Genomic DNA, 72,089 nt, shown 5'->3' with positions numbered 1-72,089 from the left:
ACATTTATAAAGCATAGTAAAGCCCTGTTCTTTCCATTTGAAATAGGTGCTGGAGAAAATGGGAGATCATTTGAAAACTTCAAGAACATGTTAGTGTTACAGGATTGATAAGTGAATAGCTGTATGGCTGATAGGAAGAGGAACTAGAGGGACAATGAAGATATATAAAAACTTTTATGATCTCTCCACCTGCACTTCTGCATGCTGCCTATGTAGATATACATTTTACAACTATGTGAACAAACCCCATATTTTGCAGCATATGTGCACATGGGGCATATACAAATGTATAAACAGAGTTGAAATACAGCCTAAAAAAACTATTCTCAGAATAAGATATTCTATGCTAAAGCATAACATTATCTTGACATAAAACATCTTCTAAAAAGAATCAGTAATACGAGCTACAAAAATACTGTCACAATCTGAGAACGTTTGCTCAGATTACTGATGTATCAGTGAATCCCTAGCTAATGTATATTACAAGTAGCTAAAGGCCATTAGGTTATCTTAACCAAATTCTTTCTCTCAGGGAAAATATACATTTGGAATTTGTGTTTAAAAATGCCAAATCATGAATTCATGCTTTCTTGACCATAAATGATGTGCCTTAATGATCTTGTAAAGGACTCATTCTGCAACTGATGACATTGCCCTCCCTAGTGACAAATCATGTGGGTGTGAAGAGCTGGAATACCCTGGACATGTTTGTTGTGTATCTGACAGAGAGACAGTATGTATGGCACTGCTTTGTTTGTGGTGGGGTAGTGTCTCATTTTTCCTTCCCTCTTAGATATCCCATTTATCCTGGAAAGCTCTGTGCATTAACCAGACAGAACTGTAGCATTCAGTCATCTGAGGCTGAAGGACTTGCACTTATATTGTCAAAGGAAAAAAAAAACAAATATGCCTGTTCAACATCAGCAAAGTCAAGGAAAAATCTGATCCTCCCAGTCATTTGCCTCAGGATAATTATTCTTCCTCTTATTAACTGTCGTATGCTTTAAAGTATCATCCAAGATTTTGGAAAACAAAAATTCCAGAAGTAAACCTACTTGAGGAGCAGCATGTCTTACCAGCACTTGTTATTTCAGCCCCTGTATTCTGAATCAATATTAGGAGAGAAAATAAGGTTGTAAAAAAATAGATATGCAAGGATTTGGAATACTGGAAAGACACTGAGTCTGTCAAATACAGTAATCTTTCTGCATTAAAATGAAAATGATTCTGTTTCTTTCATCTTCTTTTATTTACTTTTGTCTTTCTTCTTCTTCCTACCAGGAAAGAAAAAGGAAATACTCATTAAATGAGTTTATGTATGAGTATATGTATGTGATGTAGAATTTTTCCCCTATTAAGTCTGATAGAGATTCAGAGAAAGTTGTCTAGTATTGTGAATTCCTATGGGAAAATTACAAAAGGGAAATTTCCCCAATATCTCACCTAACATCTTTTCAATTTATTCAAGTTCAAATGATGTTAAGAATATATTGAATATATATTCAATGAATATAAAATTCCGATTTTATTCACTATTTTTTAATTGTTAGTTTCATTCTCTCAGATAAAAAGCTATGTAAAAGTATAAAAATATTCAAAACAATTTAAAACCTTCAATATTGGTAACTATTACATTCTGTACCTAAACTTGTCATTCTGCTTTCTTTTTATCTCCATATACTTCTAACAACTAATTTTTCCACTTAACACATTTAAAATTTTATTTCTATCCTGAAGAGTTTAGGAGTTCTACAGTTATAGTTAGCTGTATGAATTGCATAACTTGGACTCTGCCCTCCATCAGTTAGGAGGTTTAGATAAAATTATAAATGTATTTCCTGTGGGGAAAAAAGATCAGCTCTTAGTTATATCTAAGCTTTCAATATCTCCAGCTATATAGATGAATTTTAGCCAGAGAGAGATTCAAAGTCTAAACAGAGATATTACATACATATATAGAAAGGAATAATAGTATTTTTGAACCAATATTGTTACAATTTATTTTTTTCTCTCTGTAAATTCTTATTTATTAGATGGCCAAAGATTTTTTTTTTTCACTTCATCAGTTTAATCTATGTCAATAGCATCCAAAGGAGTAAGATTCTGATGAGCATCTAGTGAGAACAGTCTAAGTTGGGTAAATAAGGCTGTGATCATAAACAAAATGATCACCAGAGAAAGGAAAAATGAGACTGAGAAACCATTTGAAAAAAGGTTTTAATTGAGCCACAGTGGTTCAAAGGCAGTAAGAGAATGAGTTAGTCAATAAAAGTGCATTAGAGTCTATGATTTCTTCATATGTTGGATCAGCATTCAGATCTGCATATGAATAAAAGCTTGCTTTTGATTATTGCAAGATCCATATTTAAAGAATAACTATCTGGAAAAAAATAATAAAAAATTAAACAATAGAAGAATTGGTCTGCTCAAGCTATTAGATGGAAAGCAAGATTTACTTTCAGTTTTACATAAATTCAATGTTTTTATATAAAGATGACATTAGAATACAGTTGCTAATGAACTATGAGAAAAAAATGTTAAATTACTCTCCTTTAGAGACTGATATATAGCAAACATTAATATATAACAAAATAATGCTGGCTTTATTTTTATAGCATGCGTATTTTTTGTATATTTTATTTAATCATTGGACACAGAAAGCCAAGCTGTTGTAGACAGGAATGCTCTCTCTGTTCTTCTCAGAGCTTTTATTTTTTATACTCAGTGAAGAAAATAGTTGTGCACAAGATTCCACTAATGACTACAAAGTTTGCAGCACAGTCTAACAAGAGCGAACTGAGGGCAGTATTGCAGATCTGTAGTTTCTGTGTTTGATGGTTAGATGACTTACAAGTAAGAGATAAGCAGCCATACAAAAGTTAATTGTTTTTTATGTCACTGTGGTTGCAAACCCCTGACCTAGGAGGAAGAAATGAGTGTTTCTCACTGTTACAGTTTTTTAACAGAATGACTTATTGAGGGAAAGAAAAAAAGCGTGGCATAAAATTTTGAAAAAAATAAAAATATCTCAAGGGAGTTTGAATTAATAGAGAGCTAGAGAAAGGAAAGAGCCTGACTTTTGACCCTACAAGATTAAATTGATTCTGTACTATGGTTTTATTTTTTTTCTATAGTGAGAACTTGGGGAAAAAAAAAAAAAAGATACTTCATTTACATTGAATGTTATTATATTCCTACCATTTCTGACTCTGAAAATTTTGACAAATGATTTCAGGTTCTGCAGCTTTTCTTTTACATTCTAAATGAGGTTGTATGGCAAACCACAGTATATCAGTTACAGGGCACTACGTTGCCATACTCTTATTTAGTTTTATTCTGCAGCAGACACTGTGCTCCAGTTCTGGCATTTTCTGCATAATGTTCCTGTTCTCTCTTTGTGTTTTTTATTTTTCCAAGATTTAAGGCAAAAAAGAATAAGGCACAAGATGAAATAAGTGAAGGCCTGGGATCCAGATTCAAATTCAAATTCATGACTGGGTCCAAACTCCCTAATTATTGCAGTGTCTATATGCTGCTTCTCAGTTTTGTTGTATGGAATGAATAAAATGGTTCTCCAGTGCAGAAATCCTACTTTGGATTCATGTTTGAATTTTACTTGTTCAGCAGCATAAAAACATCATGCCTGAGACTGTTGTATTTGTAAAAACAAGCTAATATTCAGGACCAGGAACAACAACAACAAAATTTGATACAACACAAAATTCAAAAATCATTGTTCAAATTTTGACCTAGTTTGAATGTCTTGGAGTAAAGTGATAGATCAAACACTGTTCTTTGAAAACTGATTAAACCCTAGCTATTCATGCATATAAATACAAGGAGAAAGAGAATTCTAAGATTTTTGAAGAGATGCAAATGTATTCCAGGCTTCTAAAATGCATTTATCTAAATGGCAATCTGCTCTAAGCCTTCCTTCCTTCCCTCCTGACTTCCTTCCTGTCCTCCTGCCTTCCTCCCTCCCTCCCTCCCTTCCTTCTTCCCAATATAAGCATTTTTATTCTCTGAGTAATTTCTTCCCACTGATTTCTTCCATCTCCTATTAAATTCAACAACAATATAAAGAAATGAGGAATTTCTTTAGCAGTGCCGGCAAAACAGCAAATGGGAAATTCAGAAACTCATCTCCATAAGAGAGCAGATAAATTTAAACAACATAGTCTGATAATAGTTCAATCAGCTCCTTTCATCAGCATGTCACTGATTTAGAACAAATTGTGCAGTACCACTGTTCAGAAGTTTACCTGTCTTTTAACAATGTAGTTATGGTAATTTCTGGGGGTCCTCCCATAGACAACTTTTTCCTTCAATTTTTTATATGGAAGATGCAAAGAAAAAAAAATTTCTGTAAAAGACTCAAAGGAAAGTGTGATGAATATCTCCCTACATTCAATTTTGAAAGCTCTGGTTTTTAAATCATATTAAGAACCCTGCTTGAAAAGTCTCCTGGTTAATTATTCACTCATATTTCTAAAATAAATATGATTTTGCTGCACTCAAGGAAGAATAATGGTGCTGGAAAATTGCTTTGATTCCTTTTCTCAATCAGAACTACCAATGTTCACTTACTAGTCTGAAATCTGGTAATTTACCTGTATTTTTACTTCTCTCTCATCATAGACCTGGCTTTAATGGCATGGACACCTGATTAAGTTGACAGGACAGAACCCAACTTTATGTATAAATATTTGTTACACAAAGACATGCATTGCTTCATTGTAGTCTGTTCAGTATACAATGAGTAATATCAGTATACAAGAGTAAATATCTTCAGGCTTATTCTTTCTCTTCCACTCTTGGTCAAATTTTTGTCCTGCACTTGCCTTTCAGCTATGTTTTTACTGCCTCAGAGTTTTGTCATAACTTTTTCCTTTGGCAGCTATTTCCAGGTTAGTTTTCTACACAAATACTCATGTCATCTTAGGTTGCAACAAACGTAGTGGCACATTGCCCCAAGAATGCATACTCTCTGTTTGCTGATGCCATGAAAGGACAACAAACCAAACAGGATTTGACATCTTTGCCACAGTAAAATTTTCTTCTTGACTATGGTGGACATGCCTGTTGCATTAATTCTTCCTGTTCACATCAGCTGTCTACAGACAGGCAGGCAGGTACCTGCTTTGTACATCTCTGAGGGCAAAATGTCAGCTGTTTGGGTGTTCTACAGACCACATTTTTACCCCCCTTCTTCTTCAACTCACCTTTTCCTTCATTACTGCTTTCCAGTAACTAGTAAACGGGTAAAGTGACCAACCTCTAGGACAGATTTCACCTTAATTAGTTCCATTCTGTCTCCCTCTGCTTCTGTCTTCATGAGCAAATAGTTCCAGTTTCATAGCTCCTGTTCAATATCCAGTCAACACAATTTTTTTTACGTGTAACATAAAATACCTATTTACATTCTGCTATGCACGTTGTATGATCTCCATAAAATCCTGGGCTGGATTTGCATTGGTTCTCTTTTTTTCAGTATTGTAAATATAAACTTTTTTTTTTTTTAAGCAACTTCTAGGCCAGTATGGAAACAATATCATAGACACAGTTAATTTCTGAGGGTATCATATTGTTTACAGTTACTGTAGTGTGATACATGGCAGTTCAGTAATTACCATCACACCAGACATTTAACACTCTCAAGAGCAGTGGAGGTGGAGAGCTTTGGACCTGATGGACGGTGTAAGAAGAAATCTATATACAAAGTAACAAAATTTCATACATTTTTTAGTATAAGCTGGATATATAAAAACAAGCAAACAAAACAAGCAAAATAACAATACTAGGAAGAGATATGAAATATACATCAGATGAAATACAAAACACTTCTGTTGGGATAGTAATTTACTGATTTTGGCTAACATGATTAAACATGTAAACAACTGACTATTGTCATGTCTATTAAATATCAGAAATAATTTAACTTAAACTGCAACTACCATTTTAAGATTTTTTTTCTAATTTCTGTCATTTTGGCTGCTTGATGATAGGGAAAAAAGGGAAAGAATAAACAAGTAAACAGTTTTCTAAATGTGTCCATATTTTACAACTTCATCTATCAAAACTGAACTGAAAACCACAACTGTCCAGGAATTATTCTCCTGGGAGAGGAGAATAAATAATAAATAAATAAATGAATAATAATTTTAAAAAGCATAATGTTTTCTGCAGTGGTGATGCAATACAGCTTTGACTCAATATTTTTACTTGGTTTTTTTTTGTTGTTTTCTTGCTCAGTCCAGTTTACAAAAGGTATTTCTGACATATTTTACTTAAAATTAATTTTAAATTATCAACTAAAATTACTGTTTTAAGTTGATAAAAATAGCTAAATTAAACTTTTAATACTCAAATGTTTATTGGAGTAATGGCCTCCTTGTGCCTTCTAAGGACTTTAAAATGCTTCAAAAATAGGCAGATACATGGCAGGTATCAACACAATCCTAGCCAGTCCTGACTAGAATATTGTTACCCACAGGTCACAGAATATTTCAGAGGTAACGAAGAGAAACATAAAAAAGAAAAATCCACTTTGAGTTGGAGATAAAATAACTTTTTCATATAAAAAGAGCACAAAATCCCTTAAATGCCACTGGCACAATGCATTCAAATACTTCTTGCGGTACTCTAAAATCTGTTTTCAAAGAGCATAGTAGTTGCTTGTCTCATAAAAGCAAAATATATTTCCATAAGAGATTATCTTTGAACTGACAGAAACATCCTCCAAACCTAAAGCCATTGAATGAGCTCTAGGAAATCCTAAAGAATAAAGGAAACAAAATAAAAAGTTAGCACTGGTCTCATTCCAAGCTATCTGTGGTTCAGTTGAGGGAAAGAACTGCAGCACAAAATCTGCCATCAGAGAGCCTTAAGTCATCTGAGTGTGCCTAACTCCTAAACAATTGCCTTCCTCTCTCTTGTAATTCCCATTTAAGCTTTCTTTTCAGTAAGAAAAAGCCAGAGCAAGAATAGGGAAATGGAAAAGAGAGACATGGGTGATGCTCCTCAGTGACTGCAGATATAAACTTGTCTGTCAAGAAAAACAAAGATCATAATGGAAATTACAAAGTAATCATCTATCCTTGCTAACCTGAAGCAGCAATGTTAGCCTATAGATCTGAAACATCAAATTTAACTTTAGAACATGATATTTGAAAACAGACATTTATTAAAATGTTAACTGTTTTATATATATATATATATACCTTGTTGCTTCGTGTTGGGACTAATCTGAGATGCAAAACTGGAATCCACACACTATACTTGAACTTTTCACTAAATATAACCTTTTTTCAAAAAATTATTTGTATGCATAAATTCTGAAATTGTATGATCTAAATCTGTGTTAACTTTTCTAGAAATGCATTACTGATGTTTCCAAGCAAGCATACAGCATCGAGAAACAAAAATGAAAAAAAAGATCAAATCTCTATCTTCCCATGTTCTTCTAGATACTTAGATATGTGACTCTGCACAGGCTTTCAGAAGTTAATAATGTATTATGCAAATCCATTCACTTTACATACTTGGATAAATATCAATTGCAACAGTGTGAATTCAACTGCAAGCTCAGGAAATTACTGGCTATTTCTGAAGTAAAGAAACCTGTACTAAGAAAAGAATTATCCTCTGTGTTTTCTGTTTATATTGTTATTTTCCTAAGTATTTTCCTCTACTGACTTCTGTTGGAGACATTGAAATGGGGATGGGGCTCTGCCTGGCACATTTACAAAGCTGTTGTTCTGTTCTGAATACTAACAGCATGTCACCTTTCTGGGAAAGACAATTTACCTTTGTCTTGAGGGTAAAAAAAACAAAAACACACAGGAGAATATAAAATAAAATTCTCAAAATACATCTAATGAACTCACAGTTCCTGCAAAAAAGTTCTGTACTTCATATAATATTCCTGATACTTTATGCTTCCCAAGGGAAGAAAATAGAATTAGTCTAGGCAAAGACAGTATTAATTAAATAAAAGTCATTAAGACCAGCAATTAGCTATTGGTATTATATGACTGATTAAATTACAGAGAGGAATAAAATAACATTAAGCAATTTGTAGTGAAATATATATTCTTTGTGATGTTATTTGTTGCCTATATGGATGAACATATCAAAACCCAGTTTCTGTCTCAGAAATGTTTCAGAACACACTTTCAAGAATAAATATATAAAAAAAAAAAATCAAGGAGGAGCTTTCTTACAGTTGTGGAGAACTCTGCTTAGAGCAGTTCCATTATGTGAAGCTCATTAAACTAGTGTAGAATGGCTTGCTCTGAGAAAAAGGGTATCCAAAACATCAAGTGGCCACAGGGAAAAGTTAGTATAGAGGTCAGTCCTCCACTCCTCAGAAAGCTTCCCGCAAACACGATGGGAAAATAATAAGTCGCTGTTGAAAAGAAAAATAAGAATTGGTAAAGAAATATATAACAAAACTAATAGAAAACCTCAAAGCAAAACAGTTTTCAACTTAAACTGATTTTATAAAGTTCAGCTGCTTCAAAAGTTCAAGGACATAGGCATAAAATCACTTTATTAGTTTGCCTTAACAGCAACCTTGTATCATGTCTATTATCCAGTATGTTTTTTCTTAAGTTTCAAAAATATTGTTTTCCTTTCAATATTTCTCAGATGGCTTGAAAGGTTTAAATAACTTCAATATCCCCTTCTCACAGTAAGTGTAGAGAAGACCTACACCACCTTGAAACAAACTTGACAGTTCCTGCAGGAAGAGCTCTCTGCTGGTAGCTGCAGGACCTCCCTAGAGGCATCTGTCCTATGCTTTTGTCACCTTTGCTGTGCAAAAGTTGAGCTATTCCAAACTCTGTTTAGAAACACTAAAAATGTCTTTTTGTTTGTTTGGTTGGTTTGGTTTTTTGTGGTTTTTTTTGGATTAGTATGATTATGTTTATGTTTCTAAACCCATAAGCAGCAAAACTGTGTCCCTAGGCCTCGTAACTGGAGATGCAGCTTGCACTGGTGAGGTGTGGGAGCTGTGCTTACAGGCAGTGCTGATGGTCTGGTTTTCTGTCATTACATCCCTTCTTCTGTGTAAAAGATGCTTTGGTGGATAAGTTCTTATAAGGCCCTGAATTTATTTTTTTTTTGTGTGAAATCTGATGGCAATGGTATCTTTATTTTAAGTGCAGATAGAGAGAGAGAGACACACATATTTATGTATTTAATAGCTACAAATATATAGGTTTCCCATAGGTGTGTTTTATTTATGGAATGTTTTATTAAATGTATTATGTTTATTAAATATTTTAGGTTTTAATTTGACATCAAAATGGATATTCTGGGTGATTGGTCTAAACATTACATATTTTATCTATTTAATAAATGTGTTTTCATAAGAATATTTCAAGTGCATTAATTAATTGTCCAGGGCATGCTTCTTCCTGACTGCACAAATTATTTAGTCAATTTTACTTCACTATTTTTGAATCATATTTTTATTGCTATGTATTAATACATTTTAATTACATATTTATTCACTGAGCTAAAATAAACCCATAGAATAGCATAGATATTCCAAATTTGGAACAATCAAATTTTTTGTTTTTTTCTTTTGAATAAAGCATGGCTTGTTGCAGTCATTTTGGGTGGCAGGACAGCTGTTACATATTTTAGGCTCTGTCACTGTTTCCACAATTTATTTGCTTATGTCAAATTAAATTCTGTACATAAATTTCCCTTCTTCTGTTTATGAAAAAAAATAGTGTTTGAATGATGTCAACAGTGGCTTTCTAAAGTACAGAAAAACTGGCAAAGACATTGAAGAAAATAAATTGGTTTGAGTAGAAGCCCAGCTAAGCCTGAAATCTTACCTCAAAGGCAGTTGCATGGACAGTGTGTCTCAACACTGGAAGCCCTGGTAGCTATGGAATGAAGCTGAAATCTTTTTATTGCTGAAAACAGTGATCTTACACCACTGTTTCCAAACAGTATGAGACTTTGGGTTTATGAAAAAAAAAAATTGGTTATAGTTACGTGTTTTCCTTTGGAGCAATTTCCTACTTAAGACTCACATATGAAGTTTCTGAAAGTAACTGAACAAGAACTAGTTTTATAGTCATGTTATTGTTGTTTAACATTCTCTTACAATCACGGAATGGAAATTTGGTTCACAGATAACTCTGTAATTTTGGAACCAGAAAACAGCAATTTGAGATCCAATGTTCTTTAGCCATAACAATAATTTTCCTCTTGAGAATAATTTCCTGTCAAGTATAAACCTTACCCATTTTTCTGGCTTGAGTAAATATTTGCATTCATATTTTCGTTCTGAAATGGGAATTTCCACAAATAATTTGTGAATCAGAGATTCATGACAGTGTCTGTGACCTTTACTAGTCATCATATCCTTAAATTCTCTTAAGCAAATGCAGTTGGAAAGTAAACTTACTTAATTTTTTTCAACACATTCTCCCACTACTGTATTTAATGTGTCTTATGACATCTTACTGTCAGTGCCTTACTTCTATGTGGCCACTCTTAATCAGTTTTTAAATGCAACTCCTATGAAAAATATGATTATTGTTATATTCAGTTTCATTTTTGTTTTGACTGTTCAAATAATATGCATGACACTTCAAATGTATGTGCTAATATACAGTAACATGCACCACTAGTACTTTAGTAGTATATTTATTTTCAAGTGCAAACACATAACACTTAGTAGCATACTTTCTGCAGATGTTTTCCTTGCAATTTCTTGGCTCTGACACTGTTCAGATTTCATTAAATTGTACTCAAATATTCACTGAATCAGACTCATTTTTTTAATGTTAGAACTGGAGAACCAAGTATTTTGAAAAAGAAATCCTGTTATGAAAGATATTCTTTGTTTCCAAAGGAGGGTCATTCCACATTTCTTGAAGTAGACTGAATATATAACTCACAGTTAGTTTTCAAGAAATTTAGATCAGCAGTAACAGATAACTTTTAATTTAGTTTCTGTACCCTTCCACTATTCAAAGAAGAAAATAGTTTTTTGCAAATTATAATTTTCAAAGGAATTTGAGTCACATTTGTTCCTAGGAAATTAAATATTACTGCCACTTATTTCAGTATTTTTAAATGGCCATCATTTTTAATAATATATATGACAAGTCAGACATCAAGTATTGCATTATATAAAAGTATTCATATTCTAATAAACTAGTATGATGAATGTTTTTTTGTGAAATAGAACTCAGGACTTTCAGAATGAGCTTTTAGTTATAGTCAGGATTTCCAGGGAAAGATTGGCTGTGTTGGCTGTTACAGTGTTTTAGTTATTCATTTTAAAAATCCACTATTGCCTATTTCCTCTCAGGGTGTACTGCTTTTTCATATAGTAGATTTCAGAGAACATAATTATTTTTTATTTTTCATACCCATCTTTGTTCAAACACATAAAGGAATTACTTTTCTTGATTGCCTTTTAAAATACTATTACACTAATTTTCTGAAACTAAATTCTGTTTTTCTCTGTATGTAGCTTTGATTTTTCTAAAGCACTTCTTGTTTTTATTTACATCCAACATTTCTTGATAGTATTATTTTATAAGAAACGTAAGGAATAATATATGTTTGGAGTGACTTTCCAGGGCAAATGATCTGGGATGCTGCTGGGAGAGGGGCCAGAATTCTGCCATAAGCTGGGGATGGGACCCTTGTCACATCTTGTGTGCCAGCTTCCCCCCAGAATAAATACCTGGCTTTTACATCATTTACCCTTTGGTGTTGCTATTGCAAGTGCTGTGGTTCTCTTCTTCTAGTAGCCCTAGCCAGACCTTGCTTTCTTTGTGTTCTACCAGAACCCTGAGATGGAGAATCCAGAACCTTTGTAAATATAAATATTCTTACCCTATACACCTATCTGTATGAGTATTTATATAAGTATCTAAAGGAGAGTTCACCAAGGAGAAGAATCCAGGCTCTTCTTGGTGGTGCGAGCCAATAGGGCAAGACGAAACAGAAATAAAGAGACGCATGGGAAGTTCCACAAAATTCATCCTGAACACAAGAAAGAACTTCTTTGTGTAGATGCCCAACAGGTTGCCCTGAGAAGGTGTGGAGTCTCCCTCACTGGAGGACCATCTGTATGATGTATCTGTATACAATTCTGTACCATGTGCTCTAGTAATACCCTGCTTGAACAGGGAGGTTGGACCAGATGACCCACTGACATGTATTCAAAAGGACAGATCTCTAAGTATAACACTAGTTTTAATAAAAATAGACAACTGTCTGTGCAATTTTCACTCCTACGTACTTTTGCCCTTTCCTGTTGTAGTTTTGAATTAGAAGCCACATCCTCCATCTGTTTTCTGGTTCTGGTGCATAATAATTTCTTTGTATCAGTACCTAGGGATCATAACTGGGACAAGCCAGATTTCATGGTTTAAGAGTCCAAAGGCTTGAAGCTTTCCAGTCACATGGAAATTTATTGTGAACTTTGATGTTTTCTTCAAGTTGTTGAAAATCTATTGCTTCCTAAATTGTGTGTGTATGTGTATGTGTGTGCATATGTCCTAAACTGATATATAAGCAGAGCCTGATTGTCCAAACTGTGATTTTTTGCTTCTGGAAATGATGAACGTAATAGCCAGTACTGGATCACTGTCCTAGGTCATATCATCAGAAAACGTTGCTATGAGAATTAGAAAAATGATGGCAATGTCTGCTCTGGGGACGTTACTGTGAGCAAACGCTGCCTGTGAGGCCTGAGGTGTATTTCTCCTTGATGTACTTTGTTTATGACTCCTTACAAAAATGGGACAGCTAGCATTTTGTTTATTAGCCTCAAACTGGGTACTATTTTAAATATATATATATATATATATATATGTATATATATATATAGTCCCCTTCTAAGTATAGTTAATTCACTTTAAAACATATCATGGCACGGAAACAAACATCTATTAAATTGAGACTATAATGATTATTAGTTGAAGGAGAATATTTCTAAACAACTTCATGATTAGAACAAGAATAAATGCATGGGGATGAGGACAAATATGGAGTAACAGGAAAGAGAACAATTTATTTTTTTCACTTTAATTAAAGCTTAACAAAGTAAAGCCAAAGCATGTCCAGAGTTCAGAATCCTCATGGTAATCTAAATATTTTAGAGAAAAAGATTTGTCATCTCTGGCTAAATGAATAGCATAATTAGCCACAAGGCAACATACTATGAAATGTCACTGCAGAAAAAGAATTCTTTCAAGATTCTGAGGGTGAAGTATTTTTGAAACATTACATTAATATTTATTTCTTTTCCCCAAACCTTCTTTTGTTGATGCTGTTGTTTTGTTGCTTGCTGTTTAAAAAAATGTGGATTTAACATGGTAGTAATACTGCCCCTTTTTGAAGATTTATGAAAGAAAGAAAGAAAGAAAATTATGAAAGATTTATAGAAAAGAAAGAAGATTTCTTTTCTATAAAAAGCCTCATTTTCTACTAAGACTTAATTGGACCTAAGTTGTGATTCCTCTGTGTAGTTTTGTACAGTTCTTCCAGAAAATGGGATGATCTATTCCATGAAAAGGTGCAAGACAATTACATATGTCTTTACATTAGTTAACTAAACACTTTTCCTTACAGTTTACACTTACAGAAAAAAGGGGAATTCCAACTAGATTAAATATTTTTAATTAAAAATTTTAAAGGACCATTTCTGATTCAATTGGAAGAAAACTGACCTTTTCACCACTGGTCACATCTCAGAAGTGAGTTTTCTGGTTCTAACTCTTTTCTGAGTATGAGGAAAATACAATATTATTATGTTTTTTCCAGATCTGCTGGAGCACCTTCTTGTGTTTTGTTAAATAATTTTCCACTAGTATTTCTACTTGCATTTCAACACAAAATGCTTTATTTTTTTTTCCGAGTTAATAAAAAGCAGTGTAAAGGCAAACTCTTCCTACTTTGAGAATTAATGTGTGTGAGAATAATACATATGTTGATCAGGCTACTTATTTTTCATTCTTTGTCTAAATTTATATTATTGAAGGGTGTGTCATTACCACATTGCCAAATTATTCCTTTTGAGAGGAAAAGAAAATTTATATATAAGCTTAGATTTCTTAACATAAATGACTGTATTTTGCAGAGCAATTTGAGACTTCTTCTACACTGAATAAGGATGTTTAGGGGTGTATTTTCTGGAACAGGAAGTTTATCCTGTAGGTTCTTTGAAAGCTACTTCCTAGTCAATTGGAATCTGGGAACAGGAAGAAGAAGAAAAGCAGAAGAAAAAAACATAAGAAATTGTGCTAACTCATTTTTAGACTTATTTCGAGTCATGGATGGTATATATCACCACAGACATATCGTTATGATGAAATTCAGACTAACACCAAAAAAGACATCATTAATCCTGGGTTTTTTCCTTTTACTTAGATATCCTACTCCTTATTAATAATTTTCTTTTTAGTATATCCTGCCAAAATACTCTCAAGGTTTTGTTACAGATTGATTTTTCCAGCTCTTAAAAAATATTTGCATTCTCATCTGCTGGAGTCCAATAATAACAAGAAAGAAATACTCGGTTTTAAACTCTGCAAGTATGAAACCATAATTGAGCATCTTTGCTCCTTTGTTCAATGACTAATATATTAATTTTCAGGTTCATCTTGAATTAAAGTATTGAAATTTAGTCTTTCCTTTAAACACACACACACACACACCCACACACGCCCCCCCAAAATATTTTAAAAAATCCCCAGCAGTGAAATTTCCAGTAGCAGAAGAACATTTTATAAGAAAAATCCCAGTTTTTTCTGACTCTATCTTAGGTTATGATATTAATACTGAATTTTCCTTTCTCATTTGCTTTTTGTACTTTTTAGGGAATCTTTAATCATTTAACCCTCAGAATAACTCGTGTTATGAGATTTACTACATATACATTTATGATATAAACTACAGATTACAGAAATTAATTTAGAGTTGGTTTGTAGCCTGTATGGTCTGGCCAGGTGCTACCTCAGAGATAATCAGCGTGAGGTCCAAGGGTGGCAATAAAAAAGAGGGACAGGCACAAATGTGTGACCCAAAAAATAAAGATCTTTAATAAGCAAAATAACAGATGCATAAACTGGACAGCATATGGGGATGCACAAAAAAAGGGCAGAGTCCAGGGTGTTACAGTAATTTATATAATATAGGTTAGGGGTGGAGTTCAATGGAAAGGAACCAATAAAAACTGGGTATTAAGAATATGTAAAATAATGCAGCAAATTAAGCCAATAATAACAAAGAAACCATAGAACCTTCTAGCACAATTAGCATATAACTTTTCAGGGGGCATTGTGGGTGAGCTCTTACTCACCCTGGCTACAGGGATCCTTCTTCTCAGGGCCTGGGGCAAAGTCCCTTACCAACCCCTTGCCCTGACAGACTCCAGCATCGGTTGGACTTTTTTGAGCATAGAAGGCAAAAACTCTATATAGCCAGACCTTGGGGCCTGTTTAGTCTCTACCAATATCCACTGAATTTTATCAGCACACTCTTCAAAGTACAACTCATTTCCTCACTACAAAGCTACATTTAAGAGAATCTTTGCAAACCCACACAGCCTCTGAAGGCCTATCCTGGATTTCTTAATAGAACAGATTTTCTTCTCTACTCTTATTTCTGTTTACTCTTTGCTCCTAAGAACCTTGGCCAGAACACCATGCTGAAGCTGTCTCTGATTTTCAGTACTTCTGTTTCTTTCTGTTCATACTTACATGCTTTAAGGAGAAAAAGATCCAAAGAATGCAAGGCCTGTGAATATTCCACAGTTAAAAGGTTCCAAAGAAATATTAGATCAGTGCTGACATATGGTGATTTTCTGTTTTACTGATCTATTTTAACTCCCTAAAATACACTTAATACTTTGTGAATCATAACCAATTATTCTTTTTACTTCATCTGGATTTTGTTTTCACTTTCTAGTCACTGTGACTTTCTGGAAGGCACAAGTAATTAAATAAACTTTAACTAGAATGCCCCAGGTAGGAATGGTTCTATATTAATGGTTCACGAACAGTGCCTTTAATACTACAAAGCACCACTAAAGGTTTGATGACACTTTTGTGAGTTTGGGGGAAGAAGGAGGGGGGATAAAAGGTGAATATCATACATATTTTGTTTATTTTTAAAAATATACGTGTATTTTAAAAATACACGAATAATCTTAAAATACTGAAAATATGTTTCCACTCCACTTTGCAATTCTGGCTAATGAAGAAGCTTTCAAACTTATTTTGGGTGCAGCTTATGCTGAGAGAAAATGAGAAACAGAAGCAAGCAAAAATGTTTATTTTAGTTACTAGGTTCCTCAGAGAACCCTATCTGATAATTGAAATGTAGCTGGTTCGACTCAGCTGGCAGATGGAAGGATCAGCTGGCTCTTTGGAATAGTGCTCAATATGCTAGTAGGAGTATTGTTTTTCAAGTTTTCTCTTTTCTATTTCTTTTTTTTTTCCCCCTTCACCATCTTGTGTATTCTTTCTTTTTTATTTTCATCCTTATTTTGATCTTTGATGTCACCAAGTGAAATGTTCTTTAATATTAGTCTTTGTCCAGGAAGGATCAAAAGCCTAAACAGGAGGGCAAAAAAAGATTTTTTTTAATGTATTATTTATATTTCACTCAAAAAATGTGAGGCTACGATACATTTTACTGAACAGTGCTAATCTGTGACAGACTGTCCTCCTCAATAACACTCAAGCAACTAGTTAAAAATAAAAGATGGTGCACAAAGAGCAGTGCAGAGTTTTACTCTCCTAGTCTCCCATGTAAATGTCAATAGATGTAATTAACATGCTCTGAACAAATGCCAGTTGGCTGAATTTTGCAAACAGGTTTTAAAATATTGAAAATATAAAGCCTAAGGCATCAGCATATTTCTAAAGAATCATATAGATTTCAAATAAGTTCCTTTTTATTTTTAGGTTTGTTGTTTTTTTTTTTAGTTGGTAATTTGGAGCATATATGTAGTATTTTAATACAAGAATACATTTCCCTAAGGAATAGGTTAACTTAGGGTTTTTTCTCCCTTAAAATTGTAAGCCTTCATTTCAAGAGTAAATGTCAATGAATCATCTCTTGAGAACTACTGTTCTTCCATGTGACTTAGTGCATTTCTGCCTGGTTTCATTTAATTTTTTTTTATTTTTTTTTTCTTTGCTTTAGGTTTTGCTTTTTTAGTTGCTTGCCTCAGTTTGGGTGAGTGGAAAAAGTAAATACAATAATGCCCAGAGGAAAATTATCCATTAAATAAGAAAGGGGTGTATGTGACTTCCTTGAAAAAACTTAAATATACTTGGAAAGAATTTTCAGAACTTTCTCTGAAAGAGGTTCCTCAGGTTGCAGGGACAAGAGAAAAAAGCTATTGTAGCATTAGAAAATATGAACATTCATATACCATATTAAGAATATTTCCCTAAACCCAATAGTAGAATAGAGAGAATACAAAAGAGTAGATGGAAAAGAAGTTTTTACTGGCCTTATTTTCAGTCACACAGTACATGAATTATATCCTCCAAGACGGAAGATGGAATACATATGAAAAAAAACAAGAAACAACAAACAAACCAAAACAAAAACCAAAAAACCCAAACAGCAACCACACAAAAACAACAAAAACACTAGATGTCATAATTTTCCACACTTATTTTTTTCTCCTTTAGATTTTAATACACAATTCAAGTTTAAGAAGATACAATAACAATGTAGACTGAAACTGCCGAATGGGATTTTACAGCTGATTTCTTAGAGAAACATTGGTAGTATAGCAAACACATTACAGACATATGTATACATTTGCTGACAGATGAAATTATTCAGTGCCCAAGCAAGCAAGCTGGAAACACCACAGGAAGTGATCCATACACTGAATGGGTATTCTCCTTTTCCTAAAGGAAATGGAAAACTGGATCATAAATCTCACCTACTGAGCATAACTGATCAAAATTTCTGAAGAAATTCACTTCTGAGACTAAAGGGAAAAAAAAAAAATTTAAAAAAAATGTAATAGCCTTTAGAAAAAAATTTGGACAAAAATTTCAATTTCATTGAAAAAAATTATTTTTCCTAATAGAATTCTGAGAAGGGTCTCAAGGGAACAAGATGATGGAATGTAGTATTAGGAAAGCTAATTTACTGTAGGCTGAGCTATGTTCTTCAAAGTTCTCAATTTTGGTGTATTACTAAGAAGGTTTGTTGGGTTTTTTTCTTTCTGCAGCTTTTCTGCAGATAAATAAAGGCATGTTTGTCAGAAAAAAAAAAGTATTTTCAAATATTTTTAAGCTTAGAAACACAGAGTGTACTGAAACACAAGTATCTCCTGATTTTATGTAATAACTCAAAAGCTTTTCTTCTGCCCATATGGAATCCAGCATGGATATAACATATTTTGCTTTATTCCTCATATGCCATTTTTACTGTTCTTCAGGTCAGGCAAAAATGCTCCAAATTATGTGAAACCACAATGTTGAAGAAACAGAATCAAGGCTGACTGAAATACTTACTTTTATTATCTCATAATTAATTTTCATCTGAATCCTCATCCCTCATCCCTAAAAATCAAAACAAGCAATAAAAGAAGTGGCCGATATTACTGTTTTGGTACTATCTAGTCTAATGAAAATAAAATAATTAAAGAAAATAATTTTGTAGGATATGATCCCCCAAAGGGATCAACACAATTCTGCTAGGAATTGGAACATGTCTAGGAATAGCAGGCAACATTAGTACTGCTAAACTATCACCCCAGAGGGAGAGTCCTGGTCTTCAATACCCAGTGGTACACTGCAAATCTTGTTCTCATTCCTCAGCCAACAGCTGTATCTGCCTGGGGGAGACAGCTATGATCTCATTGCATAGTTTGTGGTCTGGACTTGTATGTGGTGCTCTTACTTCCGTAAGAGATTTTTTAGTTTTGGTTTTGTTTTTTTTTGTCCCATTCACAATATCTAAAACAGTGTGTGGCCCTATCAAGGGTAATGTTTTAAACCCTGAAAGCTTAGGAGCTTTACATAACTTCCCTGACACAAGGCATGAAAGTGCATGGCATGAAAAGCACAACATATGCTAAAATTCTGAAGGATGGATGACTTCTTATGTAGGCTGCCATGCATTTTGGGATCGTGTTCAAAGTATCTGTTGGGATTTTTCCATAAACAGAACTCTTCCCAGAACTACTCCTACATGAGCTGGAACTCCAAAAAAAGGAGTCTATGCACAGGCTCAGCCACCTGAGGTATAAAGGGCCTAGGAAACTGGAAATTCAATGATAAACCAATTTATTTCTTAATTTTAGAAGTAAACATGGACAAGTAGCTCAGCTACTACAGCTTTATAAGAGCTAATAAGATTCTGGTAACCAGCAGTTCTTCAAGGTCTAGATCCTGCTGAAACTATTCTGAAACTGATAAAGATTGAAGGTTCTCTCTAGAATTCCCAACTACTAATTTATCTTATTAAAAACAGAGATGACTAAAACAAAGGACGTTGAAGCAACATGTATTTCCTACACAGATACTACAGAGAAAGGTTTAAATGGAAAGATGAAAAAGTTGAACTAGTCAATTATTTTTTCACTTCTAATGACTGTGATCATTATTCTATACTAAGTAGGAGAAGAGAAGCTTTAAATGAAATTTCTACAGATAGATAAGAAAATGTAATGGAAATTGGATTAAAATATTAACACCTTCTAAAATTGAAAATAAATTTAGGTATTGCTGTGAGTGAAGATAAAAAGCATAAAAAGAATAGAAGAACTCAGGCCTCAAAAAATATAAACTAGTACTGAAGATTCCATTTCCTTTGACTCTGGGTTTTCATTATTTTAATCCTTGTTCAACACTCTCCTAACACTGACTCTTTTGGAAAACAAAGTTTATATTTTTGCATGGAGATTTCTGAAGTAACAAGAATGCTTAATATATAGAATTGTCTCATTTTTGATTGTGACCAGTAACTCTCTAATCCCATACCTGAGTGCTCCCATGATCAAGATATTCAGCCTTATGTATTGCTTGATATGTGCACAGAGGACTGAGGAGACAGTATGTCTTCACAATTTAACACATTTGGTATTTTAAGGGACTTTGAGAAATTTGCAGATGTCTGGAAAATTTCAAGCATTTAGACTTCTAAAACATGCAATCATCATTGTCTCAGTAATAATCAGTGTGTCCAGATGTACAGAAATGAATGTGTACCAGCACTGGAGAACCAGTGGAGAAAGTGACTTCTAATTCAAAACTACAATAAAAAAAAACCAAAACAAAACAAAAAAACAAAACCAAAAAAAAAACCAACAAAGCAAAATAAAAAAAAAAAAAGAAAAGAGAAAGAAAAACTGGAGGGAAAGAAGGGAAAACTGCACAATTGCACAGATGTTTGGTGTTACTCTTTATACAAGCTTCATTCATGGTCACTTTCCATAGGTCACTACAGCAAGTTAGTGATAACAGCATTTGGGTTGCTGCTGCTGAGCCTTTTTTTGAATATTTATCAACTTGCAGTCAAGTTGATTGATTGATTAACTGATTGATTGAAATCACTTTCTGTAATCACTCATGGATTTGGGCAGGATATCCTGGCTTCAATGGGGATAGCTGCCCTCTTGGGCTTAATATGGGGCCTTTAAAGTAAGGGTTTTCCTGATGTAGTGTTCTCATGTTTCAGGGTAAGAGTGTTTCCTTGGTCAGATGTCAAATTAGTCTCCCCACAACTTCAGTGCTAGGCTTTTTTTCTAGATACAGAAGATGAGATGCTCTTACTGATACCTTCCAGTAACTTCAATAGGATGAAGCCATGACCTAGTTTGCTGTTAAGGAGGAGACAGCCTTGCAATGTGCATTTCACTTCAATACACAAATTCATGTATTCAGTGTGTGTATTCATGTAAGAGGTCTGAAACCCTCAGACAGTCAGCTTCTGCTTCTCCATTGCCTATGATGAAAAGCCTAGAAGCGTTCACTCATTTTGTGGGCAGGAGCATAGGTATGGGTGGTGAGTTGGAATTGAAAGGTAAAGAAGGAATTTTAGTTAATTACAGTAGTACTGGGAATTGGAAGGAGACAGAAAATCGAGGGCAGCTGGTGCAAGATTCTGGTTCCTATCTGTAAAGTAGCATGAAATATTTTTACCTGAGAATCCCCTGTATTAGCAGTCATCAGTAGGAAGTAAAAGAGGATTCTCTATTTGACTGTAAATTTCTCAGGTATTAAATTAGTCATTCTTTTACATTCTTTCTTTAAATTGCCCCACGAACCTTGAACAAAAAGGCTTGAGAGCCCCATTCTTTACTGATTAGATACTCTCCCTAGAGGGTACAACTACAGATCCATATCTGTGTGGACAAAGGAAACAACTACAGTTAGTGTTTACAACATTCTGAATGAGTGCTTTTATCCTCTTTTAGAGACCTCTCACCATGATATTTTGAAAGAAAGCTGGAATCTCTGCTTCTTTTTAAAGGAAGTCAAGATTCCAGAGTCCAAATGAGGTTTCTAAATCCTCAGTGACACACCACATCCTCAAAGGCATCACAAAGTGAAGGCACTTCTATCATCAAGAAAAGAAAGAATTCATTTAAGCCAAATCCTTCCCCACAGACCTGTGCATAGCAGGCTATGTGTTGTGATGTATTTTAATATCTGCAGTTGTTTCCAAGGTAGGTACAGTTATCACAGGTTGTAATGGGAATATTAAGAAATAATTACAAACAAGCAAGCAAACAAAAGTAAACCTGCAACAATGACAGTGAAACTCTTTGACAGAGATTGCAGAGGAGAAAAGTCATACTAATATTATCTAATCTAGGGGTAAGGTGTCTGCTCTGGGTAATATGGATTTCATAACTGAAGCCAGTTAGAATTGTCAGTATTTTGCTTGTTAAGGTGAATTAAATCTACTTTATAAATTAGACCATAAGTTTCACATAGATTTTGCTTCTGTGTACTTAGTATATTTTAAATGGCTTAATGGGTTTTGAGTTACTTAGACCTTACAATACATGGTAAGTTCTTTAAGAAACTTTGGATGCCAGTTTCTAGAAAGCATTTGGAAACCTTCAGTAAATGGAATAAATAAAGGAAGTCAGGAGGCTTTAATGTGTACCTAAAATTAAGATTCTAAATCTGCACTATGCTGCCCCGTACTAGGGCAGTTAAACAGCTTGATTTTTAAAGTACTGGAGCCTCAGAATTCTTTTGGAAAACAACAGAATGATCATATGTTTTCTTCTGGGCAAAAGTAAAGTTCTGCAAATAATTGCACCATGTTTTTGCTGTAAAAAGTACTATACTGCCTGTTGAGAAGCATATGTTCAACACAGCACAGAGTTCTATTAATGCAGAACCAATGTCAAAGATTTGGCTGCTTCCCAGAATTAGCTGACAGCATTGTCTGGGCTCTGTGCATTTCACAGAGTGTCTCTGCACTCTAAGGAATTTGTGATTTGAAGTGATTTGAGAGAAGGAGCTTCTGCAAATCTCAATATCCATCTTCCCAACAATAAGGCAAAAACAAATGATTGCATACATCTGGTAAAATACTTTTTATTTTTCTTTTTCTATTTTTTCCTTTTTTTCTTCTTTTTTTTATGAAGCGGCACAGAAAGACATGAAATATTGACATTTAAGTTAACTTGCTAGCTCAGAGTTTTTGGCATCAGCCACTGTCAGCCAAAATGATTTCTACTATTGTAGCTGTCTGCAGCTAGGTACATCTTTCCATTTTGCAGGTATCATCTTTTCTATTTATTTTATTTAATTGTATCTTGTAGGACACGACAGTCCCTTTTTCCTACTATGAATATTTTTTGGTAAATGCATAAACATTAGATAAACATATAGAAGGCAGATTTATTTTTCTGGATATTTTTCACATTTTTTTTTCCCCTTTATACAGTTTCAGAGTCCAAGCTCTGAAAACTACAAACTACAGTTTCAGAGTCCAAGCTCTTTTTTCCCAGATAAGCAGCTGATGTCTTTCACAAAGGCAAACTACATGCCTTTAGCCCTCTAATGAGGGACTTTGGCTCGTATCACAGTTTAGAAATATTCACTGATAGTAAACCGTAGGCTAAAGGACAGTGTAAACCGTTTGCATTCCCTTGCTGTCAATCATTTGGAGCTTTTATGTTGCAAGACTTTTAATCTTACTCTGTTATTTACCCTGACATATTAGACAACTAGCATAAATGGGATATAAAGGCATTTTTTTTATGCCAGCTTTTCTACCAGGAAACAAATGACTCTTCATTGCTATCTCTAAAATAATGACCTAGTGAAAATCTTTGTCTAGTCAGTTCTTTAAAGGCAAACAAGATATTCTGTTGTGATAGTGCTTAGAACTTCATTGATGCTAGAGGCAACTCCTTTGGTTGGTTAGGGAGAAACTCTTTTGGTCATACCATCTAAAAACTTGTGAGAAATTCAGTGTATCTATTAGATTTGATACAATAAGGAGTTTCCCTACATCAAGGCTTAACTCCATCTGGCAATTAAGTACCATACAGACATGCACTCATTCCCTGGTGGAATGGGGAGCAGAATCTGAGAAAGGTAAAATCCATGACTTGAGATAAGAATATTTTAATAATTGCAATGAAGTACTACTCCTACTACTAAAAATAGTTGTAATTTCAATTGATACAATAAAAAGATGGAGAGAAATAAAACTCAAGTTTAAAAAAAAATTAAAAGCAAAACCAAGTGATGCACAATACCATTGCTTACCCCCCACTGATTGATGCCCAGCCCCTGAGCAGCAATCAGTGGCTCTTGGTCACCTGCCCCATTTTATACACTGAGCATGACATTCAGGAGTGGGGAATACTCCTCTGGCCAATTTGGATCACCTGTCCTGACCATATTCTATCTTGACTTCTTGTGCAATTCTTCACTGACAGCATGTGGCACAGAAAAAAACCTAGTTTTAGTGTGAGCACTACTTAGTAACAACAATTACATCAGTGTGTTATCAGCATTACTGAATATATACCAAATCCGGAACAAAGCACTGGTTACTAAGAAGAAAATTAACTCTATTTCAGCCAAAACCAAATGAGTTTTTTTTTTCACCTAGAGATGTTCTGCTTGGCTTTTTGTTGTGATGTAAATGGTTGAAATGTGTTACAGCCTTTCTCTAACCTGCATTTATCCCAAACATTCTGGCTGGTATGAAAATAATAAAGAAGGATACTCACTTTAGACAGGACCATCTTGCCAACCAATATAGGTGCAGCAGCATGTCATCCTAGGAAGAGCCATGAGGTATGGAACAATGCTGTGAAAGAATCAGCTCAATGCCTGTGGTTAAGCAGAACCTTTTCCTCTTGTGACGGTATCTGGGTGTTAACAAATGTAGTCAGTCATGTATCTTTATATGAGAAAAGCCTGTGCTATGAGCCTAAGGCATTATCCTTATAGGATATGATTGAGATTTTTCTGATGATATTTTTCTTTCTTAAGAATTAATAAGTTGAACTATATTTTTACCAGAGGACATTATTTACATCAGAACTGGTTCCCAGCTTCAGGAACAGCCAGGTGTTTTGTAAGTGTCACAACTCCCTTAGGTTCTGCCTTCCAGGAGGCAGAAGCAGCAGTGGTCTGCTCTGAGTGACTCAGAGGGATTTTGTTAGAGCAGACATTCCTGCATCATTCCTTCCTGTGTGACAGAAGCACTAGTAACCTCTCTCTCTCTGAGGAGGCTTATTAGCAGATGTAGAACAGGCCATTTGACTATTTGCACAGTACTTCTTCCTTAACAGAGATTTGCCCTTCTGTGGGAAAAGACAAATGGGGAAGATTCCTATGGGTTTATGTCAGCTCATGATGCAACACTTGGATCACTTCAACTCAGCCTGCAAGGGAGGCACTACAAATTCAGAAATACTGGATGTTATAGTCTTTACACTGGCTGAATAAGCCTCTTTGGGTGCAAGCACAACGTGAACTTTCTGTTGACATTCTGTAGGATATTTTTTTATTGGAACATATGAATTACTATGAATGTACCTAAGAGGGGATGCAAATATAGACTGAATGGAGACTGCAGAAGCAAACATCAAACTGCATTTCCTGTTTCTGTGTTTAACTACAAATCTAAAATAATGTTTTTTCAGTTAGCTTTTTGTGGGTTTCTGGTTTTTTGCCTTTTTTTTTTTTTTAAATCTAGCGTAGATGTATATTTAAAAAAAGCCGTCCATAACACTTGGACAAAGCAGTGGAATGAAAAATACCATTTTCCATTGTTTTGATTTCAAAAATTTATTTAACAATAATTTGAATAGTTATCAGTGCTGACTGTTTCTGTTTTTTCACAATGATCTTTGGAGAAAGAATTAAAAGGTAATGGGACCTGTTAAGTAACAAAGATATATTGAACTATATGTGCACATTAAAATATCATAAGACACTAAATAGAATTCCTTGTAAAATCTGCATTCAGCATACAACTGGACACCTATAGACATAAGATAAAAACTAAACAGAAAGCACAGAGGAATTGGAAGGAAATGTGTCTGGTCTTCAGCCCAGAAACTAATCACAGTTGAATATATAGCTTCTGCAAACATTCTCTAAAAACTTGGGGAAGTCTGAGAAAATTAAAACAGTAATATTTGACTTTTGGAAGACTCATCATCAGGGCCAACAGGCAAAATATTCTAACAACCCCAATTTTAGATCAAAACAGCAAATAGATACTTCATTCTCACTTATTATTGGAAAAGGAAATTAAAAAGACCAAAAATAAAAACAAAAACAAAAACAAAAAAAGAACAAACAGAGAAAAATAGATGAGATTCTGTTTGTTTAGTTGCACTATCATATGTACCTACCACTGACAAAGGGCAGCAAGGAAATGATAATGACATGTTTGTGCTGAAGGCTTCCTCTGTTTAGATCTGGATGGCATCAAAGTAAAATATCTGACAGCTTCCCTTGGTTTGTCAAACCGTAATAGCAGCTTACAGAAACAAAGCCTTGCTTGAAAAGAGGCTTGGAATCACAGCAGAGAAAGCTGCTGTGTAAAGCAGAGATGAAGAAAACGTAGCAAAGGTGGGAGCCTCCACAATATTTTAATGCAGCGTTTGAATTTCAAGCTTCATCACTAGTATCTCTGAAGTCAAAATAGTTCAGCCTCTGAGGAGTTCTGAGCTCTGTCAGCTCATTTTTAAAACTGTTTCCTGATTGATATGAAGGAAGCTTATTTTGTATTCATGGAAAGCCTTTTAAGAAACACAAAAGAAAACAAATAAAGAGAATAAGCACACATTCAAGTACTGTCATAGGCCCTAACACTGACTACAGTCAAGGGACATTGCCCACTTTCCACTGCTGTTCACATATTTTTCTTTTGGCTCAGATCATCTCATCTGATCAATTATTAAAACATTAGTTAATTATTAAATAATAGTTAATCAAATATTAAGTATCTGACATTTTTGAGCCCATTGTTATCAGCTGAATTTACATAAAAATCTAAATATCATTGAATCTTCCTACCTAATAGGAATGGCTACTGCCAAATTTGCATTAAGGAACAGTTCCTGGTAGCAGAGATTCACAAATCATGAGAACCACAGGGTCAGTGAAGACAGATAGCTCAGCTGTGAAAGTTGAAAAAGCCTTGTTTGCATGGCCCTATGCTGAAACAAATAAATGCTTCCTTACAAACCCCATCATCTTGCTGCTACTCCAAGCTTTCACTTTTGCAGGTACCACAGGAAAGCTCAGAAATCCCTGCTGTCATGATGCAGACATAGCCTCAAAAACATGGCAGGAGGGGGAAAGACAGGTCCTGAGCCACATATAACTACAGAGGAAAACAATTGCACAGATTTTTCTCCAGAAATGAATGGGAAGTTAGTACAGTCTCTGGAAAGTGAGAATGTAAAGCTCTATGGAATAACTAAGAATTATATAAGATTAAAATTAAATTTAAAGAAAAGCATCGAAGTATTATGAAATGGTGCTCCTAAGATGCAATTTATATTGAGTTTTATATCTGCAAATAAATGTAATTTTTTGTACTTACCAGCATGATAAAGAGCCCCAAAATATACTCTTGTTTTCATTTATCAAGGAAACATCAAGTCTCTTGATCCTACCCACCATCATGCAGGATTCAAAAACTAAAGCATTTCAACAAAATTTTGTGATTAGTATAAGACTAAATTTTGGGAAAATAATCATGTTAGCTTTTTTTACCTAAGAAAGCTGAAATTAAAAATTGACAAGATCACTTGGTGTTAAGGAGTAGTGTATCTGACAAATGTTTATCAGATTGGTAATTTTATGACAGTGAATGCTGCTTTGCCTTCCTTTCCATTTGATATAACTTCCTGATAATGGACTTTGTGACCCCAGGGATCTCAGTAAAGGCTATAGCTTGATATTCATGCACTGAATCAAGAAAACTATAATTGATTTTCATATTACAGGATGTGTTTGCAGGATAGCCAGCTGGAAAAAAAGTAATTGGGAGAGATATGTTGATGGATTTTTGCTTGATTGTTTTCACAGGTGACTTAATTTTGTTAATGAGTTTATGAATTTTAGCTTTTTGAATTATTTCTACATATGTAAAAGGACAAGATGGTTTATAGCAAAAAATTCAAGAGTAGGTTTTTATTTTTTTTCCTACTTTTTCTCAGAGTGATCAGGAAGAAAAAAGTTTAAGTTTTCTTTATATGACAACAAAAACGAGTTTATTTATCTATGTAATTGCTTTCCTACCATTTTAAATATATGCCATCAGAAGAAGTAGCATTGATAAAGAAACAGCATATATTTTGCTTTGGATAAACATTTCATAATAAAAACATAACAAGGTGGGGTTTTTTGTTATTACAATTCATTTTTATACAAGTGACCTATCAGTAATGACCTTGACTCTGGATCATTTATTAGAAAATAAACAAATAGATGGAATAAATGACTTGTGGAAAAGACTTGGGCTATGAACTCTCCCAGATGGTCATTAATCCCCCAGAAATGCTACAGACCCTGATCATTAAGACATAATTAATGTATTAATATAGTGTCTAAATGCTGAGCTGCATTTTCTTTTTTTTTAATTAACCTTTTGGAAATACTTTACTAATGAAGAAGGGCAATATCTGTTTGCCATGGAGATGCCACATTATATTTTATTATTCACAGCAAACACAAATAAATTATGGAAAGCTCTTCATGTGTTTGTACACTTCACACTTCACACTTCTGAGAGCTGTTGACTATTGGAAATGAAGGGCAAGGGAATGATTAGAAAGACTCATTATGCACTGGTTCAATACTTTGGTGCTATTCTTCATGAATGTGCTTAGCACTCAGAGCAGACTGAATTCTCAGCAGGGCAGGCAAAATTGAATTTTGCTGTTCTGCCATAGAGAAGCTAAAGGGCAGAGGAAAAGGGCAAAGCTAAGATGATTGATCTGGGAAAAGATCCTTGGAGACTCAGGCTTCCTTTTCCTGTAGCTACTTGGGAATGCATTTCTAGGGAAGCTGTAATGGACATTGCCAGTGATTGCCATACATATGGGTGGGGAATACTCCATTGGTTTGGCTGCTTGACTACACACAGTGGGTGCTCCTGGCATGCCAGGACATTTGATTCCTCAATGGCAACACCAGGAGCAGGTTTTCCAAAGTTCTTAAGGAAACTGATATATACAGTCAACAAGAATTGTCATAAACATTAATTTCCTGTCAGCATTGCCAACATGATGTAGTGCTAGTCATTTGGAACATTAACCTGATCTTGCAATTTCTAAAGCTGATTAAAGGTTGTAGACATTCATCTTCAATTAGGGAGTTCCTGATTCCCCTATTAGCAAGATTTTGAAAATTCAGTGTTTATATCTGACTCATAACCAATTATTACACAATGGATGTCTGAAGACACTTAACTTCTAAATGTCAACTAATATTTATTATTCTTAAGGAATATGGTACAAAATATTTGTATTTTAAGTGTTTTTTTTTCTATGTATCCCTAGATATTCTCACAGCTTTCAAATTAATAACTAGATTGCAGTTTGAGCAATTCCATCTGCCTATCAAATATGCATATCTAAATATAAATATGATGCACTATTTTGACATAGACTATTCCAATTTTAACAGTTATTACATACTAAGTAAAAGCTTCATCTTTCTTGTTTAAAAATCAATCAATCAACCAATCAATCAACCACAGCTTGTGATGTAAATTCTCAACTATGAATTATTTCCATTATATCAAGAGAAATTTTTCCAAGCAGTTCCCAAATTGTTAGAAAGCTTTTGTTACAAAAGCATTGATAAACAGTTTAGTTTATGCTTATCATCTTCCTTTCATTTATGATTATAAATTCAATCAAAAATTTTGAAACTGTTGCTTTGTCAGGTATGTATTTACCTTGGAACAAGGGATAAAGTATTTAGCCACTTTAATGGAAGACAAGGAAGACAATTGAGTGTTTAGCTCAGCCTTTTTTAATTTATCATGCAATATTAGGTTTTCTTCTCCCTGTTTATTAAATAATTTATTAAATACATTACCTTTACTTGCACCAATAGGATCAAAAAATTAGACAGGAACTTGATAATGCTGAACATTAACACCTATAATTTTTACAACAGTCTGAAATAATTTACTTATTCTACCATTAGATGTTAAATCCCCTTACAATGAGCAAAAGTTGGCCTATAACTGATTAGGAAAACTTTGTTTTCTCTTTTTTTTTTTGTTGTTTTTTTTTTTCTTGTGAAAGAAAATGAGAGTTTCTTGCAATGACTTTCCTGCAAATTTGCATTTTGTCTGTAGCAAACTGACAAGTTTTATTGTCCTGCATCCACATTTTAAAAAGAAAAAAAAGCCAAGCAAAAATTAATCAGGTCCCAGATTTATCCCTATGGCTATTGAAGTTGGAGGACCCTAAAGTAATCTGCAATTTAATCTGTGGAAAAGGAACAGTGGAGAGAAGCTCAAATTAATGTATTACACTAAAACAATTACATCTCCATTGTATTTAATTGTTGTGAGGTTACAGTTTCTATAAAACTCTATCTTCACTTTTTCATAATCACTGAACTTAAACCTCAGCACTGAAAGGTATCTATGGGAAGTGTCTGCCTCAGGCTGAGTATTTTGTGTGAATTTTAAGCTAAAATAGCATATTTTCTTAAAAAAAAAAAAAAAGAGTTGATGCTAAAAAAATCCATTACAAAACTCTACCATTTCCTTTCTTTTGAATAAAGAAAAGGAATTCACCAGGGCTGAGATGCTGCTCTCTGTCTAGTATGATTATTTTGTCATTTCACATGAGAATTAAAAGGTTGGACTAAGCTTACACGGGTCAGGGGAAAAACAAGAGCAAAATAACAATTGCAAAAAATGGATTTTTCATATATTAAGTTGAAACTGCATAGCACTTAGCTTCTGCAGTAAGAGGAGCGAAGACAGAAGTTTGTCTGGAATGCCAAATAAAAATCAAGACTACAAACACAGAGCTTCTGCCTTCTGCTTAACCTGCACTTCCCCCTGCCGATGTCCTGCTGAGGAGGAGGAAGTGGAATGGAAATAAGTGAATAGCCTGGAGGGAAAGAGGGAAAGTGGGAGAGTGCAAGGTCAAGAAACAAAAAGCAGATGTTATGATGTTGGAAAATAGGACCCTTGAGAAATAGAAGACAAGATGGTTTAGTAAAAGCTATGAAATTGGAATAAAAACTACTTTATCTCCACACCATGCAATAGCATGTTTTTTCTCTCTAGTGCTGGAGGAAGAGGGAGAAGGAAAGAACAAACCCATTCCATGCAAGAGGAAAGCTTAAAATATATTAATTGTAAAATGGATCATTTTGTCAGCATCTGATACCTTTTTCATTACACTCGTTAATGTCATCATCGTGCTCTTGTGCTAATTGTTGTCTGAATGCAGGTACCTTTAGACTGACAGCTCTGAGGTACCCTCTGTCAACAGACCAGCTGTAGCAATGGGGAACAAAGACAAGGACCACCTTATGCATGCCAAGAAGATAACTTTATTGTAGAAATCATCCCCTTTTATACCTTTAATCACAACCAGACAAAACCAAAACTTACCAGAAGAAGGGCACCCACTGGCTTGCTCAGCTTCAGTGCTGCTGTCCATAAGTCATAACTATCTCTCACCCCACAACCAGCTTCCAGCCATCCAGCCTGCAGCTGTGCCATCCCACATCATCCCAGGCATCCCAGTGCCTGCTGGTGAACATAAACCTTAACAACCTTAACAAGTGTAACCCCATATCCCACATCTAACATTATGGAGAACATCTCAGACATCTATTACCAAATGTATAAAAAAGACTGGGAAATTTCTAAGGAAACAATAGAGTAATGAGTGTGACAGAGAAACCACATGGGAGGAATAATAAAGTATGAAAATCTGTGTGTGGTAGTTTATATGTTGGTGAAATAATTTATATATATATATATAAATTATATATATATAATTTATATACACTATATATACACTATATATACACTATATATATATGTATATATATATATATATATATATATATATATATATATGTATATATATATATATATATATATATATATATATATATATTTATATATATATAGTGGCCACTCTTTTATTGTTGATTTTTTGATTTTTTTTTTGAAAGTGATTATTACAGACTCTTCATTTTGATGTATGACCATATCTTATCTGTAATACTTCAGAAGTAATTTTGGAACAGCAGGGCATGTTTGGTTCTAGAGTAAAATGTAGGGGAAAAATACTGATATATGTATTTAGACATATCTTTCCAGAAAGCAATTGTGTACAAAATTATAAAATTTCTGCAGATTTCTTCAATATCTGCTTGTAGTTTTGCTATGAAGAATAGAAAAATGCTATCTCTCAACAGTATCTTCAGGAAGAAAGGAATATGTGTTTTTGCCCTTATCTCCACACATTACAAACCCTCCGGAAATTCACTCCTTATTTCAATAATAGACTGAATTGGATTAATTTCTGTGTTAAATTAGAATGCTTCAAAGTCCACTTTAAAACTGCAGTGTAGTTAATAAATGCTTACTAAGACAAAGCTCCAATGATACCAAAGCCTCTGCATACATGGGGATAAATAGAAAAAAGATCCACTTCAGGAAAACCATAGCAATTCACTTTTAAAACATTATAACAAACTCTCTGCTTCTGCCCTTTGGTTGGAATTTCAGAATAAAAAATACAGAAGTGCTCCCCAGAGAGCTGACTGGACAAGTCAATGTCATGAACAACAATATTTTTCTGATAATTTGAGGTTCAGATGCTTTTTGTTTCAGAAAGATATGTTATATTACTTTGCTTTCTCAGTGGTACTGAACTTGAAAAGCAGAGTAACCTGCCTATGAAGAAGGCTGATGGTTTAGTTTTTGGTTTGGTGGGGGTTTTGTTTGTTTGTTTGTTTTTATTTCACATATACTGAGAAAACTATGATTTACCTTTTCTCCTCAATTTGAGTCAAACAAAATCCACAGGTAATGGAGATTTGCCACCTACACTCTTGTGAACAAAAATGTCCTATATTTAAAGCAATCAATTGATAAATTTAACTGCAAACAGTTTTATTTGTATATAACTGATTTTTACTGTAGTCGCTCCTACAACTCAGCATTTTTATTAAAGAAATCTTTCCAGCATTTTTACCTCCTCTTTATAACTGCCTGCTTCGCATCATACAGCTTTACAGAGCTGTCACTGAGGGGTACTTAGCAAATCTCACAGCCCCAAATAAAGTTGTGTTTGAAAATAATGATGATGATGCTCCCACATTACATCATCACGATTTCATTTCTTTTTACTGCACTCTCATGTTATTGTTAGGATAAAAACAAACTACTTTTATGACATGACTATTCCATTTTATAATAAATTTGCTGCAGCATGTCAAGAAAACCTTTAAAATATTGCACAGTGTATGACTGATGTAATGCATTATTTCACCAAATCTCTGATGCTACAGAAATCCCACTGCTATAGACTAGCTTGTATATCTTTACATACATTTTGTATCTTTTATATGTTTTTTCTAAAAGGACCTTGTACATCTCAAATGGTAATATCACAAGATTGAAATAAACATTGATTTGCTTCACTGCTAATGACCAAGGGGCTAATTTAATGTCTGAGAAGTAGACGATAGATTCCTCTTGATTTCAAATTTCAGACAGTGCCAGACTGGGATACAGATATTGGATTCATCTCCATCTAAACCCACATATTTAAACCAGTAACCTGTATCTCAACTTGTTACCTAGGCTTCTTCAACAGAGCAAAAGAGGTGTTTATTGTGTACTGTTTAACATACCCTAAGATAGATGACTTAGGAGAAATATCTGTCAGCATCCTTTCCTATTTCCTTTTTCCCCCCCACTTTTTAGAGCAGGCCTTCAGACCCAGAAAGAAATTTTAATACATCAAGGTTTGAGGAAAGTTTTCCAGTTTAAAACAAAAGCTGAATCTGCTTTGAAATATTGAAATTGTTTAATGTTTGACATAATTAAATATGTAACTTTTGATATTTTATTTTTTCTGACTGTGGTTCTTTGCTTTATATTTTGAAGCCAAGTATTTTGATTTTTTGATATTTTTAGCAATACATATTCTGATTATGGAAATAATACATATTTTTATTTAATTGTCCTCTTTGATGTTCCTAGGCAACCTAACGTGTTGAAGCCTAAAAAAAAAGGTTTATTCTGTGGTAGAACAAAGATACAAAAGAGAAGAAGAGGTTGAAGAGGTTTGTGCTATTTTCTACTATATTCAAAGCACTCATGCTAATTTAGCAGCAGACTGAAATATTTTATTTTCTTATTCATTAGGTTGCTAAGGAATCAGAGGTTAAGAGAAGGTTGGGCACCTTGCTCCTGACAAGTGAACTGCCAAGGGGATGAGGAATATAAGTGCTAAGATGACTAGAAATTTGCTCAGTTATTGTTACAGTTTCAAAAGATTTGATATGTTGCCTCAAATGTTTTGATCCCACCAATCAATGATATCAATAAATCATTTACTTCTACAGGGAAGTGTCAGGGAAATTTTGAATAATTCTCAGTAATTTCTTTGCAATTCTAGGCAGCAGCAGTGCCTATCTGTCACAAGCCTAATGAGCTCTGGGCTGTAATAGTTGGAACTTGGATAGTTTTCTGGGCATATTGAAAAACAACGCGGACTTGTGAGGAAGAAGGAAGGCTACAGAGTCTTCCCAGCTGCCACAGGTAATCCCATGTTTGTGAGAGAGGCATAGCTCAACACATGCAATTGAACTCATCTTGGTTTTTGACAGCCTTTGTCTGGATATTTGTTTGCTTCCTGCTCTTGTGACTGTAAATATATTACAAATGATCTGAAGATAGATTTTTTTATGCACTAGAAAAGCAAAGGAGAAAAATATTTGAAACTGAAGGCTTCATGTTTTTTGACAGTTCGATAGAAAAGAAATCTATCAACTGCCATGTCTTCTGGAAACGAAAAAAATGTTAGAAATATGCTAGAAAATGAATTTTTCTTTGAAGCATTTGTGATGGCAAGTATCTCATGTGGAATGGATGAATATTTTTTTGTTCTTACATTTGTTGTTTTTCAGTAGTACTATTTAGTAAGCACTCTTGAGTGCATTTATCTTCCTGTAAATACTTCATTCCTGTGAGTCAAAATATTACTGTTCGTGTGCCAAGGATATCTATTGTATGTATTATGAAAACAAATTTTGTCAGTTGACACACGTCACCTCCATATAGATGTTCGTAACTTCATAAAGCACCCTAAACAAAACAAAGTCCTTATGCAACAAATGAAACATTGAAGTTATACTGCAGATTGTTATGGACACCTTCATAATGGTTACTAAGGTGGGATTCTGAATGAGCCCAAAACAGATCAATGAATCACTAGTGTTGTCAGGGCCAACTTCAGGCATTGGAAGTAGAGGCAATTGCCAAGGCAGTAAAACTGGAAGAGACAGAAAAATATCCATAGTTTAATTATCTTCTTTAAGGAGATCTTTAATTAAGTTTTTCCTATAGCTATGCTACATGTCTGGAAAGACACTTTGGTTTCCTTATATAAAATAAAGGTGTATGGGCTAGGAGTTACTGCTATGCAGAAGCAGGGAAGGAGAAAAGTAGCAGTAAGAGTGACATGAAATTCTGTTGTCACATTTCAATCCTACTTCTTCTCCCTGTGTCTTCTTTTACTGACAGACTTGCCTCCCCACACTTAGAAGTGGCAAAATTAATTTTTGTCTTATGTTCCTGAGGTCTCGAGCTGCTTCCCAAACCAGTTATGTTGGCAGAACAGAAAGAAATTCAATTGCTCTTATAAGAAACCTATTTATGTGACCTTTATAAATGTCCACTGTATTTTCCACTTTTCTAGATGAATGAATGTTGTAAAAGGAAGTCTGATGTGATGAAATATTAATATTTTAAGACCTTTGAATTTCTCCTGATAGTTCTTTTAGCATCAAATTGACAATATCTTTTGAGAAGTACATCTAGTCTAATTAAAGACTTCAATTACAGCTAATCCATCATAAACTTTGAAAAACTCTTCCAGTCTTAATTACAAACACTGTTAATAATGTAAAACTCATATATCATTAAAGTTCAAGCTTCAGGTTTCAGCTATCTGATCATTTCATTCCTCTTGCTATTAATATATAAACCCTCCAGTGTGACCTCTCTGAGTAGGGATCTATAGACTGATTAACTTGCATCCTAACTTTATCCTCCAAAATTTAAATAAGAGTCTTCTTTTTAACATGGGTCAGCTAAGAACCATCCACCACCCTGAAGTAATATTCAAGCTAATTTTTGATGTATCATCTTAGATCCCAGGAGGAACAGGTTCATTAATAGAGCATGTTATCTATTCCAGTTAGCTAAGCTTGTTAAAACTGGCTTGGGTACCTGTGTGCAGGGGTGCCCAGTGTTATGTAGACATAATCAGTCTTTCTGGCAGCATTTACAAGTTAAATAAAAAATAAAAATAACAAAGGTACTCAGAATAGCAGGTAGAAAAGATATATTAAAAGAAACCTACAGGCCAATACACATTACCTGGGAAAATGGCAATAAAAGTGGAAATTTCCCAAAATTTAGTCTTTGAATGATATGGGTGAAATCCAAATGAATTTAATGCAAACCCTGTGTTGTGAGAGTCACTGTGCTGTCTATAATCCTGCCTAAATCACTGGTATATGTACATTGTCATGATGTTAATATTTCTGTACCACTTTCCTGATATGACACAAAGAAGCCCAGTGTAAAACAAATGTTAGAATTGACTGGTAACTCTAAGAACTTGAGAATGTAATTTTTACAATAATATAGAAAAGTATTTGCAACAATGAGCTCTTACTTCAAAGATTTAATAGTCTATATTTTCAACATTTTTACATGCTTGACACTCAAATTTTTCAGGTTCCCTTGGATGATTAAAAATATTCAGCATTCTAGACCTCTCCTCCTACTGAGCAAAACATCAGAATTAAAAGTGGAAGGATTCAATCAAGCTACAAAATTGGTTACCTTAAAGTAATCTCCAAAGATGTGTTCTTTACTACTGCCTACCTTCAGATATATTATTGCCTATGCCAGGTGAACTAAACTGAGGGAGAAATTCTAGCTGAAAACTAATAGCTATTTTGCCAGGTAAGATTTTAGCAAAACCAGTCCCTTTACCTGGTTCATCACAGCTGTCTAATCCTTGGAAAAGGGGGAGATGGGAATAGTCAACCAGGTACAACAAGAGTGGCAGATCACCTCATCAGTGCTAAAATTCTTGTAGAAACACACTTTTCCATTATGTAGTGCTTCACAGTCATGTTATTAAATCTCATAGGACTGTCCAAATTAATATATCCCACTGAGGTGGGTGAACATGGCCTTTATTGACATAAAATCACTTAGGAAATTCAAGCAGAATGGGTTAAGTATAATTTGAATTTAGGATGCTGTGCTGCAAACCAAGATATCCCATTTAACCTGAAACTTTGCCTGTTTCCCTGTGATAATGACTGAACTAATACATGATACTTTGTCTGACATTCCTTATAATATACTACGCTTTGTTCAAGTAAATACAATGTTTGAATTCTCTGTGACGTAAATCATCTTAATATCTGCCTTAAATATTGTTTAAGTTATAAAAAGCAAACTCAGGAGACAATATTAATCACTGCTGCCAACCTGAGCATACCCAAATGGGTTGTAATCTGTAGCTTTCCTGTTTTCTAATGCTTCTAAAGCTGCTAAATATAAGCCTGTACATTAGTATAATGAATAGACCTACAAAAAATATGCTTAGTTAAGATTTGTAGTTGTACCTTTTCACTATAATGTATAATTTAGTATCTCCTTAATCATATAATTTGGAGACGATGTAAATCATAAGAGTTTTTGTTTTCAGTCTTATGATTTAATTGCTGCCTCTGTAGGTTCTGCTTGTCCAGTAAGAACATTTTTCATATATATTCCTCATGGGATGGACAATATATTTAAAAATATCTTTGGGCTAATTCTAATTTATGGTTGCTAGCAAGTAAGTAAGAATGCTGTATTAATATCTGCTGGTGAAAGGACCCCTGTGATGGGGTACTGGGATTCAGGCCCAAATACAGAGCTTATGTAGTCAGCAGAAATGCATGCCCTCCATCGATGGGGCTTATATCAGCATTGCAAAACCACAGCTGAGATATCTCTGCTGAAATGAATGAAAAAAGTGGGATTTGTTACCAATATTTGTTACTTTGATACCAAAATCAAAAGAGCAGTAAGCCTCCATGCATTGATTCTTCACATGTGACCTCTACCTGCAGTCCAAGGGCAGAACACTATTTACAGCAATATTACATATACCTTATCTATCTCAGAAGATTCTAATGTCAAGTTTTTCTCTGGTCCAAGTTGTAGCATATATTTGATCATGCATATGTCTGGTGAATGTACCACACTGAGGTTCAAAACTTAATGCCTGGTAAACTTGGTGTTGAGTTTTTATGTTGGTTTGTTTTTCTGGGTTTTCTTTGGAAGTGGAGAGTTAAATGTCAAGAATTTCATAGATCATCAAGACACTAGGTCAAAGTGAAAAGGTGATTCTTTCCAATTGCACTCTTTTGGGTTTTGTGTTATGATTAATTTACATACGTACTGTGCTTAATATGTCAGTATCTAGCAGGTTGAAAAACACAATCAGCAAGCCTTGAATACTTAAATGCTTCCACAAATATAACATTTGCAGCATTAATCTTCTTTCTCTGCCTGCTGATGAGTTTTCATAGTGAAACATTTGCTTCGACGTAGATGTGCACAGATGTTATTCCAATGAATTTTATACTTTAAGAATTTGGCTTTGTGTTGTTCTGACCAACTGCTGAGAACCTTCTTGAGATCCCACCACAGTACACAGCATCATCCCTGATGCTTTTAAACCACTTCCACTGAAGATTTTTTGATTAAAATGCTAACAAAGTACAAATAGTCCAATTTGCTTCATATGTGGCATCTGAGGTAGTCACAAATGGATTTAAAATTACCCCTGTTTGCAGCTGACATTTTTAAGGGGCAGCTTAGTATCTACTTAAGCTGGCCTAAAACTGTGCTGCCCCGTTGAGTCTGCAGTGCCAATTCTGCAGCAAGGAGACTGCCTACTGCTTGGACACAAAGGAGCTGGCAGGAGCACACAGCTGGGACAGAGAAGTGCAGCACCACAGCTTTTGGCAGTTGCTCCATCCTCCTTCTCTCCACTGGCAGTGACACCGGGCACTATTCAGCCTCTTCACTCACAGTGATGGAGAACTGCACTAACAAGAGCCTTGGCAATATGGAAAAACATGTCACATGCTCCATATACTTTGTGCAGTGAGGTAAACATGTTAATTTTCAGTTTTAATAAAACCAGGATACCCTTGCCTATTTTTTTGTGTTTCGTTGTTGCTGCTTTTACCTAGTAACCATTCCTAAAGAAAAAAAAAAATCTTAAATAAAATACTAATATATTACAAAAATAAAGTGTCACCACATGCTCTTTCCTGTGTACTCTACTCTCCAATTCCCCTGGAATCACTTGATCTCTAAAAGACATAAACTTTGATACCAATTATTTATATACTTTATTTTTCACCCCCTTTATTTGTCACATGTTCATCAGTAACATTGGATTTTTCCCTCCAAAACTAGTGGTCTCACAATGTGGAATTTGTTCCTGTCAGGTGGGGTAATACAAAGAGGAAATCAACCTTGCAAAATAAAGTATCACAGCAAGAGACACAATTTGGAGGAACATTCCTTTCTCTGAGAATGTGATATACACTTCGTTCCAGTACCTGTTTATTTTAGAACATGTGACCTACTCTTGGGTGGCAGAGGTTCTAACTTCTTCCCTCTAATACAATTCATTTCTGTATGCAGGTTTCTTTGTGTGATTACATTATTGAAAGGTAACATGATTTCACAGGACACCCCTTGTTTGAAACAAAAAGGTCCTGTTTGCTGAAACAGACAAGAGATTAGGTCATTTTAGAGTTGACAGATTGTGGTTACCGTCCTAATTACCAAGCCCTGCCAATATGTAAAGATTTCTGACTGGTCAAGAACTCTCACCCAAACTTGTGATGCCTCTGAAATAAAACTTCTACTTTAAACTTAGGAATTTAAGTACTTGAGGAGTTAGATAGAAGTTTAAAGAGTTCACCAGCACTGGAACCTCATCTCAATCCAGATCCTTCCTAAATACCTGTCTCTTTTTGTGAGTGTTGATTAATGTCTTATATTTGGCAGCAGCACCTTATTCATGTATGAACTTTTGAATTATTATTCTATTTGACACTGGAAAGTATTTTGTTGCAGCTCAACTGACTGTTCTACTCTTCATTACCATCTGTTAGCACTCGGCCTGTACTCAAGGAAAATAACACTATTAGCATTTTCAAGATCATTCAGATGGCTGATCTTGGTATCAGTGCAGAATGCTATCTCTGAAGCAGTACACCACTGCGTATCACCAACAGTGACTCACAATTTCTTACACTAAGAAATTGATGTGACAGTGAGGTCACTTTTCCATGACTCAAAACTTATTTCTCTGTTAAAGTATCTTTTTCTTGCTGATAGCCCATAAGCCTTGCTTTTCAGCTATTCATAGTTATGAAGAATATTTGAAAATGCAATAATATAGTACAGTTTGTTTCCAGATGTTCAGCGTCTCTACAAATAAAAATGTAAATGGTAACTTTTCATAGTTACTTTCACAATTAACAATTGTTTTGAAAGTGACCCTGATTTTAGTGAGCACTCTTTAAACAGCATTATGCAATCAGGTAAGGTAGAATGCCAATATAATTCAGACTCATTTTGAGCAAAAGAATTGGTTACAAACCAGAGTTACTATTTCTAATTACCTTAATCCAGCTCCTTTGAAGTTTGCTTCACTTAACTCTTTATCCTTGATACCAATTGTATCCAAATTTTTGGTTTTGTTCTTGAGTTGCAGTACAGTTACTATGTGTTTCTGCTGATTATAGAAAACTACCAACAGAAAAAAAAAATAAAAAATGAACACTAGTTTTACCACTATTGTTTTTTTTGGTTTTGGTGTGAGCATGGTTTATGTTCTTTTGTTTTCGTCTGAGCTTGGTTCATGGATTTTTTTTTTGTTTGCTTTTGTTTTGGTTTTTGGTTCATTTTTTTAGTTGTATTCAAAGGAAAGTAACTTGAAAACAGCAAACTAAGTAGCCTAAACTGTTTGAAATCATACATGGTTAAAGACACTACTGCTTTGCAATTTACTTAGCAAAAAAATGATTCTGAACTATTTTGCCAGTGCATCCTTGTTAATGTGAAAAAGCTACTATGGGAGAAGTGAAACACCATACAAATGCCTTCATTGCCTTATAAATAAGACTTTTTCTAAATGGTACCATTTGTGAATATATGGGGCCAGTCAGTAAATCATGTTCATGTTTCTCCACAAATATCACACTGAAATTGAACACTGTATATGTAATGATCTCAGCACAGGTCCCAGGGAGTGAGAAAAGCTCTTGGGAGAGCTTTACTTTTGCTTTTAACCTAACATAAGTCCTACATATACTCTGCTCATTCTGAATTGCCCAACAATTTATGGGAAAAGTCATTCTCTGAGACTTTAATATGTTCAAAATGGGCCAGCCTTGGGAAAAAAATGTAATGGGTTCAATAAGAATAGAAGGAAAGACTTGGGAGGTTTTCATTTGTAGTGTATTCCACTCAGTTTCTACAGACTTAAAGGGGAATGTGGCCTCTATTGTTGCTTTACATTTCCTTTTCCTATCCTCCTGGAATACCTTCCCTGGCAGCATAAAAAGGCACAACTGTAAAAGATTCAAGGTCAGGGAATTATGTGCTGATCTTTGTTCATTATGCAAATTTCTTCTGATTGGGTGATCCAGGCAATAATCAGTATTTTTCCCTTTTAAGCCAAGTCTATAGGGCACATCTAAGAGATCAGGATGGTTCCAGGCACAGTTCATCACTAATGTAAATGTGCATAATTTAATAATTTAATCCTTCGAAGGTGCACTCTGTAGCACAAAGAAACAGAATCAGTATCCATAATGCATGGCTTTTATACATTCATATATTCATTTCAAGGTAGTTAAACATTAAGTAGCTTAAGCAATATTTAAATATGCAACTGCATTTTCTAGGTATGGGGGCAAATAAAAAACAGAAGAATATAGACTATGCTTTGGAAAAAGTTACTCTTATTGAGATTATTAAAACCCACATCCTTTGAAGTACTAAAAACACAGTGGTAACACACCCAAAATCTCACACCTTTTTATTTCCTGCACTCTAGTACTGAAGGACGGCTTGTTCACAAACATCAGGTCACAAAATCAGGCTCTGAATGGCATCACCGCCAACCCAAACTGATTCAAACCCCGAGTGAATCAGGTTTAGAGAACCTCCTGGATTTTGTGGGCAGACCACAGCACCAGGGGGGCAGGCCAGTATTTGCTGCTGGCCCTTGAGTGCACCACTAACCGTGACCGAGATGAGCAGCAGAAGATTTTACTCCTCATGACGCCTTTGTATTTTATTTCACAAGCCTTCAGCTAAAGCTGAATGAGAAGCATTTTAAAGCATCGCATAAAACGAAGTGCCAGCGCAGGAACGCAGTTATAAAGAAGTGTGACAGCTACGAACAAAAGCGGATGCTGCGCATCCCCGTGGTCCCCGAGACACGGGCACTGCTAGGTGGTTATTTCTCTCTCACAAAGTTGTCACCCACAGGAGCGGCGCCTCCTGACGCCCAGCCCAGCCCTGCCCTGCCGAACTCGCCGGTCTCCGGGCCGCCACACCGTCCCTGACACTGCCCCGGCCGGGAGCTGCGGGGGCCGGTCCGGCGGCTCTCACCCGACCACGGGGGCGACCCACCGCGGCAGCTTTTCTTCCCCTCGTACCTCCTGAGCTCCCCGCTGCCCGCGCCGGGACCCTCTGCACCGGGTGGCCGCGGTCACTCGCCTCCCCCCGCCGCCCGCGCCGCCGCCAGGCGCGGCCCCCCCGCTCCGGCCCCGGCCCTGCCCCCGGGCGCCCCCGCCGAGCCCCGCTCCGCTCCGCCGGCAGCCCAGGCGCAGGGGCGGCGGTGGCATCCGCGGCCGGCAGCGGGGCTGGGCTGGGCGCCGGGAGCAGCCGCAGGGAAGAAGAGCCGCCGGGAGCAGCGGCGGGACACGCAGCCCGCCCGCCGCCGAGCTCGGCGCGGACGATCGGCACATCCCCGTTCCGCCGGGGGCGGCTTTGCCAACCCCCCCACCGCCTCCCCGCCTCCCTCCGTCCCTCCTTCCCTCCCTCCTTCCTTTCCTCCCCGCCCCTCCGGAGCGACATCCCTGCGAGTTTGCCTGGCTGCCCGCGCCCGTCGCCGGGCGCTCGCCGCCGCATCTCTGTCTCCATCAACTCCTGGGAGCCGCCGGCGGAGGGCAGGATCCAGAAGTTGCGGCCAGCCCGGGTGGAAAAGTAGCGGCAGAGCGGAAGAGGCCGGAGCCCGGCGCAGCCCGGCCCAGCCGAGCGGGGCCGGCGCGGCTGCCGCCACCCGCAGCCCCCGGCCGGGGCTGGCCCCGCGCCCCGGGCCGCGCCGGCCGGGGCAGAGCGACGCATCCCCGCGGGAGCCGGCGCGGAGCCACCGCGGTAAGACGGGGCTGGGCTCGGGGGCTGTGGGCTCCGGGGGCGGCGGCCCCGCGGTCCTCGCCGAAACTTGTCCAAGTTGTGCGGCCCCGTTGCGGGCAGGGGCGCGGCGGCGGCGGGCGCCCTCTGCCGGGCTCGGTGCGGGCGGCGCGGCCCGGGGCCCCGCGCCCGTCCCGGCTGCCGGGACTGCTGCTCCCCGCCGCCCTTTCGCCCGCGGTGTAAATACCTGTCTGCTTTCGTTTTAATTCGAGCCGAATTGAATTTCGGTGGCGTGTGTCAGGTTTATTTCCATGAGTAGCTCCTGGAAGCGTAATTGGAAAATATTTCCTGAGACCTCATGTTCACGCTGTAATGGTGAAATACAGCGGGCTTGAGGAGCCAATCTGAATTGCTCTTCTGCCAAGGGTAAATTTCGTGGAACTTTGAAAATGCACCTTCTTTTATTTTTTGATTTCCTTTAAAGAAAACGTGAGTTAACTCATCTTTTCTATAAACTTAGTGTCACTTTTTTAACCAGAGTACTTTAACTATGTTCTGACATCTGCACAGCTTCAGAGAACTTTTGTTTCTATTTCCACAGGAAGAACCTACAGGCAAAGTGAAAGGAAATCTGAAACTGCTCTTCTTAGAAGAAAGTATTGGCTTTCTGCCTCTTCCACATGTTTTCCTTTTGCATCATAATGGAAGGAGCAGGATTTTTTGAATCATCAAGGCCAAATTTGGGCATCACTAGCTGAAGAAAAGATTAAAAAAGACTTGAAAATATGTATGACTCTTAATTCAGATGCATCTTTCACAAACAGAGAGGAATAGGGGTTAAAAGCACTGCAGAGTCGTCAAAAGGATCTAATGGAGGATCTATGTTGATTTTTTTAAATTATTGTTTTCCTTCCCGTCCCTCAATGAATCCCAAAAGAGAAAGATGGAAAGAGTATGTAAGGAAATTGAGAAGAGGTGAAGACTGAAGACAATAACTTCAATTTTGGAGTCTATTTTCCAAGTGTTGTATATTCTTTATTTTATCAAATATAACATTGTTTTGAATAAATTATATAATTTTGTTACCAGTGGAGTTTTCGTCAGCTCTAAAAGTGGAATTTCGCCTGATCGAAAGCTTTTTAAAAAAGCGAACATATGACTCCAATTCCCTTTTCAGATCATGCTTTTCAAGTTACCAGGAGAGAGTGTATCAGTCTGTTACTGTGCAGTCAACCTGTGCTTTATATGCATATCTTAGAGATTTTACTTTTTCCCTGATTTTAGTATTTATGCTTGTAGTGTTGTATTTGAGAAAAGTGTGAACAGACAAGGCACCTGAGATTTAACTTTTCAAGAGCCTTGTCATTTCAATGTTGTATCTCAGATTACAAGTAGTCTGAGCCTTTGTTGTACTGCACAGTATACAATAAGTCTTTTCTCATAAAAATATGCCTTAAGATAATTATTTTTTTAACAAACTGGATGAAAGTTTGATATCTGAACATTGTTTTGTGAAGGAAATGTATGTCTGGGGAAGAGGAGCTGCCTAATGGATCATGGCTCTGATGTTCACGGGGCATACTCTATTTCTAGCATTAATGGTGTTTGATGTCTTCACTTTGGAAGAATCTGTAAGCAATTACTCTGATTGGGTGACTTTCATAGAAAATGTAGATCAATATGAAAAACAGCAACTTGAAGGTCTTAGTGCTGAGCAGAAGCTGAAAAGAACAGTTCTTCATCCGAGCTTGTATTTTGATGCTCAGGATGTTCAGGCACTGAGGCAGAAGGCTCGTACAAGCCATTTGCATCTCTTCAGAGCCATCAGAAGTGCAGTGATGGTTATGCTGTCCAACCCTTTGTACTACCTACCTCCACCCAAGCATATCGATTTTGCGGCCAAGTGGAACGAGATTTATGGAAACAACCTGCCACCTCTAGCGTTCTACTGTTTGCTGTGCCCTGAAGATAAAGCTGCATTTGATTTTGCCCTAGAATATATGGATAGAATGGCTGGTTACAAAAACTGGTTGGTTGAGAATGCACCTGGAGATGAAGTGCCACTTGGTCATTCCCTGACAGGATTTGCCACTGCTTTTGACTTCTTGTATAATTCACTGGAAGATGAGAGAAGGCAAAAATACCTGGAGAAGATATGGTCTGTAAGCGAGGAGATGTATGAGTACTCCAAGGTTCGTTCCTGGGGAAAGCAAATTCTCCATAATCACCAAGCAACCAATATGCTTGCTTTGCTTATTGGGGCTTTAGTTGCCGGAGTGGACAAAGGATCTCAGGCGAATATTTGGAAGCACACCGTTGTTGATGTGATGGAGAAAACAATGTTTCTGCTCAATCATATTGTAGATGGGTCTCTGGATGAGGGAGTAGCTTACGGGAGTTACACAGCCAAGTCAGTAACCCAGTATGTTTTCCTGGCCCAGCGCCACTTCGGTATTAACAACTTGGAGAACAACTGGCTGAAAATGCACTTTTGGTTTTACTATGCCACCCTGTTGCCAGGCTTCCAGAGGACTGTGGGTGTTGCAGATTCTAATTACAACTGGTTTTATGGTCCTGAGAGCCAACTGGTTTTCTTGGATAAGTTCATCATGAAGAATGGAGCTGGTAACTGGCTGGCACAGCAAATCAGAAAACACAGACCCAAGGATGGGCCAATGGTGCCATCCACTGCACAGAGGTGGAGCACATTACATACTGAATTTATATGGTATGCTGCTGAAATCACTCCTCAGCCACCTCCTGACTATGGTACTGCTAAAATGCATGTATTTCCTAACTGGGGAGTTGTTACTTATGGGGCTGGATTGCCAAACAGCCAGGCAAACACCTTTGTATCCTTCAAGTCTGGGAAACTCGGTGGACGTGCTGTCTATGATATCGTTCACTTTCAACCCTATAGATGGATTGATGGGTGGAGAAGTTTCAATCCAGGGCATGAACATCCCGATCAGAACTCCTTCACTTTTGCTCCCAATGGACAGGTGTTTGTATCTGAGGCTCTTTATGGACCTAAACTCAGCCATCTGAACAATGTCTTGGTGTTTGCTCCATCTCCTACAAGCCAGTGCAACCAGCCTTGGGAAGGACAGCTTGGTGAATGTGCGCAGTGGCTGAAGTGGATTGGTGATGAGGTTGGAGACTCAACTGGAGAAATAATAACAGCTTCCCAGGCTGGTGACATGATGTTTGTGAGTGGTGAGGCAGTATCTGCTTACACATCAGCAATGAAACTGAAAAGTGTGTATCGCACTTTGCTGCTGTTAAATTCTCAGACATTGTTAGTAGTTGACCATATCGAGAAGGAGGAAGACTCCCCTGTTAATTCAGTCAGTGCCTTTTTTCATAATCTTGACATTGACTTTAAATACATACCCTATAAGTTTAAGAACAAGTACAATGGAGCTATGATGGATGTGTGGGATGCCCACTACAAGATGTTTTGGTTTGATCATCGTGGGAGTAGTCCTGTTGCTAGGATACAGGAGGCTGAACAAGCTGCTGAATTCAAAAAGCGATGGACTCAGTTTGTAAATGTTACCTTTCCAATGAAAAACACACTTACAAGGATTGTTTACCTTTTCTATGGGCCGTATGTCAATGTTTCTAACTGTAGACTCATGGATAATGCAAAATCTGGATTTCAGATTTCGCTCAGTGTCAACAACACTGAAAATACCATCTCTGTTGTGACTGAATATCAGAATTTAAAGGCAAGGTTTGATTACTTGGGATTTGGTGGTTTTGCTAAAGTAGTTCATGAAAATAAAGTGACCAAGTTTGGTCTTGGTACTGAATCTGTGAAAAAAGATGTGAAAAATAATAGGGTAGTTTTCCCATTTGGATTCAAAGTGAACATAATTGCAGGGTTAATTTTGGGTGTCAGTTTGGTCATACTGGCTTTTCAATGGCGGTTTTACATATCCTTCGGTAAAATGTTGCGTTGGATCCTGATACTGGTTGTCACTCTGTGGCTTATTGAATTGGTGGATGTGTGGAGCATGTGTACTCAGCCCATCTGTGCAAAGTGGAGCAGTGACATGGCAAGGCTAGAACGTGATAAAGGCAATAAAGCCAAACAATTAGAAGGAAACCCTGTTATTTTGCCAGATGTTATCATTACTTCGCTTCCCACTTCTGGTGCAGAAATTTTAAAGCAGGTTTTTTTCAATACCAGTGACTTTTTATACATCAGGATACCTACACCCTATCTTGAAATTCCCGAGACTGAATTTGAAATTGATTCCTTTGTAGATCCATGTGAATGGAAGGTTTCTGATGTTAAGAGTGGTAATTTTCGTCTTATCCAAGGGTGGCTTCAGTCTCTAGTTCGAGACACAAAGTTGCATTTACAAAACATTCATTTATATGAAGCTAGCAGAAGTAAAATTGCTCAGCATTCTGCATTAAGCAAAGACAAAAAGAAAAGGTCCAAAAAGAGAGAATCCCTGTTAGAGCAAAGAATCAGGGCAAGAGGGAGTCAAGAAAAAGATGCTGAATATATTAGGGAACTGAGAAGACATCTCGTCTATTATCCTAATGCACGACCTGTTCTTAGTTTAAGCAGTGGGAGCTGGACATTAAAGCTTCCCTTCTTTCAGGAAATCTTAGGACCATCAATGAGAGCATTATATGTAGTGAGGGACCCACGGGCATGGGTCTATTCAATGCTGTACAAAAATAAGCCAAGCCTTTACTCCTTGAGAAATATTCCACAACGCTTGGCTGCAATGTTTAAAGGGGAGAATGGTAAAGAAAAATGTAGCTTAAATGAAGGCTATGCCTCTGAGTTTGAATCACTAAGGAAAGAAATTTCAAATTCTAAGTCAAATGCTATTTCTGTGTTGTCTTATTTATGGCTAGCAAACACAGCAGCAGCAATGAGAATAAACAGGGACTTGCTGCCAACAAATTATCAGCTGGTCAAATTTGAAGATATTGTGAGCTTTCCTCAGAAGACGGCTGAAGCAATTTTTGCCTTTCTTGGTATTCCTCTTCCTCCTGCTAGCTTAAACCAAATATTATTTGCCACCTCCACCAGTCTTTTCTATCTTCCTTATGAAGGGGAAATTTCACCAAGTAGCATTCATGCCTGGAAACAAAACATGCCCCATGAAGAGATTAGACAGATTGAAGATATCTGTTGTTCACTGATGGACCACTTAGGATACCCAAAGTTTATAGAATAAATGCTGCTGGTCAGCAGAAATTTGCACTAACAATCTCTGACTCCCAATTTGTGGATAAATATTAGATAAGTTTGTTTATTCTTATAAAATGTGTACAGTCTGCTACTTTCAGAGAGATTATTTTAAGAAAAATGTAACTGTTCCTGAAACTGTGGATGGTTTTTTTTTTGTTTGTTTTGATTTGTTTTTCTTTAAAAAGGTATTGTAACTACTTTTGCGGCCTTTTGGAAAAAAAACAAAAACAAAAAACCTTTGCAGGAGTACCAGCTGGGGCCTCTATAGCTCAGGGGTTTAGTAGTAGAACAGAGAGCTTTTCACCTCCAGCTCACCAGTTTGACTCCAGCCCAGATGATTAGTTCCAGAAGGTATTTACCATCTGATGATTGTATGATGGTTTATATGAAATTATACTTGTCAAACTGGTCCTGTTCCCAATGGTGATTATTGGCCCCCTTGGACAGGTTTACTGATGCAGTCTGTCAGTGTCTCAGTGGTCACTATAGTGGTGCAAAATAAACATAAGCTGAGATTTAAGGCTGTTCAGCATCCCCTTAGTGGGAGAAAACAGAACATTTGAGTAAATCTAGTTTCTTATTTACAATTTGAGCAGACAGGCCCAGGACTGGAATGGACTTGGATATTAAATCTCATTCTAGGATGTGATTCCTGCATGTCAGAGATGTGGTACTTAAATTGGGGTTTGATGTTTGACAAAAGAGAAGTCATAAGTCTCCATTCCTGACAATGTGGTACCCTTTGTGAGCCTTGAGTAAATTAGCTTGGGAAGAAGAAATGGGATGAAATCTAAGAAACTAGCAAGGTCCCTCAAATGAGCAGTAAAATTTGTGTAGTTTTGACCTGCCTCAACATAACCTAATTTTGAAGGTTGTTAACATATTGACTTCTTAAATGGTTTTAATCTATACCTCTTGTCTTAGAGGTTCTGGAAGGATTTTCTCCTTTTGAGTGAGACTCTTCCATCCTTCTTTGTTGTAACACATTTCTCTGCTGATTTTTGTGCATAGTTTCCCTGGGACCGGTGCAACTATGTGATGCATTATTGTTGATGTCTGCATAAAATGCAATCTGAGATTTAGAAGACCTCAAATAAATCTCTAGCCCTGTGTTGCCGTGGGATGTTTTGCTTGTCTGTATAATGAATTTCTGATGGACAGCCATTGCTAACTTCAGGTCTTCTGTCAGAGAGGGGAGAGATCTGAAAATCACCTGACCCTCAGCCACCTCACATTTGAGTGATGTTTCCCTGCAACAAACATTTTACAAAGCTGTCTGATTTTTATCATGATTGGTGTTTCTTTAACATGATGCTTGTTACTTGATATGATCACTTGATGTGATACTTGTTTGAAAACAGCTAGGTCTGATAGGATAGTTGCATCTTTGTCACAGCTTATTTTCTTGAGTCACACTTGTCTGCGCATGCCCATTAAGAAAAAAAAATTCCCATTTCCTCATTTAACTTGCTCAGCATTCTGTGGAAATGCATGCATATTGTAAATGGCTGCAGATGTGTATATCAGATCACAAAGAGACATCTATTTCCTTTGCCATCTGTTTTTTATTACAAGTGGAATTGTGTTGAAATATGCTTCAGTTGGTTTGTGGGAGCTGGAATCAGAGCTTATTATATTGAAATATGTGTGTAATTGTTATTTATTTGGGTGGTAAGCGTTGGGCAATGTCAAAAGTGCAGTGAGTTTCTTCATAGAGATTACAGATAACTTTGATGAATTGTAATATAAAGGAGTTCTTTTTTCTTCCCATCTTACCATTATGTCCCTGTCTTACCCAGCTGTTTTGTCCCTCTCATATGTACATTTCATATCCTTGAGATACCTCATTACAACCTAGATGAAAGTACTTCTTTCTCAGACAGTCATTAGTATGGCAAAACAGGCCTCTACCATGATGAAGATACTGATAATTTGTGGTCTCACTCACAGTAAATTACCTGTCATTTACTAGCGGTAGCTGTATTTTCCCCTTCAAACTTGTATTTCACTCTTGGCTAGGTGGAGTGCCATGTTAAAGGAAATATTAAACAAGTTAATATACATTGACATTTTAGTGAAACTTTTGTTTCCAGGCATCATTCTCTCAAATTGATTCCTCTCTTGAGCCATTTTTGATAGTATGTTAAAAGAAAGTACAGTTTGTACTTGACAGAATAAATTTCAGCATTTGCTTTCTGTTTCCAGGATTTACAGTCTAGAATCAGAACAAATAAAAAAGGCTTTTCTCTGTCAGATGTTTTAGGGCAGTTGAAGGCAAGATTTTGTGGGTATACAGTTATTCTTAAAATTCTCTTCTGTTACTAGAATTCAGAAGAAGAATGGCCACTATATAGACATGAACATTTAACTTCCCCTTTCACCATATAGTAATGTTTAATGTTTTGTCGGTGAACTTTGAGAATTGTTTGAATTTTTTGATAAGCATGTTTGTTTAGGTACACTTTATTGAAAAGTATTCTGACACTTTCATTGTTGCTTTCAGAAATGCACTCATGAAAACTAGTCCCAGTACTTCATCTTGACTTTTCTTCCTTTTTCGCCCTCTGTTAAATGTTAATTATTTGTACTATATTGTAATTTCAGCTGTCCACTTATGACACAGCTAAGATTCTGGTGTATTTTTTAAAAAGGCAGGCTTTACTTAAATACTTATCTCTAAATCATATTTGGAAACATAAGAAAAATAAATACCAAGGAAAACATTTCAGTTATTTACTTTGTAAGTAAGTGACATTTGCCTTGGGGAGACGCACATAGTTCTTGGCATTCAGAGTTCTATCGAATAGGATAAATCTATAGTCTCTGAGGACATCTAAATGCCTCTCTTGCTCCCAATAGGCTTTTTCCAAGAGCAATGTCTGTGGATATGATCCTCAGTATCATGGTCAGATTGGTTCCTTCAACCATCTTGCACACAGCTGGCATGCAGTCCTCATCAGATTTATGTTTGAACAGTTAATTTGCCAGATCCAGAGTTTAATTTCTGTACAAGATCCTCAAGTATGTAAAATTTATGGAAAAATTCATTTGACAGTGTAATACTACTCTGTTAATGCTAGAATGCAATTTAAACAAAAATTACTTTTCAAATTTTTTGAAGTTATTGTTAACTGATTTGTGAAGTCATGGATCAGAATTTTTTTAAAACTGTAAAAATGGTTTAATTTGCTGTTGAAACATAATGGTATAATTGGTAGCAAACTCCAGTCCATCCTACAGTCAATTACTGATATTAGAGACACTATTTATTTGATAAACATAAACATATATTAACTGGAATATCATACTGCATTTCCTGAAAACATTTGAAGTGCACAGTTCAAGATAAAGAATGAAAACATGTTATCAATATTTCTGTAAGTTACAAAAATTATCCCTTTTGCAAGTGGTCCATATGTTGGGTTCCATATGTTAGAATATTTTGTAATTAGAAGTTGTGATACTTGTTTAGGTGACTTAGTAATTTATCAAAATTATTTCTTTTTATTTACATATAAATTTTCTTCAAGAGGATAAGTACTGGATCTTAACATTTCTGTGGGCAGGGCAACATAAGCTTTCATTCCTTCTTCTGTGCTCCTTTTTAGATTTGGTTCAGACTAAAACCTGTTTTGCTTAAATCTCATGATTTAATCTCATGAATGGGCTGTTTTCCAAGTGAAGAGTCTGTCTGGAGACTTACAGTCTCAAATACCATATCTCAGTGTGAAATATGGACTATGAGTTATGGATCGAATCTATAAAGTGTGAGCTGTTCAGAACTGGACCATAGGTGACATGATGTCTTGGTGACCTCAGTGAATGTTGTGCCATTAAATACTGTCATCGACTATCATAAAATTGTCAACTAGTTAGCCTGAATATTCCAAAACAGAAAAAATGACAGGAAGCAGTTTACCTCGAATGATCATTAAGGATTTTTCTACCTGATATTTGATGACAAAAGGAAATGTATTTTAATAATTTAAAAAATGTAAATTTCTCTGTAATCAAAACTACCTGTTTTTTAATTTAATTAATTTAAATTTATAAGCCCATAAAAGGAGGTATAGAAACAAACATACTCAGAATAATCTACAAAGCACCACTTTCAAATGTCAGGACTTTTCTTTCGTGAGGAGACATTTGCTGGTATGTGATCAACACTATTCTCGTAAAGGATGTGAATGGATAATCTCATGCTGTCTCAAAAAATACTTAATAATGGGAAAGTGCTCTTTCAAGATGCTGAAATGATGCTGTTTTAAATTAAACTATACATCTTTTGAGCAGGCAATGTGCTGAGAGTTATATGTGATGGAAGAGAACAAAGAGTCTGATCTCATTCGCACAGAATAATTTCTGAAAGCGTCTTTGTTTATGGTGGTATAAATTCAATACTTTGTTTACTGCCGTTACTGAGAAAGGTATTGTGGAGTTTTAAGAACATGACCTGAATTAATTTATGTCACATTAAGTAATTTAACTTTCACACCTAAATAAAGGAGTCTTGTCACCCTAGAATCAATGGAAAATGAGTGTTGGCCTCAAAAGTAAATTAGACATTGCTGCTATCTTTTTAAATACTCAAAAGCCAGGAGTGGTGAAACCCTTAATTTAGATGCCCACTGACAGGCATCAGATGAAGTAGGATGAATTTGGATTTAAATGTGTATGGTCTTACATTTAAGTATATATCTGTGTCTGAGCAATTTCAGTGTATACACTGTCCAAACAAAATTTTCTGAAACATCCTGCATAAAATAAAACTATTGTTAGTAAAATAATACGTTTCTGTTATCCTCTTTTTTCTTCTATATTATTTCATCACTTCTGATATGACAAAACTTTATTATGCAGTCAAGTGTATGTATTTAAAATTTTAAAATCCCACTGTTCTTGTTTGTTTTGAATATAGAAGCCATTGTTATCTTTCAGAAAGTATTGGTAGCAAGACCTGATTCTGTCTGCCTTCAAAAGCACAGTAAGTGTATTCGGTATTGAGTGAAAGACCACAAAAAAGCTATATTCCTAGAAAAGAAAAGATGACTTCTCACCCAGTTTTTTGGGAACTGGACAGCTGGTGCAATCCATAAATTTGAAGTTTCTTAGTCTATAAACACCATTTCAAAACTGTGTATTTAGAGTAGTCCTTTCCTAGTTCCTGAACTATACACAGGAGTTACTTGAGAGACAGATAGTTGGCATAGAAACCATTCTTAAATGTAAGTAGGTAAGCAAGTTGCAGTAGCCGTGAATGTTCCCATGTGTTTATTTTTCTTTTTAAAAACACAAAATCAAGACAAATAACTGAAACCCTCTGGATATCTTTTGCTGAATGTGGGCTGGCACAGGCAGCATCTATCAGATCCAGAGGCACAGGTAGCTCAGCCTCCTTACTGCTGTAAAGACCTGTAACCCACAGGAGGTGCAGCTGAGCTGCATCTTGTGTTCTGCAGCTGAGTTTTGCAGATTTAACTGGTTCTTTGTCAATTTAATTTTGCAGATTATGTTTGGCATATAACTTACAGGAGCAAGAATCTGATTCTATCTTTCCTGTGAAATCCAGCTTTCAGTTATATAGAAAAGGTTGGCATGGTTTTTAATCTTTTTCACTTGATATTTAACTGTGAAGCAGATAAATGTTTTTTGTTTCTTTGTTTTTCTGGAGGGTGTTAGCCCAGTGCCTTTTCTGAGTGATTTTGCAGTGGGCAGTGTGTGCTTATGCTTTATAGCTCATCCCAGGTCTACGTCACTACTTGTAATATTTTTCTTTAACCTTCTGAATCTTGAACCCAACTTCGGCTTTTGAGAAAGTTACATGGAAAATGCCTGTTATGATAGGAATAAAAATGTGTTTTCCAAAAAAAGGTTGCTTTTTATTGCAAATTCTTTGACAATATTTGTGTCCAGCTATTTTCTGAAAGGTTGTTCTAAGTGAATACATGCTACATACAAAGCTGATACCAGGAGCATGATAAAAGGCAGGCTGTCAAAGATAATTAATGCACACTTGTATCTGTGAAAGCCATTAATATTTTCACTCTTAATTGATTTTCTAAAAGACTAGTTGCTTGTATTTTCTTTGTTATTTTTTAACCTTTTTCTGTTTCCATCCTACAGCTCGCCTAGAAATAGACTTTTTTCCTATGTTTTCTGTATTTTAGTTTGAACTGTTGATTTTGTTACATTTTCTTGAACCTTTTGTTGTGTTTCAGGATCTTCAAGACTGTTGCCTTTATAAATTGCATCCTACAGCTGCCACTTGATCTCAAGAAACATAATCTCAACGGTAGTGAGGTATATAGGTACACATAAATGTACTGAGAAACAGGAAAAAAAAATAGAATGTTGCTGGGAAATAAAGACTTTAAAATGTGTGTTGGAGTATTTAGGTCTTAATGAGCTAACAAATCATGCCTGTATAATAGACTTTATTACTAACTTTAACTGATCAGCTGAGTATTTTCTATTATATCTATATATAATATATGTATGCCTGCATATATATCTATATGCCATATGACTACTGATGGAAAGTGAAGTTAAAAGGAAGTTTTGTTTGTTTTCAACAAAATAGCTATTAACCAATGCAGCTCTGTAACAAAACTGTTGATACCAAAAGAAGTTTTTCATTGATAGGAGGAGCTTTACCTGCTGGGTATAGATTTGATATTGATGGTTTCTCAAGTGCCAGCATCCTTTCGTGACAAATTTGAAAACATCTGAAGAAAAATTTACTTCTGTAAAAATGGATTGTTTCATTTTAGAAAATAAAGCACATTGTTGCTGATCAAAATGAGGTGACATGCGAAACTGCATATTACAGGCAGAATACTATAAGTTAGTCATGATTAAACCAGTCACATAATCAGATCTTTAAAAATATGGATGTAGCTCTCATCTATTCCTCAGCCTAATTACTAACTTTCGTTACCCTCTTATTTTCAGACCATGCTAAGATGAATTTCCTTCTATCTGCTGAAATAAAAGAGCAAGCCTGCATGAAGATGCCCTGGCTTTGTTGATATGCTAGAGTTTTTTTGAAGTTGCTGTCACTTGAATGTTTGTCTATATCTCTCAATCACTCTAGGATACATTTGCAAATCCTATGTAATGAATGATCCTGTTGATTTCAGCATGCAGGAATTTACTTATTTGTATTCTATCCTTTTCTGACAGTAGCCATGTCTAACTACCCTTAACACATGAAGTGAATAGAATGATTAGTAAAGAGCCTAGCTAGACAATAAACAAAGATTCCAGGGTTTCATGGTTCACATCTTGTTGGGAGTGTTTGCCAGCAATCGGCTTCATCTGCATTTAGCTCAGCTGGCTCTGCATAGCAACAGAATCATTGCACCCTTTGAAGAATTTCTCTTGAGAAATTTGCAAGTTAAAGGTATAGTTTTAAACAGCTAAATGTGTTTATCATTCCTTTAGGGCCTCTTAAGTTAATGTAGGTGAAGTTGTCTTTCTTATTTAAAGGTGCAAAGAAAATTAAAGGGAGAAAATATTTCCTTGACAGGTTAATAAAGATATAATTAAAAAAAAAATCAGATGTTATTAAAGTTTAGAAAAAAAATAAATCTGTAGGGTCAGTTTGGCAAAACTGCTATTAATTGTGCTGTTAAATTACTCCTCTTTAGGCTCTATAATGTGCCCTGACAGATAGATACACATATGACCAATTTGCATTTGTTGCATTTCTGAAACAGAATTAGATAGATACACAAACGACCTTTAAATGAAAGCAGATTCAATAACCTCATGAACAAATGGTGTTAGATATTTAAATACCTTGTAGTTTCTCTTGTACTTAGTGACTTTTATTTCATGTTTTCGATGGTGACTTAACCAGTTCCCTGGACAAGCCTCTCCAATACTTAACAATCCCTTTGGTAAAGAAATTTTTCTTCATAACGTTATCTGACACAACTTGAGGCCATTTACTCTTGTTCTATCACTTGTTATTTGGGAGAAGTGACTGAATCCCAACTCACTATAACCTCCTTTGGGATAGCTGTAGAGAATGATAAGGTCCCCCTCAGCTTTCTCTTCTCCAGGCTGAACACCCCCAGCTCCCTCAGCCACTCTTCATCAGATTTACATTCCAGACTCTTCACCAGCTTCAGTGCTCTTCTTTGGATGCGCTTCAGCACCTCTTCAGTGTCCTTCTTGTACTGAGGGGCTTTTTCTCTAAAATCAAGTATTGCCTAGTGCAATATGTGTGTTTGTGCAGGCATAGCATCAGGTTCCTAAAATCCTGCTAATTTTGGGAAAGAGTCAAAATGCAAGCAACGTCTATATGGTGTTGAAGTAGGTCTTCACAGAAAATGTATGCAGTGAAGTGCAGAGATTTGAAGGTGATGAAGGCACTCAGCAAATACACTGAATTTGTTCTGAATTCAGAACTTAAAACAGGCTCACTTTGAGATGTATTTGAAACTCATTGGGAGATGTTTAGGTTGTGTCTGGTTTTCCTTGCAAATCAAACACTTCTTTTTTCATAATGGGGCATTTTAGCTGAAAGTTTTCTGATACTGACCATCGTATGGTCATCTTTTTTCATGCTGTGTAGTTTCCCTATAAGTCTTCTATTTATCTATTTTAGAAAGATATATTTTTTTTTTATCAAGAGTGAATTTGATAAACTGTTTCATTAGTTTTTCCTTCTGTTGCTTTAAAAATAGAAATCATAATTTCAGGCATTTTGTGAAGGAATCCATCAGAATTTCTGAAAGTCAGAAATTGGAGAAAACAGATTATGTCTGTGCTTGCAAACTCCACAAACATTTCAAAATGTCATGTTATACCAACAAAAAGAAGCATAAGAATTAACTTTATTTTCTCTGCTGCAACTTTAGGGATACAATTGTATCATCTATTTTTATTTAAAACATAAAATACTGCCTTCATCAAAACAAATATATACAGTTCAATGTTTTAATTATTATATTATGAATAGCTCATTGCTGGAATTCTGTGGTAGACCAAATCTGCAATATCTCTTGTACCCTTTGTGAATTCAACTGCCACAAAAATTACTTAACAGGTCTCTTGCTCGAAGGCAAAGTCTGTTCATAGCACTTAAAATACTGCCAAACACATCAAGAAAAAATAATTTAACCATATTTTCTATTTTACTCTTGTAGATCTTATTTACAAGTGAAGACTGACTATTTTGCTTTCATTTTGATATAAAATGCACTCATCTAAGTAAGCTCTCTTGTAAATTTGTGTATCTGTTCCCCTCCAGAATTTGCAGAGACAGATTTCTAGTATGGCAGTTCTTTTCTTCTTTCAGTAAAGTGTAATTTTGATTAGTTGCTTAGAGAATGTGGAATTTAAATAAACAAGTGTTGAACTATTTTAAGTGTTTTTTGCAAGTGGTCTGTACTAATTACATCTCTTTTAACTTTGCGTTACAAGTGTACCTCTCCAAAAACAAATTCTCAAAAGTGGTACCTCAAATCTGTCTCATTGACCATTCAATTCTTACTACAAAATGGCCTAAGATCTTTACCCAGGAGATTAGTAAATAAAAAATAGTTGCTTTTCACATCAAACAGAACTCTTCTTGGACCAAAAATATCAAGGCACAGCATGACTTCTCATCCTGCTGTTATGTGATTGGCTTTTTAGGATGAAGTGATATGATGTTCTTTGATGACCTGATACCAACACAAAAGCTGTGTCAAGAATGAAAAATAGTCATTTTAATCAATATGTAGTAATATTTATATATTCTGTATGTATACAGAATCACATTTTGCTGGGGTCTATATTTCTAACTGAGGTCAGTATCTTCTGGCACTAGGAAAACATGATGATATGCTAGCTCATATTGACAGAAGAACTAGTCAATGCAGGATAGCCTATAGCCTAGAGTTCTTCATTTGTGGCATTTTAGTGTTGCCAAAAATATACTGGAAAAAAAATATAATAGGAAGATTTTATTGTGCTCACAGGGCATACTGCAAGCTGTGGAAAGAATTATATTTTTCTTCATTGGAAGGCTTAGCAGATTTCTTTTTGTGCTGTCTTTCAGTGCTACCAGAACAGCAGGGCAAAAGGACATAGCTGGAGGAGATGTGTGCCAGGATGTCCCTGCAATGTGATGGCCCTCAGAAGTGTCACCTTGGCTGTGCAGCCACAAATAAATCTAGAAGCCTATTGCTTCTTTCTAGCTCATGGATAAAATCTTGGAAGTCTTACTTTTGAGCACCCTACAGACTTGGAAATGATAAAGCATTTAAAAAACAACCCTTGGAAGTACTTTTAATGTCATGATGTCTGAAAAAAATCACAAAATTTCCATGACCTTGACTGATGCTCTTAAGAGATTGAAAATGTCCAGATGGGGGTATACAGTCATGTGAAAGAAGAAGTAATTTCCTGGAATGTAAGAAACACAATGTTTTAGATCATCAGGCTCTACGTGTATGAGACAGCACAACTCAGGAGTAGATGAGTAAATGGACAGCACAGATTTCTGGGCAGCTTCTAGTGCTGGTTCAGATTGATAGCTGTGGCTGGAGTCAGCACAAAGTCTGGGCACTGATTAAGGTACTGATCAAAACAAATGCTGTTATGTGGCCTCATCAGGTGTCTTAAAAGGGTAGAGGCTCCACTCCCTTAATTGCCCATGTTGGTCAAAGATACTGCTGTAGGTCCTTAAAGCATTTGTTCTGAGTGAAATCTGCCAAGGTATGTGCAAGGCATGGCATGTACAAGGCCAGGTCCAGGAATCAGGCTGACAGTGGGGATGAGAGGAGAGAAGCACGTAGTGCAGATGAAAAGGCAGCTTGAAATGAACAACAGGAAGGAAGAAGGGTTGAGATATGAATAATTTGTAGAGGTCTGGAGATTCCAGACATCAGCACGGAGGAAAAAGTTTGGAATGTTAACAAGTGCCTGTTGTAATTCTTGTAATGATGCTACTTCTCTACATTAGCTGCTGTGCAATGTGCTATCATTTCAGATTTTTGCAAAGGAGAATAGCACAATTGGTTTTGTAAAGAAGCCTCATTAGTTTTATAATTAAGCACATTTTACAAAAGTGACAATTACTAGTGTCATATGTTTTTTGTCTAATGACAAATTAGATCTCAGAATGTAATATCTTGAGGGTTAGTTTTGGTTTTAATTTATTTTTTTTAATCACAGATTTCCATTAGGAATAGATGAATAAAATATATATCCATGAACTACTAAAAATAATACGTAACAGTGAGGGATATGAGAGCTTTGCTATTTCCAAGCATTTCAAATTAAATACTTTAAAACGGGGATGCCATCAGCAAATCTCTAGGTCTCTTGCCTCAGTACTATGAAATTAGATTGTAGCAAAATAATTTTATGTAAAAAAATCATTCTATGTCTCATCATGTGTATTCTTTGTTTTCAGTTTTGTCATTTATCTTATATTCATTGGGGGTTTTATTTTCTATGAATAAACACTGAATAGCTATATTAATGCATCCTTGAAAACCACTGTAAATTAGCATAGTACCATTGAAGATAACGAAGCTGAGCAGGGCTGTAAGAGCTGAGGTTAGTTAGCCTTCTTTGTGCAAAAAGTATGTCAACATGGGACAGGGACTTCATCTTGATGAGAGAGTGGCATGCCGTTTTGGGATGTGAGCCAGAAGACAGCCAATGTGAAACTCAGCCTGTGCGATGCATTATATACCCTCCATATCCCTCTGCTCTTTTCCTTCTGTAGCAGAAAAAGGAGCACTATCCACAGCCCATTACAACTGGGAAAAGAGATCCTTTAAAGATTCAACCTCTTGTTTTTCTGCATTTTGGCTTCTGTTCATTTAGATAAATAAATAAAAGCTCCCATTAGTGTTGTGTAATCATCCTGCAATCAGAAACACAAAAGGAAAATACTCACTGGCACTTGAACCACGTTACTTTGTTCTCTTACAGGGCAGTATGGCAGTCCCTGTTCTGAAAATAAATAAAGAAGGATATTGAATCTTTATCTAAAAACTGTGCAAGTAGCTGTGTACCTATTTCTGTGCTTTGGGTACCTGAGTGGTGAAAAACCTATTGATAGCAAAATAAATCACAGAGGTTTAAAAGATTGAAAGATAGGCCAAGTGGTTGCTAAGCTTTAGATTTACAGCTGTCTTTGAAGACCTGACTGAAATCATAATGATAAAGGATTTTTTGCTTAGCATGCCTGCTATGGTTTTGTGAGACATCAAGTATCTTAGGCTGTGTCCATACCTGTATGCTGGACTCCTGGCGGCATGTTCCTGGGGCTGGTTTCTATCCACTTGCCAACAGTAGAGGTATTTTGTTTCACAGTGCAGTATAAGAAAGGATGATACTTGTTCTTTTTCTAAACTGTGAAATCAAGAAACACCAGCAGTTTTGACTCGGTTTCATTTAAAAATAATTATGTTGAGATTTAAATCCAAGTGAAATTGAAATAAATGTTTAAATCAGACAATATCAAGTTTGATTGTCATTCTGTATGTTAGAAAGTAAGGTAAAGTAAGGTAGTTTGACAAGTAGTTGCAGTTTTTTGTTTTTACTATTTGGTCCATTTCCTTTTTTCTTTTAAAGTGCACTGCAGGTCATGGCTGCTGTATCTGCTGCATGAACACACAGTGCTGCTTGTGTTTCAGTACAGGCCAGCTGAACAGAACATCTAGTTAAGATCAACAATGAAATTAGGTCTTATTTAGAAAACATCATATAACATCCAACCAAGGAAGCCAAATAGACAAAATAATGTGAACAAAAAGTCCTGACCTGAACTTGCAGTGATCTTTCAAGCAAGATAAGAGAATTAATTAATTAGCCTAACCTTTGGGTGGAAGTGCAAAGCATTTACCTGCATAAAACTGCATGGCTCTTGCCTATGTGGAAAAAGCCCTTAGTGAGGGCTGAGATGTTTTGAAAGGGGCATCCTTCATATATTTTCTTGAATCTGTAGACACATCATCTACACAGTTTTGCTGATTCCCTGTCACAGGCTTACTTTATGATAGTGGCACCTGAAAAACAGGATTCTGACTTGCATCATACAAAGTAAGATTTCCTTACTCTTGGCAATTTTTCTGTAGAAGATGTTAGAGAAATTACAATGCAACAAAATTACAGGTATTCTTCTGTTCTGCTTGAATTTAATATTGACTTTTTAGGACTCAGTCCTCAGAGACTCAATGAATAGATGGTTTTTAAAGTCAGTAGAGTTTCTCTCTGGCTCTTAAAGTTTATGTATGTCTGTTTGAATGTGCATGAGCTAGCATATAAGTCTCCTGCCTCCAGCCTTCTGTAGCTAGCTTTAGGCCATCAAGAGGGGTGAGTATGAGAAAATTACTTTTGAGATCCCTACAGTTATAAATTCTGTCCCATTTGATAAACAGAGCCGAGATTACAGGTCCAAGGGATCTTAGCCTGTTTTTCCCCAAGCACATACCTTGACATAGATGAATCAGGGCATGACATTTTGGAGCCCCACAGCTACCACATTTCCTCTGGAATTCCTCTTCCAAATTGATAGATTGAAAAAGGGAGAAAAAATTAAAAAAAACGAAAAAATAAAAGTTAAGAAGAAATGCCTGATTTTCTGCTGGTGACTTGTCTTTCAAGAATGAAATTATCCCATGAGGACATGAGTAAGGAAGAAAAAGATTTCAGGTATCATAGAGATATAAGTTTGTTTAAGCACCTAACGTAACTTAGTGAAGACAAAATAAGTTTCCCACAGAATACAAAGGAAGGAAGAGTGAGTTTAAGATTATAAAACAGTAAAAAAGGCTTTACTTGACTGGACCAAAGGATCATTCAATTCAGTGTACTGTTTCCAGTGTTTGCTGTATATAAGCACTTAGGTAAGAGTACAAACAGTGTAAAAATAGGACTCTTCCTCTGATCGCTTTTCCTGCCTCAGGACTGAGCTAGATGCATTTAGCAAATTTAAATAGATTTCTTTTCCATTAGGCTCTTCAGTCTTCCCCAGCGTCCATGTAAAATTTAGAATCTATTATGTCCTCTGGCAAGGAGTTCAACAAGGCTGTTATTCCTTATTTTAGGTGCCATCTTATAGCATTTGTTTTCACCCTGGCTCCTGTAATCTCTTTTCTAAACCGAAAAGTCCTTGTTTACTTAGTTATTATATGCTTGAAAGCATTCCACTCCTATAATCATCATCACTTTCCTTATCTGATTTTTTCTTATTATCTTTGTTAGGGGGGGAAGAGCTGCTCATAGTGTTGAAGATAGGGACAGACATAAATTTAGATACTAACTTATGACTCCAAATTGGTGTAGTCATATTTTAAAGATGCTTACCTTTTCTGCAGCTGTAACCAGTTCTGTTTTGTACTCTGATTCTCACAGTGAGATTTTGAGGTTTGCATTTGAAGCACAGAAATGTTATAAATAAATTACGAGCATATTAGCTGAGTGTTTATAAGTCATAGCAAAAATCTTCAGACACTACTCTACAAAGCAAAGCCTCTGTCTACAATGAAGAGAGTCCACATAAACACCCCAATGAAATTTTGTCAACATCAAGTTTATTTTTTTCTTAGAATAAAAACTTGCTACTAGTTTTCAACTTCGTCACAAAGAAGAATAGGTGAATTTTCAAGACAAAATAGGGAATGAATAGCTTGTGAACTGATACAAATACTAGCAGAGCAGCAGCAGCTTTTCTATTCTGACCATTAATACAACTTGGCTTCAAAGTCAGCTGTGTACTTCTGAAATTTTTACACTGCTTTTTAATCTGAACAAGATGTTGCTTAAAGTAGAATCACCTCTGGATTTTGTATGGCATTGCACAAAACAAAAGAGAAAAAAATCTGAGAATATCTAATTAACTCTTTAAATATTCAAGAACTCTTACCTAGTTTTTATAGGAATATACAAAATGCTGTGTACTGGAGAGGTTTGCACTCCCTGTCTCTGCTTTTCTCTTTATAGAAAGGTTTCTTTCACATATGTAGGTAAAATATTCTTGATGTTAAGGTTCCTTGCCTATGCAAACATGAATATACTTTGAGAAGGAACATTTTCTGCTTAGAATGCTGTTCTGCAGCTTTTAGTGTTGTTTCCTATGTAATCATCTGGTGTAATCATCCTACATCAAGAAGAAAAGAAATCAGTCTAGTTTCTGAACACATAACTGTCATGTAGAAAGGAGGAGATTATACAAAGGAGAGGATATGCTCCCTAAAAGTTGCCTTATTTTTTGCTTTATTCTTGGTAGATTTTGGTGGGCACCTGAAAAGGTTCACTTTTTAAAGTTACCTATGTACAGCTTTTCCTCAGTTCTTTGGCTTAGATGTTTAATTCCCATTTCCAAATAAAGTGGTTCAATGGATGCATTTAATTCTGTTAAAGAGTTAGATTAGACATCTATTCCACATTCCCTGGCTGTATACGGATGAGTCACATGTACTCGTAGTGTGTCATGAGAATTACAGCAAGGAGGGGGATTCAAAAGTCTCTGGCTTATGGTGCCATGAAAGATCCTTGAGTAATCTGAGTTATTCACATTGGTTTGAAGTTCTTGACTCTCTGATATACAGCTGACAAGACATCACAGAATGAGACCCTCTTTTTTTTTTAATCACATCACCCCTGTATCCCAAACAAACTAAACTCTCTGGATCACAAGAAGGATGCACAGTTGCCAAATTTACAAATCATCTATCCAGTTGATTACAGCAGTCTGTATGCATTTGGCAAACTTCAGCCTTCAAAGAGCCTACTGGATTCAAAAAAGCTGAAAGATCCATCTGTGACATGGCTGTCAAAGTGCTGTAGTGGCTAGGGCTCATGTTCTGACTGATCATCACATAAGCATTCTCACCCCATCTGAATTGCTAACATAGCAAACACACTGCATTTACTGATGCTGTACCAATGGTTTTGACCACAGTGACAAATCACATCTGCTGCTTAACTGCATGTGTGAAGATAGAGCCGAGTTCTGGCTCAACAGGGAATGATAGACTGTTTCAAGTCACTACATATCATTTTTCAGATTGCACACAGTGATAAAGAGGACCCTAACTTCTTCAATGTAAGGGACGAAGCAGCAAAGAAATTGCTGATTATAGAAGACAGAGCTTCTTAGTTGCTGCTAGCAGGACTGGAAAGTCTTCAGTCGGGGCAGAAAGAAAATACTGAAAAATCCAGAAGCAAATATGGGATTAGAAGAAAGAGGTAAGAAAGGGTATTACTTGGGTAGCAGTCTCTTGGAAAACTCCATGTGTCTATGCTTTATGTCTGACACTGGATAGCTTGTTCCCCTAATCAGGTTGGGAGATAAAGAGGCCAGATTTCTACTGTGAAATTGCAATTAATGGAGGATGTAGGAATATATCAGAAAGTGGTATTTATATATTCTCAATATGGACCTTCCAGCATAAAAGTCCAGGATAAAATTCACTACCACAAGTATCTCTTTCAAAATATACTAGAAAGTCTATTTTCATAGTGCAAACCAGCAATAAAATGACATTTCCCAAGCAATTTCCCCTGTGTTTTATTGAGAGTAGGAATGCATGGTTTTGTCTGCTAAGGATATTAAGGAACAGCTCATGTCTCCAGAGGTGATTGAAGCACTGGAATTTATTTTGAAGTAATGAGCTTGGAAGAAAAGGATGGAGAGAGGGAGTTCTGTCATAGTTGAAGGTCTTATAGAAGGAGGAGAGGATGCTGAGTGCTGAAAAAAAGTGAGACTGCCAGCAGAGGCAAAGGCAGCATCCTGTCTGACCTTTCCTTCATGATCAGTGGGACATCTTCTCAAAGTGTTGTATTCTCCTTTTTATCTTTTTAGAGCTCCCTCCACCATCCAGTGCCCTCTTGCCTCCCCTGCTGTTCCCTGTAGCAATTTATTATCCCAGGGAGAAAACCAAAAAGAGCAGGGAGAGAGTGTTTGGTGCATTGTGGGATCCAGTGTCATACACACTGAAGTAAGTGTAAAGAACATGGTGGGTTCTTCTGGATGTGTCTTACAGACTGTGGCTTCTGCAATTCCCAGCATCTTGTTTATAAAAGTACTGGGTTTTCCCCAGGTTATTCTTGTTACTCTTGAATTAAAAGTTCTTTAAAAATGTAGGCTAACGTCACTAGCTAACTTTCATTGGCAATGCTAGATGGCACAATAACAATTTGAGGTGACCTACTAATGTTCAATTACAGTAGTTTGTTTAAGTGAACTGAAATGCAACATTAGGGATGCTACTGTTTGTGAAAAGTTAATAACAATCTTACAGTTGAGAACTGCTTTCTTCAGTCCTCTGTATCGTCATATACTTCATTTTGTGACTGTCCCTATTGTTTTAATTTCAGAAAATTAAAATACTTAATAAGTTTCATGCATTATTTTTAGTTCTGAAATGCCATCCTAAATTGAGTAGAAAAAAAAAGAAGAAAAATAAATGTAGTGTCTTTCTCAGGGCAAAATTACTATCTTTTTTAAACTTACCTAGTGTTAAAGTAGCATAGAAGTTAACATTTCCTTGCTTAAAAGAAGCCAATGATCACTTATAGTACTAAAACATGCTCCCTTTACCTGGTGATTTCAGAGCACTGATCTGAACAACAACTAGTGCATCACACCTTCATGGAATGATTAGTGGCTAGAAACAAGATTTAACAAAAATTAACTGCAGAAAAAATCCTCTTGCAAAATGTATTTAACTATATTTGAATAGGCAAGTGGATGATAACTTCTTAACTTGCTAATATTGGAAAGATAGGGTTCAATTTTGGAGATGCTGTTAAAAGCCCTTCTGGAAAATATGCTCCTAAGGAATTAAAGAAAACACATATTATTAAGGTAATATTCTTAATTTCTGAAGTTCTTTAAGCAAGGTCTGTGTAAACAGCATACATTATGTACATAGAACCACCCCAGCTGTGTGATTTGAATAACTAAATAACTAAATCAGCATTTCTCACCTGGCAATGTTTTTTGCTGTAAATGTATCCTCCCATTTACAAGCACAAAAGTGAGTGAATGGTTACCACCACCCTGTGATATATTTGTGTCAAAGGCATCAGTTTTCAGTGTTGGAGGGTCATGCCTCTTGACTTGACCCAAAGACCTTGTGTTAAGTGATTTTTATCTGCGTTCTTAGGAGCATGAATTCAGCTAGTGGAGCAGTTTGGATCTGTCTGGTTCTATGTGCAACATCAGGAGGATGACTTGGATAGGAAGCAAAAAACACTGCTGGTAAATCTTTTGTATATGTTCTTAAGGGGGAAAAAAGTGCTTATCTGCTGTGTTTAATTGAGTTGGGATTGTAATTGTTCAAGTTTTCATTCCTGACTGCTTTTGCAACAGGCACAGTGTTTGCAGTGTGTTTGGTCTTCCTGGGCTTCACTGTGTGAAGCATTAATCTAGATTTATGAAGGATTTACATTTTATATTTTCTCATCATATTTTTTAATAAGAAACAAAAACTCCCCAAATAAGCCCATCAGGCAAGGCTATGGAATTAAAAGGAAAGTATAGTTGTTATAGTAAGGATTTGTAAGTTGAGTGTAGCAAGACTGGCAAGAAAAGTCAGAAGACTATTTATACTTTCAAAGGGTAACTAATGGTTTAATAGTAGATGGCATGCAGAAAATAACATATAAAAGTTTACAGTATAAAAGTGTGAAAAGAGCTTTAAAGATAGAAAAATATACATCAGGAAAAAGAGGAATTGTTCAATTTATGCCACTGTTTTTATAGACCAGGAGAATTTCACTTGACTTGTGACCTTTTGACACAAGCCAAGATTTTTGTACAGGCTTTCTATTTTGGATAATAAACATATGTTGGACAAGTAAATGCCTCTTTTATATAGATACAAATGTCAGTTTTATGGTGGAAAATTTAGTGGGTTATGTATAGTAGTGGTTGTTGATATCAATGGATAAAAATAAATGGATTAGTTCTGAGAATTATGGTGAATGCTGTTATGGAAATATAATGGGAAATCATGAACTGGGGGAGGTGGAATGTATTTACATGTGGAACAAACTGAAATCTGACTTTTAAATTATTTAGCTGCATTCTTCTACCTTCTTTCCTATCTATCAATACAAACATAAGCACAAACAGTATTAAAGAAAGAAGGAGAGTCCAGAGTTTAAAGAAAATCGCCCATGATCATAAACTAACCTGTAGCTTTAGAAAAATAGGAAGAAATATTACTTGAGGAAAAACTATTCTGTAAATACCTAATACATAGTGCTGCATCTTTTGCTGAAATTGTAACTTCCTGTAACTGCTGCAGAAACTGCACTAGATGGGCAGAACACTTGGATTTCATCTTTGTTGCAGTGTTTTGGTTGTTTTTTCCATATTTTGAGACCTTTGCTATTTCATATTTTTTATATGTCTCACATTTATTTTCTATCTAACCAACACATAAGCCTTGAAAGTTGCATTTGCTAAGGCATTGATTATTTGCTTTCTAGCAAATAGAAAAATATATCATCTATCACTGATATTCACAGAACATTAACTAAGTTTTAGTTTATCTAAATTTATCCTGAGGTGCAAGTCATTTTTAAAACCTGTACTAGTCAATCAAGTCCACCTTAAAATTCAGATCATCCATTTTACAGATTTCCCTTGTTGCTATTTGTCAGAAGATTTAGTCACTTGAAAATTTGTACACAGTGGCAAGCCTTAGTTATCAATTGCCATATTTTCCTTTTTCTGGGCTTTTTCCCTCTACAGTCTTTCTCTCCTGTTTCTATACATACTTCCTTCTTCTTGATATGATTCATGATGACTATTTTTAAAATGTATGGTGATCATTGTGCGTCACGAAGATGAGATCCTTCACCCACATCTGAGATTATGAAATGTTTTGAGAAAAGCTCCTCTTCTTTCTCTGTATCAGTAAATGTCACATAGCACTTCCATAAACACATACATTTCCTCAGATCCAAAAGCTTCTATGACCTTTGGAGCCAAAGCATTATGCAGATTTACACCAACTGTAAATATAAAATGATTTAATCTTTTTAACGTAAAATATTTTAATCTATTGTTAAGAAGATACAAAGAATGGATCTTAGCCATTTTTCCCCGTAAAGTCAAATTGAGTATATCTTACGTGGTATGTTTCCAGCAACTTATTTTGAACCAATATACACTTTCAAAGGACTATTAAACTATTTTCTTATTTTGCTACTTTTTGTAATGGATCAGGGTGTAGAAATATTGGGAATGTATAGGAAATTTGGGCTACTTGCTGGCTGGGGAGCAATTCATATTAGGTACTGCCTACTTCATCTCCTATTATTGTTTGGAGTGGAAATAACTTTCCAATACCTATAGTGCCATGGAAAACATAATCTACCTTTTTAATAGCTTGTAGATCAAATAGCTTAACTCTGGGAAATGGGTCCAAATAAAAGCTCCATTTTTGTTATGCTGGGCAGCAAATCCATATTATAGAAGCTATCTTCATTATTCTTATTCATTGATATTTTCCTAACTTAAAGTTTCCTTCAAGTAGTGTTAACATTAGATGATGGAAAATGAAGACCAATAAGCTGTACAGGGTATGTGCTTTGTAAAATGAATTGGCCTCTTGGGAATAGATGAGCTACAACTTCAGTGATAACAATTATGTTTTTATGGCCCAAGACAGAAATAAAATGTTGAAATGGGAAATTAATGCAAAAGCTTCATAGGAAAATTATCAAAAGCTTAGAATCAGAGCATGTAAAAATCATTGTAATATATCAAAGAATCTGTTTATGAATGATCAGTTACAGAGAGGCTGAGAGTTATAAATAAGGTTATACTTTCCCATTCTCCTAATATCAAGTACTGGCTAAAAAATATTTTTAATAAAAATGTTCGTTATATGGGTTTTACTTCCTTTTTTCTCAAGTTCAATTTTCCTCATTGCTTAAGGGAATCATTGAACAAAGAACAATTCATGAGTCAAAGACAACTTAAATTTGTAGTTTAATGGTGGATAGACAATGATAGAACATATGAATATGAAGACATATTATTTGGACGCTGTAATCTTGAGAGTATTTATGATGTTATATTAGATGTGATACTTCTGTAGTCAGTCTGCAGAAGTTGTCAAAGCAAGAAAACAGAAATCAGCATGAGATGAGAGTGGGTTCCTAAAAAATCATTAAAGACCATGTGCAAATCCATACTCTGGTAATGATCAAAAATTTATATAGCTCTCTTCTAGTCAGTGCAGTGCTGGCTAGTGTCACTTTGCTTTTTTTTTTTTTTTTTTTTGCATTTGTTATTCTGTTGTTCATTCAAATTACAAAAGAATCTATGATGGCTGGCAGCAGGTAGCAGTTGTGTATACAGGGATGCAATATGTTTCATAACTTTTATTAAGAAAGACTTCTGTAAAATCCAAAATTGCATTAAAAATTCCCAGTTAACTCACTGCCCATGGCAAATTAATCCTTTTTTGGTTTATTTAATCTGATGAAACTTTTCATGCTGTAGTATCTGCATACATATTTCCATGTGCAGTGTGTGCATATGCCATGTGCAGGATAAAAACCCTATTTTTAAGCAATTTTAAGCTTCCAGTTACTGAGAGGCAAACCTTTGGTTTCCATAAATGCAGAGCAGGTGCCATTCACTTGTGTATACATGACTTTATAGATGTGCTGAAAAGACTCTAATGTGTACTAGAATGGAGAGAAAAATATTAATTTCTGTGTCAGAAAGGTCCCATCTCAACTCAGGAGTGACTGTACTCTGTTCTATATGAGAACATTAAATCAAATAAACATATAAACAGTCTCTCATCCTACTTAAAATATTTAGAAGTTTGAATGATAGGATTAAAAGATGTATCTTCCCAAGGCCTGGCAGAATGTTTGTGTCCAAGTGAAAAGCTGAAGACAGATATATGAATAGTTTCTTATACTTCAGCATTGCAACAGCATATGAATAGTAAAGATATATTTTTTAGGGAAAGAAGGTTCCTACAAAGTTTTAAGGTTATAAAAAAGGCAGAGATTTTAGGCTTTCTGGACAGTGCCTGGGGAAAGATTAGCACTTTCAAACAAGATCCACTTGAGTCAGCAAAATGAGTAAGGAGCTGCCAGAAGCCAATTCATGCTTATTGTCCATTAGACACTTAATAGGTGATGGGAAGTGTTGAGATGGGGAACTCATTTTAAAACTCAAACCACAGAACTTTACAGGGGTTCCCTTGAAATCCCCAGCCTGAGATGTTGCTTCATTAATAGATACCTACGTAGACTCTCTGAAAAGCAGAGAGTTTTCAAAAAATTTGAGGTGGTTTCTTTGGTTTCTATTCAGTATGTGGATGCAGTCTCTAATTCACACTTTCAAGCTAAGAGTGGTTCTGTTCACAACATTAAGGTGACTAAATTCTGCTGAAATCCCTTCAGCCACATGGGGGTCAGGGAAATTTACAGTTTACTTGTAATGCTTAAACTGTCCCCTTTCTCAAAGGAAAAAATAAAAGTGTAAGTTAAAGTCCCATATCCCTGTCTCTAGTCATTTTTCTATCTCTTTTGCAGTCCTGAGCAGTGTTTCCTATAGAGTTTTTTACCAGTAGGGTGGCTGTGGGTAGTTTAGGGAGTTGGTGTAAGAGATTTCTCTTTAATATTGTTAACTGAAAACTCTGTTTGTTTGAGAGAATAAAGAAACAGTGTTAGCTTTGCAGTAAAACAGGAACTGCTGCTGAAAATTGCCCGTTGAGAAGTGGTCAGCCCAGTATGTCAAAAGGCAGTTGTTCTTTATTTTTCAACAGCCAGATTAATGTTAGTTTTGTCAGAAATTTTCATTTATATAGTTTCTGATATTGCATGTAGTTCACAGAAAAAAAAAGAAAAAAAGAAAGAGAGCTATAAAAAGATACAGTAGAATACCTGTGGATCAATAGGTGGAAAATAGTAACCCCCCCAACATCAATATATTCAGCATTATGTGTTTAATAGGAAGCTGTTATTATTGATTTATTTTTAGTTCACCATCCATTAAAATGCTTTGCCTTTGTATAATGCTTTATTTTTCTGTCACTATGTTTCAGCAAGCTCCTTCTATCTGAACTATGCAATAGCTGATTCTAACACAGATCAAAGTGTACCAGATGTTCCACAGTGCACAGTTTAATGGAATATGACTTACTTAATTTTTAGCAATTTAGACATCCAGCAAAGTGTCATCCATGGGTGCTTGTGTCAGACATTCGGGTGGAACACTGAGCACATCTGGCTGAGATCTTTGAAAGAAGGGTTGGGGCCACTCTCCCTCATGGAAGGTGAAGGGCTGACTCATGCAGCCACATATACGCCAGGCCACTGAGGTGGAACGAAAATATGTGGTTTTGAGATGTGTGGTCATGTAAGGCTTTTGTCTCCTATCTAAAGGCTGTTGTAGAAATTCATTAAATTTCGTGGGGCCAGCTCCAGCACGATCGCTCATTTTGAAACGTGCCCAGTGTTATCATAGTTGCTCTGATAATCTACTGTGGCTTTAAGAGGAAAGTGTGAGAGCAGATTTTTTTTGTTCTTTTGTTGTGTTAAACCACAAGGCAAAATCTTTAGTACTAATTTTTTATCTCAGTTGGCCTTGTACTAATGCTGTCTGCCAACCCTCCCATAGAAGAGCGGTGCAGGACTTCATTATTTAAGAGATGAGAGG

The 72,089-nt window shown here is 35.9% G+C and overlaps 1 protein-coding gene across 1 annotated transcript; it reads left to right on the top strand.

Moving 5' to 3' along the window:
* Positions 1-43,212: 43,212 nt before the first annotated feature.
* On the top strand, positions 43,213-53,183 carry DSEL (dermatan sulfate epimerase like). Its single transcript, XM_014257247.2, has 2 exons — positions 43,213-43,236; positions 43,814-53,183. Exon 2 carries the CDS (start codon positions 44,769-44,771, stop codon positions 48,417-48,419), a length of 3,651 nt encoding a protein of 1,216 aa, XP_014112722.1. The 5' UTR covers positions 43,213-43,236; positions 43,814-44,768; the 3' UTR covers positions 48,420-53,183.
* The last annotated feature ends 18,906 nt before the right edge of the window (positions 53,184-72,089 follow it).

This window comes from Pseudopodoces humilis, chromosome 1, assembly GCF_049639895.1.
Source record: "Pseudopodoces humilis isolate 2021_Gansu_Grassland_sample_001 chromosome 1, ASM4963989v1, whole genome shotgun sequence".
NCBI lineage: Eukaryota > Metazoa > Chordata > Aves > Passeriformes > Paridae > Pseudopodoces > Pseudopodoces humilis.
Note: the sequence above shows the minus strand (reverse complement) of the source record. Positions and strands in the feature narration are given on the sequence as shown.

Bases quoted from the DNA above. Each gene is read 5' to 3' on its own strand.
- DSEL (XM_014257247.2), top strand. From the start codon at position 44,769: ATGGCTCTGATGTTCACGGGGCATACTCTATTTCTAGCATTAATGGTG.